This window comes from Pristiophorus japonicus, chromosome 9 (genome assembly GCF_044704955.1).
Source record: "Pristiophorus japonicus isolate sPriJap1 chromosome 9, sPriJap1.hap1, whole genome shotgun sequence".
In the NCBI taxonomy this organism is placed as follows: Eukaryota; Metazoa; Chordata; class Chondrichthyes; family Pristiophoridae; genus Pristiophorus; species Pristiophorus japonicus.
The window spans coordinates 190,183,283-190,255,371 of NC_091985.1; the positions used below are offsets into that span (position 1 = coordinate 190,183,283).

Sequence of the window (72,089 nt, forward strand, 5' to 3'; positions counted from 1 at the left end):
TGGCATAGGTCGGCGATGGGACATTCTGCATGACCACGAGTGCTGACCGGTACCAAATGCACCGGAACACTTGGTGTCCAGTCACCGACAGCACTTTCTGCTTCAAACCCAAGCTGAAGTTCAAATGGCACAGGAATGTATTACTCCGATCCCTGAACCATCCACGGTACATATTATGGTAAATGACAAGATCCCGAACATGCAACATTACATTACCCAGTTCGGGTATCAGATTCCTTTTCTGCCTGAACACCTAACAACGTTATTAAAGGCCGTCGAGCTATCCCAAAAACATTATTTCACACTGGAACAGACGAACTGGGACATGGGAAAGAATTAAAGGGATAAATATCCCGACCTTGCAATAAGTATGGAGGTTCCTCCGTGGATCCGGATATGTTCACATGTACTCGTCTTTGTACAGTTTATGATTGAGATATACCTTTCATGTATTTCTTGTAAAAAGAGAAGTCAGGCGCTCCGGAGTTGACAGGAGGCCATAGTTCACGAACTTTGAATGTAACTTTTTCTATCTGTATGGTAACAGTGCGATGCACGGTTGTATTTCAGGGATGTATATTCGAGGTGTGAAAAGTAAGGTATATAGGGTTAATTGGACCTCGACGTGTTTTCACCAGCGAATGTTTGATATTCCAGAAGCATACTTGAAATGTCATCGGGGCCACTGTAAGATTTGGCAAAAACATCGGCGTGAACATTTGGACTTATATGTTTTGAAATTTGCTGGGACATATTCACTGTACAGCAGAAAAGATGACCTGGAGCAGGTCCAAACATGTTTAAGTTAAATACACAACAACTGTGCGGGAATGAGATTGGCTGAATGCAGTAACATCATGATTGATGAGCGCCTTTTGTCATGGAATTGGAACCCATCAGTGAGAAATTAAGTAAAGTTGCTGGGGTTTCACGTCATCGAAAGACAAATGAAAGCTATTATTACCACAGACTCATCGGAGTCACCCATCGAGTGCAGCCCAACTGACAAAGGGGCAGGCAAAGACTTGATTTTTGCTTTTTAGTTGGACAGCCTCAGGCGGGAAGGACAGTTGGATTTTATGCAGTCTTGCAGGTATAAGAATAACAGTTGGAAGCCATCTATCTCGCTCTCCCTTCTTCTATGCCTGCTTGCAAAGCACAAGGACCAAACACTCCATCTGGCATGGAGAGAAGAAGCCCACATCTACGAGGCAAGAGAGCCTTTCTACTTTGACTGTGATGCTGATCTTGAGACTGGACTTAAATACCACTGTTTGGTACGGACCCAGAAGATACGCCTCATTGGAAGAAGCAGCGAGTAAGCCAGAGGGGTAATTGGTGAGCATTTATCCCAGCCCACGGATCTTTATGGCCACCGCATGGTGTGAAAGGATGTCGTTTGTCCCAACCAAGCTTTAGGGGTTTTCAGGTGAGGTGTTTTAGACATATGTACATCGCGTTAGGGGCCTGTTTAGACAGGCCACACTGTGTATTGTACTGCATTTGTTTATTTTACACACCAGGGTGTGTGTGGTTTTACTGGGTGCAGGTGTGTGCTTTAATTTAATAAAGCATTGCCGGTTGAAACTGAGGTATTTGTCCGTGACTTGTTCAACTGTTCCGCAGAGTAATAATTCCCAGCGTTAGAACTATTGTAAAGTGTGGGTGCTTCGAGAACAGCTAAGAGAAACCTCTTACACATATGAGTGGAAATATCCTCTCTGCTTCCACCATGTCGGGCCCCTTATTAACTTATATGTTTCGATAAGACCACCTCTCATTCTTCTGAACGTCAATGAGTATAGGCCCAACCTACTCAACCGATCTTCATAAGTCAGCCCCCTCATCTCCGAAATCAACCTCGTGAACCTTCTCTGAACAGCCTCCAATGCAAGTATATCCATCCATAAATACAGTACTCCAGGTGTGGCCTCACTAATATCCTGTACCAATACCCTGTACAGTTGTAGCAGGACTGCTCTGCTTTTAAACTCTATCCCCCTTGCAATAAAGGCCAACATTCCATTTCCCTTCCTGATTACTTTTATACTCACTTTTAGTGTCTCATGCACAAGGATTCCCAGGTCCGTCTGTACTGAAGCACTTTGTAATTTTTCTCTATTTAAATTTTAATTTGTTTTTCTATTTTTTCTACCAAAGTGAATAACCTCACATTTTCCCACATTATACTCCATCTGCGAAATGTTTGCCCACTCACTTAGCCTGTCTGTATCCCTTTGCTGATTTTTTGTGTTCTCCTCGCAATTTGCTTTCCCAGCCATCTTTGTATGATCAGCAACCTTGGCTACATTACACTCGGTCCCTTCATCCAAATCATTAATATAGATTGTAAATAGTTGAGGTCGCAGCACCGATCCCTGTGACACCCCACTAGTTATTGTTTGCCAACTGCAAAATCACCCATATATCCCGACTCTCTGTTTTCTGTTAGTTAGCCAATCCTCTATCCATTCTAATATATGACCCCAAACCCATGAACTTTTATCTTGTGCAGTAACCTTTTATATGGCAACTTATTGAATGCCTTCTGGAAATCAAATACAACACATCCACTGGTTTCCCCTTATCCACCCTACTTGTTACATCCTCAAAGAACTCCAGCAATTTTGTCAAACATAATTCCCTTCCATAAGATCATGCTGACTCTACTTGATTGAATTATGCTTTTCCAAATGTCCCGTTAATGCTTCCTTAATAATGGACTCCAGCATTTTCCCAACGACAGATGTTAGGCTAACTGTCTATAGATTCGTACTTTTTGTCTGACTCCTTTTTTAAATAGGAGCGTTACATTTGCGGTTTTCCAATCCACTGGGACAGCCTCAGAATCCAGGGAATTTTGGTAGATTACAACCAGTGCATCCACTGTCTTTGCAGCCACTTCATTAATGACCCTTGGATGTAAGCCATCAGAACCTGGGGACTTGTGCACCTTTCGTCCCGTAATTTTACCGAGTACTACCTCTTTCATGATAGTGATTGTATTAACTTCCTCCCTCACTATAGCAGTTGATTATCCACTATTGGGATGTTTTTAGTGTCTTCGAGCATGAAGACCAATACAAAATATTTGTTCACCGTCTCTGCCATTTCCCTGTTCTCCATTATTAATACCCCAGTCTCATCCTCGAGGGGACTAACATTAACTTTAGCCATTCTTTTTCTTTTATGTACCTGTAGGAACTCTTACTATCTGTTAGTATATTCTGCGCTAGTTTCATAATCTATCTACCTTCACTATCATTTTTTGTCGAGCTTTGCTGGCTTTTAAAAGTTTCCCAATCCTCTGGCCTCCCACTATCTTGGCCACATTGTGTGCAATTGTTTTCAATTTGATACCATCTCTTATTTTCTTAGTTAGCCACGGAAGGTTATCGCTTCTCTTACAGTCTTTCATTAGCATTGGGATATATTTAAGTTGTGAGTTATCGAATATCTCCTTAAATGTCTGCCAGTGCTCATCAACGGTCTCATATTGTAATCTATTTTTCCAGTCCACTTTCGTGAACTCTGCCCTCACACCTTTGTAGTCTCCTTTATTTAAGCTTGGGACCCTGGTCAAGAACCAACTTTCTCACCCTCCAACTGAATCTGAAATTCAACCATGTTATGGTCACTCTTTCTGAGAGGATCCTTTACTACGAGATAATTTATTAATCCTGCCTCATTATACCATGCCAGATCTAAGATAGCCTGCTCCTTGGGTGAGTCTGCAATGTACTGATCAAGGAAATGATGCAGGATACACTCTATGAAATCTTCCTCAAGGCTACCCTGGCCAATTTTCTTTGTCCAATCAACATGAAAGTTAAAATCGCCCATGATTATTGCCATTCCTGAATTACAAGCCTCCCTCATTTATTGATTTATACTCCGTCCAACTATGTAGTTACTGTTAGGGGGCTTATAGACAAACCCACCAACGACATTTCCCTCTTATTATTCTTTATCTCCACCCAAAGCGATTCTACACCTTGATCCTGTGAGCCAATAGTGTTTCGCAATGATGCAGTAATCACATCCTTTATTTACAGTTCTACCCCACATCCTTTTCCTTTATGTCTGTCATTCGGAATTGTCAAATACCCCTGAATATTTAGTTCCTAATCCTGGACACCTTCCAATCATGTCTCTGGAATAACCACGTTATGATGGAGGGAGGATCATTGATGATGCTGCTGAAGTTGGTGGGGCCTGGTGCGCTGCCCTGAGGAACACCTGCAGCGATATCCTGGGGCTGAGATGACTGGCCTCAAACAAACACAACCATCATCCTTTCTGCCAGTTATCACTCCAGCCGGTGGAGTGTTCTCTCCCTGATTCCCATTGACTTCAATTTTCCCAGTGTTCATTGATGCCACATTCGGTTAAATGCTACGGTATAATCCCCACCAGTAATGTTAGAGTAGGGTCACCAGCAGTCATGTTAAAGTAGGTTCAATACCATTATTGTTAGAGCAGGTTACCATCAGTAATGTTGAGGTAGAGTCACCACCAGTGATGTTAGTGTAGGGTCACCACCAGTAATATTAGTGTAGAGTCACCACGAGTAATGTTAGAGTAGGGTCACCAACAGTAATGTTAGACTAGGCTCACTAACAGTAATCGTAGAATAGGGTCAACACCAGTAATGTTAGATTAGAGTAACCACCAGTAATGTTAGAGTAGGTCACCATCAATAATGTTAGAGTAGGGCCGCCACCAGTAATGTTAGGGTAGGGTCACCACCAGTAATGTTAGAGTAGGGTCACCACCAGTAATGTTAGAGTAGTGTCGCCAATAGTAATGTTAGAGTAGGGTCACCACCAGTAATGTTAGATTAGGGTCGCCACCAGTAATGTTAGAGTAGGTTCACCACAGTAATAATAGAGTAGGATCACCACCAGTAATGTTAGAGTAGGTTCACCACCAGTAATGTTAGAATAGGGTCATCATCATTAATGTTTAAGTAGGATCACCACCAGTAATGTTAGAGTAGGATCACTAGCAGTAATGTTAGACTAGGGTCACCGCCATTAATGTTAGAGTCGAGTCACCACCAGTAATGTTAGAGTAGAGTCACCAACAGTAATGTTTGAGTCGGGTCACCACCAATAATGTTAAAGTACATTCCACACCAGTAATGTTAGAGTAGAGTCACCCGTAGTAATGTTAGAATAGGGTCACCAGCAGTAATGTTAGAGAAGGTTCAATACCATTATTGTTCGAGTAGGTCACCACCAGTAATATCAGAGTAGGGTCATCACCAGTATTTTTTAGAATAAAATCATGCCATGAATATTGGATCGTGGTCATTAATGTACACGTTCGTGTAGGATCATCATCTGTAATGCTGGAGCCGAGTCATCTTTAGTTATCATCATTTACATAACCATGTAAATTGTGCAATGGATCAGTTAAGTTTTTCCGAAATGAATATGAGGCTCTAAGAATCTAACACAGAGTCCAGGAAATTTTTAATTCAGAGCGAATCCCCTCTGTGATTGCTTTCCATTCATTGATTGTAATGGATGGAGCTTTATGGACTGAGCTGTACAATTTCCCCAATGGCGTCCCGGAGCATTGAAGCGGACAATCTCGCCTTGTTTGTTCAGTGACTGTAACTAACGTGAATTATTGTGTAACCTAATTTTCTCACAGGGGCGCCAGTTATGCTATAAATGTCAAGCATTTACGGATCTGAGATACACTCCGGTTGGAGCTGCAAATCTTGACAGAATTTTCAAATTCTTCCAAAAATGGAACAGCCAACAATTGTAAAGATAAAAATTATTTACTACCCTGTTCTTGCAGCCTTTGGCGCTCCCGGTAAGTCAACATATCACGTTACCTAACAGCTTTTGATTATCTCAGTGTTAATGATTATGTAACAGATTCCGAGAATGCCCTCATTGCAGAGTCAATTATGCACGGCAAAAAGCCACTGAATATCATCCGGAATCCCACCGATGCGCTTGGCTGCTGAGGTGCTGTTCTGGTTCGTAGATCGTGGGTGCCGAAGGCTCAGTACTCCCCACTAAACTGAGGGAGGGAGAGGTTGATTCCAGACCCCTCTAATATTACATAGATCAATAAAACAACGTGTAACTTATTGTCTGTTCTAATCATTTCATTTGTACTATCGTTCCCCGTCTACTTTAAGTTGATAATTCCTCCGACTGTAGCTACCTCCACCGAACAGAAGATTGTAAAAGATATTTGGAGCAATAATTGCTGCTCGGCGAGCTGATAACCTCCCATCGGCTGCAAAGAACCTTCGCGGTTCCACCAGTTTACACATAATTAAATGTCTGTCCCAACTGAACTTTTTACGTGAATTCTTAGCTTTCCATTTATTTTGGTGCAATTATACTGGCCGACGTCTGATTGGAGTCTGCTGGAAGGACGGCGGATTCTCAGTCCCAATTGCTTCATGTTCTCTTTCTTTTGAAACAAAATGTCTTTTGCATTATCAAAAAAGAATCCGTGTGTGTGAAGCTAATTAGGGACACATGTTAAGATAGCTCCAGGACAAGGTGTGCGATTTATGTGAGTGTCCCCGTTAACTAACTCTTCTCTCTCTCTCTTGCAGCGAACCTACTAACAATGGTGATTCTCTCCAGAGGAAACTGCGGCCTTTCCAAATGTATCTCTGTCTACATGGTGGCCATGGCAACAGCAGATCTACTAGTCATGCTCGTCAATGTAATAATGCATCACATTTTCAGTTACCACTTTCCACATTCCTTCCTGAACGTCACTACCGTTTGTAAGTTAATTGTATTCATGAAATGTACCAACCTGGGTATGTCGGTGTGGTTTACCGTCGCCTTTACAGTTGACCGATTTGTCGCTATATGTTGTCAGAAGTTCAAAACAAAATATTGCAGAGTGAAAACGGCGGCTGTGGTTGTAACAGCGGTCTCTGTCCTGGTTCATTTAGTGAATCTTCCGTTTTGTTTCGCATTTGAACCTGAACAAATATTCAACAATGTGCAATGGGGATTCCGCCCCAGAGTGGACTTTTTTTCATCGCCTGCAGGTATAGCGTACTTCTGGTTACAAAGTGTTTTACGTACATGGATTCCTTTTGTTTTGATATTAATGCTTAATTCTTTCATAGTCAGATGTATTTTAGTGGCCAGCAGAGCCCGCAGGGGCCTCCGGGGTCATGTCAGTGAGAGCCAGAGTGATCCAGAGATGGAGAACCGAAAAAAATCCATCATTTTTCTGTTCAGTGTATCGGGCAGTTTTATATTATTGTGGCTGACAGCTATGGTTAGTTTTTTAACGACCAGACTGACAAACCCCGCGCATTACCGAGGTGATTATACAGCTCCTGCATACATCGCCACAGAAACCGGATATCTGTTGATGTATTTGAGTTCCTGTACAAACACATGTATTTACGCAGTGACCCAAACTAAGTTCAGGGAAGAGCTGAAAAGGATGATAAAATCTCCTTGGGCATTAATTCTGACTTTGTTTAAAAAATGAAAAATAAAAGCAAAACTACCTGTCCTAACTCGAGTTAAATTCCGGTCCGGGTTTTAGTTTAGAATGGCTTGTTTTCTGTGACCATATACATTGATTTTTCTGGTGAAAACAAACAGGTTATAGAAAATATTTCTTCTGCTTTGTGCCGTGTGTTTGATGGCTGCTGCTTTCCCCGGTTGAACATGGTCGATTTCTGCTGAAACATTGCACCTTCATTTTATTTAGCTTTTTCACAGATGCATTTTTATCTTCATTTTCCTTTACGCTGTTTATAATTTTACAAGAACTTTGTACCTCCACATTTCCCTTTAATTTACTTAACTTAACAGCTGCTTTGATCTGCTACATTATCTTTTATTCTATTGCGAATATAAATGGCTCAGACACGTGGACCATATACAATAGATACCTCAAATCACTGGAGAAATACCAACAGCAATGTCTCCGCAAGATCCTGGAAATCCCCTGGGAGATCAGATCCACCAACGTTAGAATCCTCGATCAGTACAACATCCTCAGCATCGAAGCACTGAGCTCACTCGACCTGCTCCACTGGGCAGACTACATTGTTTGCATGCCGACACAAGGCTCCCAAAGCAAGCGCTCTACTTGGAACTGCTACACAGTAAGCGAGCCCCAGGTGGGCAGAGGAAACAGTTTAAGGACACCCTGAAAGCCATCCTGAAAGCATAAAAAGCAACATCCCCACTGACAGCTGGGAGGCCCTGGCCAAGGACCGCCCTAAGTGTAGGAACAGCATATTGGAGGGCGCTGAGCACCTCGAGTCTCGTCGCCGAGAGCAGGCAGAAAGCCTACGGCAAACCTGTCCCACCCATCCTTTCCTCCAACTATCTCTGTCCCAGAGACTGTATTTCCCATATTGGACTGTTCAGTTACCTAAGAACTCACTTTTAGAGTAGAAGCAGGTCTTCCTCTTTGTCGAGGGACTGCCTATGATGATGATGATGATGATGATGATTTGTTCCTCCAAAATTACTTTTATTCTATGTCTAACTAAACATATGCTGTGTCCCCCTTATTCTATTCATAATTCAGTGGTCGCTGTGATCACTTCAAATTCCCCTACGGTTTCTCTTCCCTCCACATTTAGAATACACAGGAATTCAAAGGGATTGTCACCTTATTGTGTCATGTGTTGTATTATAATCAGCGCAGAGAGGAGCTAAGTGATGTCACTGTGATTTGTATTTCTCTTTCCTTTGTAGCTGATGATCTTCGCAATAAATCTCACCTGTCAGAACCCACAGCAAACTGCAACTGTGCTCAACACTCAGAATCACACCATCAGTGCCCCTTTCACTTTCACTTTTCCTTAGGATGTGACGAGAGATATCAGTGTGGATTTTAATCTTCAGTGTCTCGATGTTAAGCATGGTTAAAAACTGATTGCAGAAAGTATAATAGGTCGGAGAGTGTCTCACCTCCCTTATAGAGCAGCCCAAATCTCCTCAGCTCTTGCAACACTAAGCGACCAAGCCTTAGAAACTGTAATCTATTATAGAAAACCAGCAAATCCTCTTTAAACCAGCACTCCCCACTTATAATAATTGGCTGTGTGCAACATTCTACCACTTATTGAGAATATAATTGGATCTCGCTCTCAGCTATATATCTGAACGGAACTTGCCTCGGTGCGAGTCAAAACCATTTGGTAATTCTCTGCTCTTACTGCGGCATATTCCGCTTAATATCATAATTGTTTTTTGACCAGTGCAGAACACCATCGATGCTGAAAAGAAAAGGAGAGAAGAGGAGCTAAATTTGGAAATTAGGACCGGAGGCTCAGGTTAGAGTTCGCAGATTGGAGGACAAACACAAATGTATTGCTGTTCTGAGGAAGTGACAACGCTGACAAGGCCACATTTAGTGCCGCTCGTTAATTGCCTCAGGGTGAACATTCTTACTGATAATTTTTTTTTAAATGGCTTTCTAGACCATCTCAGATTGCAGATAGAATGAACCATGTAGTGTGGGATGGGAATCACACGTTGGCTGGACTGGGATTGGGTGGCAGGTTCTCTTCCTTGTAGCACAATGGAAACTCAGGTTACATACATTAAATAAATATTTCTTAACTGCAATGTGCAAAACATGATGTTTGGAGTTGAATTCAGAACATCAGGACTGTTAGGTCCGTACCATAGCCACTACTGCAATATGGCCGGCAGTGACGAGTGGAGTGTAGCAAGGCTCAGTGCTGGGACCCCAGCTCTTTACAATACATATTTACGATTTAGATGAAGGAATTGAGTGTAATACCGCCAAGTTTGCGGATGACACTAAACTGGATGACGGTGTGAGCTGTGAGGAGGTCGCTAAGAGGCTGCAGGGTGACATGGACAGGTTAGGTGAGCGGGCAAATGCATGGCAGATGCAGTATAATGTGGATAAATGTGAGGTTATCAATTTTGCGGGCAAAAGCACAAAGGCAGAATATTATTTGAATGGCGGCAGATTAGGAAAAGCAGAGGTGCAACGAGATCTGGGTGTCATGGTTCATCAGTCACTGAAAGTGGGCATGCAGGTACAGCAGGTGGTGAAGAAGGCAAATGGTATGTTGGCCTTTATAGCGAGGGGATTTGAGTAGAGGAGCAGGGAGATCTTACTGCTGTTGTACAGGGCCTTGGTGAGGCCTCACATGGAATATTGTGTTCAGTTTTGGTCTCCTAATCTGAGGAAGAACGTTCTTGCTATTGAGGGAGTGCAGCGAAGGTTCAGCAGACTGATTCCAGGGATAGCCGGACTGTCATTTGAGAAGAGACTGGATCAACTGGGCCTTTACTCACTGGAATTTAGAAGGATGAGAGGGGATCTCATAGAAACGTATTAGATTCTGATGGGACTGGACAGGTTAGATGCAGGAAGAATGCTCCCAATGTTGGGGAAGTCCAGAACCAGGGGACATAGTCTTATGAAAAGGGGTAAGCCATTTAGGACTGAGATGAGGAGAAACTTCTTCACTCAGAGAGTGGTTAACCTGTGGAATTCCCTACTGCAGAGAGTTGTTGATGCCAGTTCATTGGATATATTCAAGAGGGAGTTAGATATGGCCCTTACGGCTAAGTGGAACAAGTGCTATGGAGAGAAAGCAGGAAAGAGGTACCGAGGAAATGATCAGCCATGATCTCATTGAATGGCGGTGCAGGCTCGAGGGGCCGAATGGCCTACTCCTACACCTATTTTCTATGTTTCTATATTCTATGTTTCTATCATACTGTTGTGTATCTGTAAAGCATGCGCTCACATGTTCCGCCACCAGGGAGCTCATCCGCTGAAGTCCTAAGTAATCCCAGCATCCCTTGGGAGCATTGTATATAACCAGCACCAAAGGCCTGTTCCTCACTCTGGAGTGTCTTATTAAAGACTGAGGTCACTGTTACTTTAACCTCCCTGTGTGCAGCCTCATCTGTGTTAGGAACACAATAACTGACGACGAGAATACAAATCCAACGCAAAGATGCAGCAAACTGTCGGCATCCTGGAGAAGTTCTCGGAGGGTGAGGACTGGGAAGCCTATGTCGAACGGCTAGACCAATACTTTGTAGCCAACGAGCTGGAAGGAGAAGGAAGTGCTGCAAAAAGGAGAGCGGTCCACCTCACAGTCTGCGGGTCACCGACCTACAGCCTCATGAAGAATCTTCAAGCTCCAGTGAAACCCTCAGATAAGTCGTATGAGGAGCTGTGTACACTGGTTCGGGAGCATCTTAACCCGAGAGAGAGCATGCTGATGGCGAGGTATCGGTTCCACATGTGCCAGCGATCTGATGATCAGTGAGTGGTGAGCTACGTCGCCGAGCTAAGGCGATTTGCAGGACATTGTGAGTTTAATGGCTACCTGGAGCAAATGCTCAGAGACTTTTTTGTAATGGGCATTGGTCACGAGGTCATCCTATGGAAACATTTGCTGTAGAGACACCGACCCTCAGTAATCCATTGCGATAGCACAGGTGTTTATTTCCACCAGTGATAACTCCAAACAAATCTCTCAGCACACAAGTGCAAGCAATGTTCATAAATTAACTGGAACTGTGTTTGTGAGCAGAAATGTACAAGGCAGAAACCACAAGTCAGCAACTGCCATCAGGCCTCAGGTGACCCAGATGACTCAAAGTCCCCAACAAAAGATGAATGCAAGGCAAGTCACACCATGTTGCTGTTCTGAAGGCTTCCATTCAGCCTATGCATGCCGCTTCAAAGGATATGTTTGCAAGAGCTGTGTAAAAATGCGGCACGTCCAACGAGCTTGCAAATGAGCTGCACGTTCTGCAAAACCCACCACGTGGCAAAAGGAAGATCGATCCATGGTGGATCAAAGCAATTTCGAGCCTCAGAGAGAGGAGGCAGATGTTGAAGGAGTATTCGGAACCCAGGAGAGGTCTCTGTGCTAGTTAGAGTGGGTGAGAGTGCAGATGAACAGGATCCCAAGAAAGGATGTAAAAGGCAGGAGGAAACAGAGCAGTGTAGCACTGGGGTAAGTATAAACCAGAAGGTGAAAGGAAGGAACAATATGTATGAATATAAAGGGGCTGTAGGAAGGGTCAAAACTAAAAACCATGGATTAAAATCTAGTATTAAAACACTCCACCTAAACGCACGCAGCATTCGAAATAAATTAAATGAGTTGACGGCACAAATCATTACAAATGGGTATGATTTGGTGGCCATTACAGAAACGTGGTTGCAGCGTGGCCAGGACTGGGCATTAAACATACAGGGGTATCTGACAATTCGGAAGGATAGACAAGAAGGGAAAGGAGGTGGGGTAGCTCTGTTAATAAAGGATGATATCAGGGCAGTTGTGAGTGATGATATTGGCTCTAATGAACAAAATGTTGAATCATTGTGGGTGGAGATTAGAGATAGTAAGGGGAAAAAGTGATTGGTGGGCGTAGTTTATAGGCCCCCAAATAATAACTTCATGGTGATGCGGACAATAATCAAGGGAATAATGGAGGCATGTGAAAAAGAAACGGCAGTAATCATGGCGGATTTTAACCTACATATCGATTGGTCAAATCAAATCGCACGTTGTAGCCTTGAGGAGGAATTCATAGAATGCATACGGGATTGTTTCTTCGAACAGTATGTTACAGAACCTACAAGGGAGCAAGCTATCTTACATCTGGTCCTGTGTAATGAGACAGGAAAAATAAACGATCTCCTAGTAAAAGATCCTCTCGGAATGAGTGATCACAGTATGGTTGAATTTGTAATACAGATTGAGGGTGAGGAAGTAGTGTCTCAAACGAGCGTACTATGCCTAAACAAAGGGGACTACAGTGGAATGAGGGCAGAGTTAGCTAAAGTAGACTGGGAACACAGACTAAATGGTGGCACAATTGAGGAGCAGTGGAGGACTTTAATGGAGCTCTTTCAATGAAATATATTCCAATGAAAAATAAGGGTGGTAAGAGAAGGGATAACCAGCCGTGGATAACCAAGGAAATAAAGGAGAGTATCAAATTAAAAACCAATGCGTATAAGGCGGCCATGATTAGTGGGAAACTAGAAGATTGGGAAAATTTGAAACGACAGCAAAGAATGACTAAGAAAGCAATAAAGAAAGGAAAGATAGATTACGAAAGTAAACTTGCGCAAAACATAAAAACAGATCGTAAAAGCTTTTACCGATATATAAAACAGAAGAGAGTGACTAAAGTAAATGTTGGTCCCTTAGAAGATGAGAAGGGGGATTTAATAAGGTTAAATGTGGAAATGGGTGAGACCTTAAACAATTATTTTGCTTCGGTCTTCACAGTGAAAGACACAAAAACCATTCCAAAAATTGCTGGTCACGTGAATGTGGGAAGGGAGGACATTGAGACAATCACTATCACTAATGAGGTAGTGCTGGACAGGCTAATGGGACTCAAGATCGACAAGTCCCCTGGTCCTGATGAAATGCATCCCAGGGTATTAAAAGAGCTGGCGGAAGTTATAGCAGATGCATTCGTTATAATCTACCAAAATTCTCTGGACTCTGGATAGATACCAACGGATTGGAAAGCAGCTAATGCAACACCACTGTTTTAAAAGGGGGGCAGACAAAAGGCAGGTAACTATAGGCCGGTTAGTTTAACATCTGTAGTGGGGAAAATGCTTGAAGCTATCATTAAGGAAGAAATAGCGGGACATCTAGATCGGAATAGTGCAATCAAGCAGACGCAACATGGATTCATGAAGGGGAAATCATGTTTAATTAATTTACTTAACGAGCATGGTGCATGGAGGTGTACCGATGGATGTGGTGTATTTAGATTTCCAAAAGGCATTCGATAAGGTGCCACACAAAAGGTTACTGCAGAAGATAAAAGTACGCGGAGTCAGAAGAAATGTATTAGCATAGACCGAGAATTGGCTGGCTAACAGAAAGCAGAGTGTCGGGATAAATGGGTCCTTTTCGGGTTGGAAATCGGTGGTTAGTGGTGTGCCACAGGGATCGGTGCTGGGACCACAACTGTTTACATTATACATAGATGACCTGGAATTGGGGACAGAGTGTAATGTAACGAAATTTGCAGATGACACAAAGATTAGTGGGAAAGCGGGTTGTGTAGAGGACACAGAAAGGTTGCAAAGAGATTTAGATAGGTTAAGCGAATGGGCTAATGTTTGGCAGATGAAATACAATGTCAGAAAATGTGAGGTCATCCACCTTTAAAAAAAAAACAGGAAAAGCAATATTATTTGAATGGGGAAAAATTACAACATGCTGCGGTGCAGAGGCACCTGGGTGTCCTTGTGCATGAATCCCAAAAAGTATGTTTGCAGGTGCAGCAGGTAATGAGGAAGGCGAATGGAATATTGGCCTTAATTGCGAGAGGGATGGGGTACAAAAGCAGGGAGGTCCTGCTGCAACTGTACAGGATATTGGTGAAGCCGCACCTGGAGTACTGCGTGCAGTTTTGGTCACCTTACTTAAGGAAGGATATACTAGCTTTGGAGGGGGTACAGAGACGATTCACTAGGATGATTCCGGAGATGAGGGGGTTACCTTATGATGATAGATTGAGTAGACTGGGTCTTTACTCGTTGGAGTTCAGAAGAATGAGGGGTGATCTTATAGAAACATTTAAAATAATGAAAGGCATAGACAAGATAGAGGCAGAAAGGCTGTTTCCACTTGTCTCGGAGACTAGAAATGGGGGCACAGCCTCAAAATACGAGGGAGCCAATCTAAAACCGAGTTGAGAAGGAATTTCTTCTCCCAGAGGGTTGTGAATCTGTGGAATCATCTGCCCAGGGAAGCAGTTGAGGCTAGCTTATTGACTGTATTCAAATCACAGATAGGGAGATTTTTAACGAATAAGGGAATTAAGGGTTATGGGGAGCGGGCGGGTAAGTGGAGCTGAGTCCACGGCCATATCAGACATGATCATTTTCAATGGTGGAGCAGGCTCGGGGGGCTAGATGGCCTACACCTGTTCCTAATTTTTATGTCCTTATGTTCTTATATAAGTACACGGGCTGCACACATTTTCGACGAAATGTCCGCCTATAATGCTAAACGTAAAATTGAATGGCTTACCCATAGCCATGGAACTGGACACTGGCGCAAGCCAATCCATCATGAGTAAAATGATGTTTGAGAGACTGTGGTGCAACAAGGCATTCACACCAGTCCTGAGCCCCATCCACACGAAACTGAGAACGTACACCAAATAGCTTTTCATTGTGCTGGGCAGTGCCATGGTCAAGGTCACCTACGAGGGCAAGGTGGACGAACTGCCACTCTAGATTGTCCCGGGCGATGGCCCCACACTGCGTGCAAGGAGCTGGCTGGGCAAAATCTGCCGGAACTTGAATGACACCCGAGCGCTATCACATGTCGAAGAGGCCTCATGTACCCAGCTTCTTAACACATTTCCTTCCATTTTTGAGTCAGGCATTGGAAACGTTTCCGGGGCGAAGGTGTGGTTCGAGATGCACGACCCGTTCACCACAAGGCGCGAGTGGTACCTCATATGACGAGGGAGAGAGTGGAAATCGAGCTGGACAGGTTGCAGCGCGAGGGCATCATCTCCCCAGTGGATGTCAGCGAGTGGGCCAGCCCGATTGTTCCAGTACTCTTAAGTGATGGCACGGTCAGGATTTGCGGCGATTATAAGTAACTATCAATCGTTTCTCGCTGCAGGACCAATACCCGCTACCTAAGGCAGGCGACCTATTTGCGACGCTGGCAGGAGGCAAGACATTCACCAAGCTCGACCTGACTTTGGCTTACCTGACGCAGGAGCTGGAGGAGTCTTCGAAGGGCCTCGCCTGCATCAACATGCACAAGGGACTGTTCATCTACAACAGATACCCGTTTTGAATTCGGTCCGCTGCAGCGATCTTCCAGAGAAACATGGAGAGCCTATTAAAGTCGGTACCACACACGGTGGTCTTTCAGGATGGCATGTTGGTCACGGGTCTGGACACCAGTGAGCACCTACAAAACCTGGAGAAGGTCCTCCAGCGACTGGATCGCGTAGAGCTGCGGCTGAAGAGGACGAAATGCATCTTCATGGCAACAGAAGTGGAGTTTTTGGGAAGTAAGATCGTGGCGGATGGCATTCGGCCCACAGACGCCAAGACAGAGGCTATCAGGAACGCGCCCAGCCCACCGAACATCACGGAACTGCGGTCGTTCCTGGGATTCCTCAACTATTTTGGTAACTTCCTACCGGGGTTAAGCACCCTCTTGGAGCCCCTACATATGTTATTGCGCAAAGGTGAGAACTGGGTGTGGGGAAAAAACCAAGTAAATGCGTTTGAGAAAGCCAGAAACATTTTATGCTCCAACAAGATGCTTGTATTGTATAACCCATGTCAACGACTTGTGCTAGCATGTGACACGTCGTCGTATGGAGTCGGGTGTGCATTTCAACAAGCTAACATTGTGGGGAAGTTGCAACCTGTGGCCTATGCTTCCAGGAGCTTGTCTAGGGCCGAGAGAGTCTACAGCACGATTGAGAAAGAGGCATTAGGATGTGTGTTCGGGGTAAAGAAAATGCATCATACCTGTTTGGCCTCAAATTTGAGCTGGAAACCGATCACAAGCCCCTCACATCCCTGTTTGTTGAAAACAAGGGGATAAATACTAATGCCTCAGCCCGCATACAAAGGTGGGCACTCGCGCTATGAGTGCGTAACTATACCATCCGCCACAGGCCAGGCACCGACAACTGTGCGGATACTCTCAGTCGGATACCGTTGCCCACCACGGAGGTGGAAATGGCGCAGCCTCCAAACTTGTTGAAGGTGGCGCAGCCCACAGACTTGTTGATGGTCATGGAGCGTTTGAAAATGATAAATCACCTGTCATGGCCCGCCAGATTAGGACTTGGGCCAGCCAAGATCCTCTGCTTTCCCTCTTAAAAAACTGTATGCTGCATGAGAGCTGGGCCAGCATCACTGTTGAAATGCAAGATCTAATCAAGCTGTTCCATCGGCGAAAGGACGAGCTGTCGATTCAGGCAGACTGCCTGTTGTGGAGTAATCGCGTAGTGCTACAAAATAAAAGGGCAGGGAGACGTTCATCTCGGATCTCCAGCACACAAACGGGTATAGTAATGATGAAAGCGATGGCCAGATCCCACATGTGGTGGCCCTGTATCGACTCTGACTTAGAGTCCTGTGTACGGCAATGCAGCGTGTGTGCTCAGTTGAACAACGCACCCAGAGAGGCACCACTAAGTTTGTGGTCCTGGCCCTCCAGACCATGGTCGAAGATTCATGTCGACTATGCGAGCCCGTTTGCCGGTAAAATGTTCCTGGTGGTGGTGGATGCTTTTTCAAAATGGATTGAATGTGAAATAATGTCGGGACTCACCGCGACCGCCACCATTGAAAGCCTGAGGGCCATGTTTGCCACCCACGGCCTGCCTGACATTCTGGTCAGTGACAACGGGCCATGTTTCACCAGCGCCGAATTTAAAGAATTCATGACACGCAATGGGATCAAATATGTCACCTCGGCCCTATTTCAACCAGCCTCCAATAGGAAGGCAGAGCGGGCAGTACAAACAACCAAACAGAGCCTTAAACGAGTCACAGAAGGCTCACTCCAAACCCGCCTGTCCTGAGTACTGCTCAACTATCGCACGAGACCACACTCGGTCATTGGGGTGCCCCTGGCTGAACTACTCATGAAAAGGACACTTAAAACCAGACTCTCGCTGAATCACCCCAACCTGCATGATCAGGTAGAAAGCAGGCGGCAGCAACAAAATGTAAACGATGTTGGTGCCACTGAGTCACGGGAAATTGATCTGAATGACCCTGTGTATGTGCTAAACTATGGACATTGTCCCAAGTGAATCGCGGGCACGGTGATAGCTAAAGAAGGGAGTAGGGTGTTTGTAGTCAAACTAGACAATAGACAAATTTGCAGAAAGCACCTGGACCAAACGAGGCTGCGGTTCACAGACTACCATGAACAATCCACAGCAGACACCTCTTTTTTCGAGCCCACAACACACACCCAAAGGATCAACGACACCTTGCCAGACCAGGAAATCGAACCCATCATGCCCAACAGCCCAGCAAGGCCGGGCTCACCCAGCAGCCCTGCAGGGCCAACAACACGCCAGCCCAGCGAGGGCATAGTCAACACACCAGAACAGACATTTGTACCGAGGCAGACCACCAGGGAAAGAAAGGCTCTCGACCGCGTCACCTTGTAACTAGTTTTCACTCTGACTATAGCGGGGGTGTGATGTTGTGTATCTGTAAAGCATGCACTCCCATGTTCCGCCGCTAGGGAGCTCATCCCCTGAAGTCCCAAGGGATCCCAGCATCACTTGGGAGCAATGTATATAAGCCTGCCACGAAGGCCTGTTCCTCAATCTGGAATGTGTTATTAAAGACAGAGGTCACTGTTATTTTGACGTCACTGTGTGCAGCCTCATCTGTGTTAGGAACACAATAACTGGCGACGAGAATACGAATCCAACGCAAAGATGCAGCAAGCTGTGGGCTTCCTGGAGAAGTTCTCGGAGGGTGAGGACTGGGAAGCCTATGTCGAACGACTAGACCAGTACTTTGTAGCCAACGAGCTAGATGAAGAAGGCAGCGCTGCAAAAAGGAGAGCGGTCCTTCTCACAATCTGCGGGGCGCCGACCTACAGCCTCATGGAGAATCTTCTGGCTCCAGTGAAACCCACAGATAAGTCGTATGAGGTGCTGTGTACACTGGTACGGGAGCATCTTAACCGGAGGGAGAGCGTGTTAATGGCGAGGTATCGGTTCTACACGTGCCAGCGATCTGAAGGTCAGGAAGTGGCGTGCTACGTCGCCGAGCAAAGGCGACTTGCAGGACGACTTGAGTTTGATAGCTACCTGCAGCAAATGCTCAGAGAATTTTTTGTACTGGGCATTGGTCATGAGACCATCCTGCGGAAACGTTTGACTGTCGAAGCACCGACTCTCAGCATGGCCATTGTGATAGCACACGTGTGTATATCCACCAGTGATAACTCCAACAAATCTCTCAGCACACAAGTGCTAGCAATGTTCATAAATTATCTGGAACTGTCTTTACGAGCAGAAATGTACAGGGCAGAAACCACGAGTTGCAACTTCCAGCAGGCCTCAGGTGACACAAATGACTCAGAATCACCAACAAAGGATGAATGTAAGGCAGTTCACACCTTGTTGGCGTTGTGGAGGCTTCCATTCAGCCTATTCATGCCGCTTCAAACGAGCTGCAAGCTCTGCAAAACCTGATACCCACCACGTGGCAGATGAAGATCGGTCCATGGTGGATCAAAGCAATTTCAAGCCTCAGAGAGAGAAGGCAGATGTTGAATTACACGTGGTGCACACATTTGCGACGAAATGTCCACCGATAATGCTAAACGTAAAATTGAATGGCTTAACCGTAGCCGTGGAATTGGACACTGGCGCTAGCCAATCTATCATGAGTAAAAAGATGTTTGAGGGACTGTGGTGCAAAAAAGCATACAGACCAGCCCTGAGCCCCATCCACACGAAACTGAGAACGTACACCAAAGAGCTTATCATTGTCCTGGGCAGTGCAATGGTGAAGGTCACCTACGAGGGCACGGGGCACGAACTGTCACTCTAAGGATTGTCCCGGGCGATGGCCCCACACTGCTTGGAAGGAGCTAGCTGGGCAAAATCAGCTGGAACTGGGATGACACCCGAGCGCTATCACATGTCTAAGAGGCCTCATGTACCCAGGTTCTTAACAAATTTATTTCCTTTTTGAGCCAGCCATTGGAAACTTTTCTGGGGCGAAGGTGCAGATCCACTTGGTCCCAGTGGCAGGACCCATTCACCATAAGGCGCGAGGGGTACCTCACATGACGAGAGAGAAAGTGGAAATCGAGCTGGACAGGTTGCAACACGAGGGCATCATTTTCCCAGTGGAATTCAGCGAGTGGGCCAGCCTGATTGTTCCAGTTCTCAAAGGTGATGGCACGGACAGGATTTGCGGCGATTATAAAGTAACTATAAATCATTTCTCGCTACAGGACCAACACCCGCAACCTAAGGCAAACGGCTTATTTGCGACGCTGGCAGGAGGCAAGACGTTCACCAAGCTCGTCCTGACTTCGGCCTACATGACGCAGGAGCTGGAGGATTCTTCGAAGGACCTCACCTGCATCAACACGTACAAGGGACGATTGATCAACAAAAGATGCCTGTTTGGAATTCGGTCGGCTGCAGCGATCTTCCAGAGGAACATGAAGAGCTGACTAAAGTCGGTACCACACACGGTGGTTCTTTCAGGACGATAGATTGATCACGGGTCGGTACACCGGTGAGCACCTACTTAACATGGAGGAGATCCTCCAGCGACTGGATCGCGTAGTGCTGTGGCTGAAGAGGTCGAAATGCATCTTCATGGCAACAGAACTGGAGTTTTTGGGGAGAAAGATCACGGTGGACGGCATTCGGCCCACAGAAGCCAAGGCAGAGGCTTATCAGGAATGCGCCCATGCCACAGAATGTCATGGAGCTGTGGTCGTTCCTGGGACTCCCCCACTATTTTGGTAACTTCCTACCGGGGTTAAGCACCCTCTTAGAACCCCTACATATGTTATTGCGCAAAGGTGAGAACTGGATATGGAGAAAAAAACAAGTAAATGCTTTTGAGAAAGCCAGAAACATTTTATGCTCCAACAAGATGCTTGCATTGTATAACCCATGTAAATGATTTGTGCTAGCATGTGACACGTCGTCGTACGGAGTCGAGTATGTATTACAACAAGCTAACGTTGTTAGGAAGTTGCAACCTGTTGCCTATGCTTCCAGGAGTTTGTCTAAGGCCGAGAGGGTCTACAGCATGATTGAGAAAGAGGCATTAGCGTGTGTGTTCGGTGTAAAAAAATGCATCAGTACATGTTTGGCTACAAATTTGTGTTGGAAACCGATCACAAGCCCTCACATCCCTGTTCGCTGAAAACAAGCGGATAAATGCTAATGCCTCAGCCTGCATACAAAGGTGGGCACTCGCGCTATCAGCATATACCATCTGCCACAGGCCAGGCACCGAGAACTGTGCGGATGCTCTCAGTCGGCTACCATTGCCCACCGTGGGGGCTGGAAATGGCGCAGCCTGCAAACTTGTTGATGGTGGCACAGCCCGCAGACTTGTTGATGGTCATGAAAGCGTTTGAAAATGATAAATCAGCTGTCACGACCCGCCGGATTAGGACTTGGATCAGCCAAGATCCTCTGCTGTCCCTCGTAAAAAACTGTGCACTGCATGAGAGCTGGGCCAGCATCCCTGTTGAAATGCAAGAGGTAATCAAGCCGTTCTAGCGGCGAAAGGACGAGCTGTCTATTCAGGCAAACTGCCTCTGTTGTGGAGTAATCGCGTAGTGCTACCAATAAAGGGCAGGGAGACGTTCATCTCGGATCTCCACAGCACACAACCGGGTATAGTAATGATGAAAGCGATAGCCAGATCCCACGTGTGGTGTCCCGGTATCGACTATGATTTAGAGTCCTGTGTATGGCGATGCAGCGTATGTGCTCAGTTGAGCAACGCGCCCAGAGAGGCACCACTAAGTTTGTGGTGTTGGCCCTCGAGAACATGGTCGAGGATCCATGTGGACTATGCAGGCCCGTTTCTCGGTAAAATGTTCCTGCTGGTGGTGGATGCTTTTTCAAAATGTATTTAACGTGAAATGATGTCGGGAAGCTCCGCGACCACCACCATTGAATGCCCGAGGGCAATGTTTGCCACCCACATCTTGCCTGACATACTGGTCAGTGACAATGGGCCATGTTTCACCAGTGCCGAATTTAAAGAATTCATGACCCGCAATGAGATCTAACATGTCACCTCGGCCCCGTTTAAACCAGCCTCCAAAGGGCAGGCAGAGCGGGCAGTACAAACAATCAAACAGTGCCTTAAACGAGTCACAGAATGCTACTTCAAACCCGCCTGTCCCGAGAACTGCTCAGCTACCGCACGAGAACGCACTCGCTCACAGAGGTGCCCCCGGCTGAGCTACTCATGAAAAGGACACTTAAAACCAGATTCTCGCTGGTTCACCCCAACCTGCATGATCAGGTAGAAAGCAGGCGGCAGCAACAAAATGTAAACGATGGTCGTGCCACTGTATCACGGGAAATTGATCAGAATGACCCTCTGTATGTGATAAACTATGGACATGGTCGCAAGTGGATCGCGGGCACGGTGATAGCTAAAGAAGGGAGCAGGATGTTTGTAGTCAAGCTAGACAAAGGAGAAATTTGCAGAAAACACCTGAAGCTGCGGTTCACAGACTGCCCTGAACAACCCAGAGCAGACACCACCTTTTTCGAGCCCACAACACACACCCAAATGATCAGCAACACCATGCCAGACCAGGAAAGCGAACCCATCACGCCCAACAGCTCAGCCAGGCCAGGCTCACCTAGCAGCCCTGCAGGGCCAACAACATGCCAGCCCAGCGAGAGCAGAGCCAAGACAACAGAACAGACATTTGTACCGAGGCGGTGCACCAGGGAAAGAAAGACTCCCGACCGCGTCACCTTGTAAATAGTTTTCACTCTGACTTTAGAGGGGGAGTGATGTTGTGTATCTCTAAAGCATGCCCTCGCATGTTCCGCCACCAGGGAGTTCATCCCCTGAAGTCCAAAAGGATCCCAGCATCCCTTGGGAGCACTGTATATAAGCCGGCCCCAAAGGACTGTTCCTCACTCTGGAGTGTCTTATTAAAGACTGAGGTCATTGTCACTTTAACCTCCCTGTGTGCAGCCTCATCTGTGTTAGGAACACAATAATACATTCTCTACAATACTGTAAAAAAACACGGCCTGTCGAGAAGGAGAAAGGTAGAAAGATGTGGAAGTGAGAAAAGCATTGACTAAATTTAACAATCCCTTTATTGCATCCTGTTCAACCGTGCGAGATAATCGATGAACTCAGAAATAAAATCACTGCCGCTAGCCAGCTCACAAATGTCCCAGTTCCAGTTACAATCTCAACCAATCGCCATCTCCTGCGATACACTCTACCAATCGCAATGTCCCTCAAAAAACTTTAACAATCGCCAACTCCTGCATCACTCTCTACTAATCTCAAACTTCTGCGGCGCTCTCTACCAATCAATATGTCCTTCTACAATCTCTACCAATCGCCATCACCTGCTACAATCTTTGTTTTTATTCGGTCATGAGATGTGGGCCAAGCTGGCAGTGCTAAAATGAATTGGCCATCCCTGATTGCCCTTGAGAAATTGGTGATGAACCACCTTCTTGCACGGCTGCAGTCCGTGTGTTGAAGGTACTCCCATAATGCTGCTAGGGAGCGAGTTCCAGAATTTGACCCAGCGACAATGAAGGAATGGTATTCAATTTCCAAGTCATAATTGTATATACCTTGGAGGAGAACTTGCAGGTGATGTTTGCATGTGCCTGCCACCCTTTTCCTTCGAGGTGGTAGACATCGCACGTTTTGGAGCTGCTGTCGAAGAAGCCTTGGCGAATTGCTCCGGTGCAGATGGTAAACACTGCACCTACGATGCACCAGTGGTGGAGGGAGTGAATTTTAAATGTGGTGGATGGCATTACAGTCAAACGGGCTGCTTTGTCTTGGGTGGTGTCGAGCATCTTAATTGTTGTTGGACCTGGACTTATCCAGGCAAGTGGAGAGTATTCGATGACACTCCTGACTTGTGCCTTGTAGATGGTGGAAAGGCTTTGGGGAGTCATTGTGGTAAGACACTTGCCGCAGGATGCCCAGCTGCTGACCTGCTCAGTCTTTATGTGACTGGTCCCGTTAATTTTCTGGTCAGTGGAACCCTGGAATGGTGGGGGATTCGGTTATGATAATGCTGTTCAATGGCCAGGGGTGGTGGTTATACTATGTCTTGCTGGGGATGGTCATTGCCTGGCACTTGCCGCCCAAGCCTGAATGTTGTTCAGTTCTTGCTGCATTATCTGAGTTGTGAATGGAACTGAATACTGTGCACTCATCAGCAAACATCACCACTTCTGACCTTATGTTGGAGGAAAGGTGATTGATGAAGCAACTGAAGATGGTTGGGTCCAAGACACTGCTCTGAGAAACTCCTGCAGTGATGACCTGGAGTTTATCTCAACCATCCCTTTCTACGAACTCTACAAATCGCCACCTCCTACTACAAATTCCCGCATCCCCAGCAATGAATTTTAATATCTCCATTGCATAATTCCTCATTATGTTTATCAACTCACCAAGACAGCTCATTCGCTGCCTCTTTCAGAGTCCTCCCATTCTCTGCTTCTGCTGGAGTCCCCTCTTTCTCTTTCACCCCCATGTTTTCACACCCGCTGCAACCTCTCTCATTCTTCTGTGGCGAGATGACGGGCAGTAATGTTATTGTTCAGAAAACAATACCTGGGGCCAGTCTGCACGGTACTAGTGACATTAAAATCTCACATCCCACCCGGCCCGTCATTCTGCAGTGTCCAAGTTTTACCAAATGATAATTCTTGGATTTGGTTATACAATGCCCTGGACCGTCCATTAGTACATACATACAGCTTCCTCTCTTTTATCTAGTTCATTGTAGGACTTCACACAGATCCTATGAAGTTCATGACCAGCTGTGTCCTATTCTCTTGGTACATATTGTGACCACCGACAGTTGCACTCCCAGTATTGTGCCCAACTTCCCATTCTCGGTGTGAGACTTTCGACACTGAGTACGAACATCAGCGTTGAATCTGATCCTCTCTTTACCCGAGCCACGAACAGCGGGAATCAACGCATACTTGCAATGAAGACAAACCTCTCTGTAATTCTCTAAAGCCTGGCCTCCAAGGCCAATTGCATTAGTTCCCATTCGTGGTGAAGATTAGTTAACACAGGACAGTGGTGGCACACATCCAAACGTTTAGAGATCATGTGACTGGGTTAGCAGTTGCTTTCATCAACTGAGCTGTAAATAATGTGTTCCTGCAGAATATCAGGTACTTACATATAAAATCATTAAAATCATATTTCATTGGCTTGTTAATTGTAAAGCTGTATTCAGTTTAAGGTTTGAATTCTGTGTCGTTAACGTTGTCCCATCAACTTCGAGGAGAAAGCGCTCTCAACCGATTGCTGAAATGACTGAGTCATTGTTCAATTGAGGTAACTCACTGCAGGTTGCATCCAATCTGGTGGAAGGTCCCTCTGCATTACTGCTGTTGTTCCTCACATGCATTGGGTTTGTACAGCTGAACAAATCTTTGGCTCCGAAAAATAACAGTAGAATTCCATGCAATTTCCCATGTCTAAGGCAAGTCGTTACTCAGAAGGAAATGGCCATGGATTTGAGGTCGGGGGCTTCCCGTGGGGAAATGCCCCTGATCCTCAGATAAAATGCCTGCGTGCCTGATGGTCCAGGAGGTGGAGACTAGCGGTTCTGGGCCTCTCAGGGTACCCACGGGTAGAGATTCACATATCTGAGGGGCGCACGCAGTTCGCAAGTGCCCCTGTGATTACGTGGGCTGGCCCAACGACTGATGGAAGGGAATCCACATTCATACTTATGGAGATTCCGGATGCATGGAAATCCCATAAGCATGAGTTGGAATGTCCCCCAAAACATGTGCCCATTAAAAACGTAAAAAACAATATTTAAAATTAATTAAACTGTCTCCTAATTAAATAATTAAAACAAATATTTAATTAAAAACCATTGTTCTAATGTTTTAACTGGGCTAACAATAAACTTACCTTATTGTACTGGTTGAAAAAAATCTATCGTTAATTTATAAAACAATATTTTTATGTTTTTCAAGACTCTTATGCTCGCAAAATCATGCCTTATGCCTGCTTTTACCAGGTGTAAGAATTTCACGGGCATTCACTGTGGATGCTCTGTTCCCATGCATGCATTGATCTGTCAAGTCGTTTTTTGACAGATCCCAAGTTCCACATTTTCACGCATGCGCTTCATACGTGAAAACCTTATATGCGCACATAAGAGGCACGCAAATTACAGCCCATTATGTTTGGGTACAGTATATGAGAAAATTGAAATAAGACACGTGGTAAGTGGGTGGAAAAGGTGACTATAGACATCTGTTCCCACAAATGTCTCACCACTCGGGCTTTGCCCGTCTGTTGTAAGCTAATTTATAGAGACTGATTGCTATGATTAGTGAACAACCCAATTATGGTTGTATCCTGCGACGACCAGGATTGTAGAAGGTGAAATACATGGATTTGGTCTTTTTTATCTTGCAATTTCTCTGCTCCTGTGTAATCACTGTAAATGACAGAACTAAAATCCATTGTTCCACCAGAACTCAACTACTCTGTGTTGCCGATCTGAGCCATATTATTAGCACAGGTAAACCAAACTCTATCAGCAGAACTGAGCCATATTCGATGACCAGTAATGTGGTGCAGTAACTCTGTTATAGAATGCATCTGCACTTTCAATCTGTTACGAGAACGATTAACGCTTTCTTACGAGAACTGAACCTAAATGTTACTGGAAGTAGCCACACTTTGTTACCGAACTGAACCGCACTCAGTTATAGACGTTACACTTTGGTGAAATGAATTTCGTCAGTTCTAAATACATGTTTTTCCGGTGTTATTATCGGAAATACACAATTAAGACGCAATTGGATCTATATAGTTCCTTGGACAGACATTTGACTTCCGATTTATTTCAGCGAGCAGCAGGACACTGGGTAAGAAATTATTTCAGAATAAGTATCTTCTCTACAGAACCGAAAATACAAATGATTCCAAACCACTATGTGTACACTGACAGGAAATCCATGAATAATGATCCCTGAGGTTTGGGATTATTTTATTGAATCCTGTACTTGGCTCACGGGGCAGGGTTTTGCAACACGAGACCCAAGTAATCTGATAAAGAGCCAGAGGTAATATTTCTGACCTATGTAACGGAATACACGTCGAGCTATTCGAAATTCAGACAGGAGGGACACTCATCAAAATACACTCATTGATTGAGGCCAAACTTGTAATTTATAACTGCATAGTTTTTAGGAGGCAGGGGTTGAGTGAGAGATATAAACATTACCACAGTATTCAGGATATGAGACCAGTGAATTAGCATTTGGAAACAATGGGATGATTCTTGAGTGCAAGATGCAGTGTGAGAGAAGAGTGTGCCGGCTGGAGCATGAGACCACAATAAGGCAAGGATGTGAATAGCAGATACAACAGTCAGGTGGATGTGAGGGAACTGACTCCACGGGATGTCCTAGTTAGCTAGAAGTAGCTGCTACAGTTCTGCTGGAAGATTTATTAATCATAGATTCTCCTGGCAACCCAGAGTTAGAAATCTCATCGTGTTATTATCTCAAGGCAGGCACTTTCCAAGGTTCTACCGCTGGTCAGTTTTAGCTCAGTTCCTGTTCAGTGATGCACTGACAGAGGTACATCTCATAGAGCTCTGCCTGCACCAACGAAAGGAAAGTTTCCATTTTAATAAAGGAAATTCAAGAATTATTAAATCAAACACTGGAATGTCTGTTGAATTAATTGTTGCGAGAAAGACATGCACATATACAAGGTAAATACATGGCCAATAAATGGCAAATGTTGAATGTAGATATAAAAAATAAGATATATAAACTTTTATAATCAGAGAGAGAACAGGAAGACAGGGGAAATTCACCTTTTTCTCAACCGCAACACGTTGGACATAGTCACGGTTTGCCACTAGTTCCTTTTTCTCCTTCCACGATAGAATAGTTTTGGTGCTGAAAAAGGAGGCAGAAATTCAGCACAATCCAGGATACCATGTGTGGATGAGCAATTTCTTCATCTCCTCAGTCACAATCTAGCATTATTTAACATCTGGCAAACTGTACCTGCAGAAATCGTCCTCCATGATTAAATGCCTACGCCTCCACTGATGATTATCTCGATCAAACTCTCTCCCTCTCTCTCTCTCTCTCTCTCTCTCTCTCTCTCTCTCTCATGCTCGCTGTACCTCTCTTCTCTCTATTTCTAATTCGCTCTCTCTCTATTTTCCCTGTTGCTCACTTGGTCTCCTCGCTCTCTTTTTCTGTATCTCATTCTTCTCTCTCTCTCTACTTCGTTATATCTCTTCCCCATTTCGCCTATATTTCTCTGTAAGCCCCCTCTCTCAATTTCTGTCTATCCTTTTCTCTGTTTGTTCGCTTACATCTCGCTTTCTATTTGTTGATGACTTTGTCACTTTCTGATATTACCTATCTTCGCTTATCTGTTACTGCTTCTCTCCCTATATCTGACTCTTTCTTTCTCCCTCGACCTCTCCCTTTATCTCTCTCTCCCGCTGTTTTGGTTGCTCTGCAACTTCCGCTGTCAGATAAATATTTACCTCGAGTAGCACTTTGAAAGAACAACGAAACGAACATGAATCCGATGAGCATAATCAGAGTCAGAAGGTAACTGTGTCCATTTAACCAGTTCCAGGTTGCCGATATGCACCATTAGCCAGAAGAGAAGTGGCACATTCAGCAGGCCCTTAATACAGGTAGAGTAAAACTCTCACGTTGCAATCTTTATAATTTACATTTCGGTTAGGTACAGAGTAAGTCTCCCTCTACACTGTCCCATTAAAAACTCCAGGTCAGGTACTGCACGGGTTAGATACAGAGTAATGCTCCCTCTACAATGTACCTTATCTGGTTGTGTCTGATGGGACAGTGTAGAGGGAGGTTTACTCTGTATCTAACCCGATTGGGATTACAGTGACGTGACTCCAGGATGATCAGGGCTGGAAACCCAACATCCAAGGGTATTCAACATTCAGGAGGATAGAATAAAAGGAAAAGGACCTGGGGTAGCATTGCTGGTTAAAGAGAAGATTAATGCAATAGTTAGGAAGGACATTAGCTTGGATGATGTGGAATCTATATGGGTAGAGCTGCAGAACACCAAAGGGCAAAAAACGTGAGTGGGAGTTGTGCACAGACTTCCAAACAGTAGTAGTGATGTTTGGGAGGGCATCAAACAAGAAATTAGGGGTGCATGCAATAAAGGTGCAGCAGTTATCATGGGTGACGTTAATATGCATATAGATTGGGCTAACCAAACTGGAAGCAATACGGTGGAGGAGGACTTCCAAGAGTGCATAAGGGATGGTTTTCTAGACCAATATGTTGAGGAACCAACTAGGGGGGAGGCCATCTTAGACTGGATGTTGTGTAATGAGAGAGGATTAATTAGCAATCTCGCAGTGCGAGGACCCTTGGGGAAGAGTGACAATAATATGGTGGAATTCTGCATTAGGATGGAGAATGAAAGAGTTAATTCAGAGACCATGGTCCAAAACTTAAAGAAGGGTAAATTTGAAGGTATGAGGCGTGAATTGGCTGGGATAGATTGGCAAATGAAACTTCCGGGGTTGACAGTGGATGGGCAATGGCAGACATTTAGAGACCGCATGGATGAACTACAACAATTGTACATCCCTTTCTGGCATAAAAATAATAAAGGGAAGGTGCCTCAACCGTGGCTATCAAGGAAAATCAGGGATAGTATTAAAGCCAAGGAAATGCATATAAATTGGCCAGAAATAGCAGCGAACCCGGGGACTGGGAGAAATTTAGAACTCAGCAGAGGAGAACGAAGGGTTTGATTAGGGCAGGGAAAATAGAATATGATAGGAAGCTTGCAGGGAACATTAAGGCGGAGTGCAAAAGCTTCAATAGATATGTAAAGAGAAAAAAGCTTTGTAAAGAAAAACGTAGATCCCCTGCAGTCAGAATCAGGGGAATCACAAAGGGGAACAAAAAAATGGCAGTCTTCAATAAGGTGGACACAAACAACCTTCCGGATATAAAATGGGTCAGAGGGTGAGTAAGAAGGCGGAACTGACGGAAATCGTTATTAGTCGGGAAATTGTTTGGGGAAATTGATGGGATTGAAAGCCGATTAATCCCAAGGGCTTGATGGACTGCATCTCAGAGTACTTAAGGAGGTGGCCTTGGAAATAGTGGATGCATTGGCAGTCATTCAAAAATTCCGTAGACTATTGATCAGTTCCTACGAAGTGGAGGGTAGCCAATGTAACCCCACCTTTTAAAAAAGGAGAGAGATAGAAAACAGGGAATTATAGACCGGTCAGCCAGACATCGGTAGTGGGTAAAATGATCGAATCAATTATTAAAGATATCATAGCAGCGCATTTGGAAAGAGATGACATGATAGGTCCAAGTCAGCATGGATCTGTGAAAGAGAAATCATGCTTGACAAATCTTCTGGAATTTTTTTGAGGATGATTCCAGTAGAGTGGACACGGGAGAACGAGTTGATGTAGTGTATTAGGAATTTCAGAATGCTTTCGACAAGGTCCCACACAAGAGATTAATGTGCAAAGTTAAAGCACATCGGATTGGGGGTAGTGTGCTGATGTGGATTGAGAACTGGTTGGCAGACAGGAAGCAAATAGTAGGAGTAAATGGGTACGTTTTAGAATGGGAGGCAGTGACTTGTGGGGTACCACAACTTTCTGTGCTGGGGCCTCAGATGTTTACATTGTACATTAATTATTTAGACGAGGGGATTAAATGTAGTATCTCCTAATTTGTGGATGACACTAAGTTGGGTGGCAGTGTGAGCTGCGAGAAGGACGCTATGAGGCTGCAGAGTGACTTGGATAGGTTAGTTGAGTGGGCAAATGCATGGCAGATCAAGTATAATGTGGATAAATGTGAGGTTATCCACTTTGGTGGTAAAAAACAGAGAGACAGATTTTATCTGAATGGTGACAGATTAGGAAAAGGCGGGGGTGCAACGAGACCTGGGTGTCATGGTACATCAGTATTGAAGGTTGGCATGCAGGTACAGCAGGCGGTTAAGAAAGCAACTGGCATGTTGGCCTTCATAGCGAGGGGATTTGACTAGAGGGGCAGGGAGGTGTTACCACAATTGTACAGGGCCTTGGTGAGGTCACGCCTGGAGTATTGTGTACAGTTGTGTTCTCCTAACTTGAGGAAGGACATTCTTGCTATTGAGGCAGGGCAGCGAAGGTTCACCAGACTGATTCCCGGGATGGCGGGACTGACATATCAAGTAACAATGAATCAACTGGGCTTGTATTCACTGGAGTTCAAAAGAATGAGAGGGGATCTCATAGAAACGTTTAAAATTCTGACGGTTTTAGACAGGTTAGATGCAGGAAGAATGTTCCCAATGTTGGGGAAGTGTAGATCCAGGAGTCACAGTCTAAGGATAATGGATAAGACATTTAGGACCGAGATGAGGAGAAACTTCTTCACCCAGAAAGTGGTGAACCTGTGGAATTCTCTACCACAGAAAGTTGTTGAGGCCAATTCACTAAATATATTCAAAAGGGAGTTCGATATAGTCCTTACTGCTAGGGCGATCAAGGGGTATGGCGAGAAAGCAGGAATGGGGTACTGAAGTTGCATGTTCAGCCATGAACTCATTGAATGGCAGTGCAGGCTCCAAGGGCCGAATGGCCTACTGCTGCACCAATTTTCTATGTTTCTACGTGTCTAACCTCGTGCTGTACCTGCGCTGGGTGTGTTTGATGGGACAGTGCAGAGGGAGTTTTACTCTGCATCTAACCCGATCTATACCTGACCTGGGAGTGTTTGCTGGCAGCGGCAGGTCGGGGCCATAAAAGAAGCGACGAGCAGCGGCCTGGAGCAACGTGGCGGCCCTGGAGCAGCATGGCAGCATTCCATTGCAACATACAGCGGAAGCTGGTGCAGGATGGCGATAGCAGAAAAGAGGGCGACTGGATTGGACGTCATCAAGGTCCAGGTTGATGATTGGAGCGATAGCGGGTGCGGCGAGGTTGTGATAAACGAGCGGCAAGAGATCATGGAGCTACCTGATCAGGCCCGGGTGAGGCGTCAGTTTTGGTGCCAGAAGAGGCGAGGGCCCTGGGAAAGCACGGGCCAGCCCCCACTGCGATATGTGTGCACAAAGTCCGTGCAGCATAGATGGTCTCCAGCCATCTTGGCCAATCCTTGCCACTGGACCAATCCCTAGCTCTGTCAAGCCGTGTGGTGGCTGGTGTGCACCAGCCACCACACGTTACAAATTCCATGCACAGGCATCTTGCACCCTTCAGGATGCAGTTCGGGATATGGAATAGGACCTTCATTGAAACATCTGCGAACTTATCCCTTTTTGTTGTGGAAGAAAGTCATCCTCGTTATGAGGAACCACCTGTGATGATGATGATGAATTCACATTTATGTTAAGAGGTTATCACGGTCCGTGGCAGGTCAGGTTGAGATTCCCTTAATAAGATCAAGTGCTGGCCCTTGTTGCAAGACAAGGCCTTTTCGTTCTTGAACATCTGAGAAGAGGAAAACAAAAGCAAACCAAGTGAAGCGGACATCCAAAACATTGATTTCCAATCTTAGTTTGCAAGATTTTAATTTACCGAAGAATTGGGACAACCTCGTTATCTCTCAGAAATATATTAAGTTCTTAACGTCCATCACCTCATTCTGTGCCCAGAGAAATTGCCAGCATCTTATGTACCAAAGGAAGGCTAAGAGCTGAAAAATTCCAGCTACATCGACCACAAATTACCATCAGGTTAGGTACAGTAGGTGCTTGACACACAGTAAACCTCCCAGTACACTATCCCATTAAACACGCATAGGGCAGGTACAACACGGATTAGATAAAAATAAATTTCCCTCTGTACTGATCCATTGAATATTTGCAGAGCAGATATGGCACAGATCAGTTACAGTCCAGAACTCACACTGCAATATCCCATCAAACACTGGCATCAACTACCATAAGGTTGGATACAATAAGGATTAGATAAAGCATGCATCAGATACAGATTTAAGCTCCATCCACACTGTACCATCAAACACTCCCAGGGCAGGTACACCACGGGTTAACTCAAGAGAAAGGCCCACTCTGCACTGTACCATCAAACATTCCCATGGCGGGTACAGTATGCGTCAGATACAGAGTGAAACGCCCTTCACAATTCCCAATCAAACACCCACATCAACTATAAAGATGTTAAGTACAGTATGGGTTAGATAAAATATGCGTCAGATACAGAGTAAAGCTTCACCTATAATGTGCCATTAAGGACTCTCACGGTCGGTAAAGCACAGGTTAGATACAGATTTCAGCTTTCGCTACGCTGTCCCATTAAAACTCCCAGGGCAGGTACAGCAGGGGTTAGATACAGAGTAAAACGCTTTGTATACTGTTCCATCAAACGCTCTTAGGTTTGGTGCAATACGCTATTGGTGCACAGTAAATCTCCCTCTGCATTTTCTCCTCACACACTCACGGGGCAGGTGCAGATCGGGATCTTGAACAATGCTCCATTTATGCAGTCCAAGCAAACATATAGACGCGACACACTGGCAAATATTCATTGTTTAGACTCAGGTTAATAAGAGCGTGCCATACCGCCCAGATCTGCGAAATGTGGGCCAAGTCCTCTCCCATTACATCGGCGAGGGTTTCGCTTGGTGTGCTGAAAATGAGGAAACTTGTCAGCAATGAAAGTGGTGCCAGGTATGTCAAGGAGCTGAAGAACATACGCTTGATCCAGGCTCTCCTGTTCTTAGATGCCTGTTCACTGAAATGAAAGCGAGAATCACCATCTTAAGTAATTGGTGGAAAACAGCTTCCAAAAGTCCACCAAATCACTGAAATAGTGAAAACTTGGAACCGCATGACACCAGAATTTAACAACAGTGATCTGAAACTACAGCATTTCTTAATATATGAGTTCCGCTCTCAGTACCAAACATTCACCTCAAATAGCCTCTATGGCCGTAATTTTACCATTGGGGTGGTGATCATTGATGGTGTTCAATGAGCGAGATCCATTATCGGCCCCGTTCGATTTTCCTTGCCATTGGGAGTAATTCTGACCATGTGATAGTGTAAAACGGATAATAGCGAATCGATAGCCGGTTTTCTATCTCTCCTGATGAACTTCATGGAAAGGAAAGTCTCGTGAGGTGTACACGGCATGTCAAACCGATTTAATCTGTGTTACACTATTGCCTAAAGTTGAAATGGTTACCTTTCTGATGCGCCCCTTTCTCCCAATATGTGGTGGTCACTGTTTTCAGGTTGCTCTCCTACTCTCAATGCAGTTATTTACACCACTCAAATACCCCGAACAAACCAACTGATGCATATTTCCTTGTTGAATTGAAACATTCTGATCTTACTTGCCCGATCTCGTCTAAAATGTGTTCTCCACTCTGCTCACGCACATTATTCATGTCCATTGTTTGATTGATAAATTCTCCCAATATGAGTAAGCTTTTGTTCTTATATTATCTCTTTGATCTGGCTAGGGTTCTTCCCTCTACCGCACAATTCTAGTGTTCTGTTATGTACACCGAGAATTGTACCATGGTCCCTCCAAGTCCATAAGGCTGTCCATGTGAATCCTGTCTCATTGCATCGCTCGGGATCGCACTATTTTCTAGCGCTGTAACTGATTCCATCATTAATACTGCTACTCCAGCACCTTTTACTGCCCCTTTCCCTCATCAAAAACAGCAACAACGTGCTTTTATAAAACGCCTTTAACCAAGTCAAATGTCCCAAGGCGCTTCAAAGGAGAGTACTCAGATACAAAATCATACCAAGCCAAAGAAGGTCAAAAGCTTTGTAAAAGAGGTAGGTTTTAAGGTTTGCGTTATAGGAAAAGAGATGCGAAGAGGCAGAGAGGTTTGGGAAGGGAATTCCAGTGTTTACATCGAAACATAGAAATATAGAAAATAGGTGCAGGAGTCGGCCATTCGGCCCTTAGAGCTGCACCGCCATTCAATGAGTTCATGGCTGAAAATGCAACTTCAGTACCCCACTCCTGCTTTCTCGCCATACCACTTGATCCCCCTGGTAGTAAGGACTGCATCTAACTCCTTTTTGAATATATTCAGTGAATTGGCCTCAACAACTTTCTGTGGTAGAGAATTCCACAGGTTCACCACTCTCTGGGTGAAGAAGTTTCTCCTCATCTCGGTCCTAAATGGTTTACCCCTTATCCTTAGACTGTGACCCCTGGTTCTGAACTGCCCAACATTGGGAACATTTTTCCTGCATCTAACCTGTCTAACCCCGTCAGAATTTTAAACGTTTCTATGAGATCCCCTCTCATTCTTCTGAACTCCAGTGAATACAAGCCCAGTTGATCCAGTGTTAATTGATATGTCAGTCCCGCCATCCCGGAAATCAGTCTGGTGAACCTTCGCTGCACTCCTTCAATAGCAAGAATGTCATTCATCAAGTTAGGAGACCAAAACTGTACACAATACTCCAGGTGTGGCCTCACCAAGGCCCTGTACAACTGTAGTAACACCTCCCTGCCCCTCTACTCAAATCCCCTCGCTATGAAGGCCAACATGCCATTTGCTTTCTTAACCACCTATTGTACCTGCATGCCAACCTTCAATGACTGATGTACCATGACACCCAGGTCTCGTTGCATCTCCCCTTTTCCTAATCTGTCACCATTCAGATATTAGCCTGTCTCTGTTTCTACCACCAAAGTGGATAACCTCACATTTATCCACATTATACTTGATCTACCATGCATTTTCCCACTCACCTAACCGATCCAAGTCACTCTGCAGCCTCATAACATCCTCCTCGCAGGTCACACTGCCACCCAACTTAGTGTCATCCGCAAATTAGGTGATACTACATTTAATCCCCTCGTCTAAATCATTAATGTACAATGTAAACAGCTGGGGCCCCAGCACAGAACCTTGTGGTACCCCACAAGTCACTGCCTCCCATTCTGAAAAGTACCCATTTACTCCTACTATTTGCTTCCTGTCTGCCAACCAGTTCTCAATCCACATTAGCACACTACCCCCAATATCATGTGCTTTAACTTTGCACATTAATCTCTTGTGTGGGACCTAGTCGAAAACCTTTTGAAAGTCCAAATACACCACATCAACTTGTTCTCCCTTGTCCACTCTACTGGAAAAATCCTCAAAGAATTCCAGAAGATTTGTCAAGCATGATTTCCCTTTCACAAATCCATGCTGACTTGGACCTATCATGTCACCTCTTTGCAAATGCGCTGCTCTGACATCCTTAATAATTGATTTCATCATTTTACCCACTATCGATGTCAGGCTGACTGGTCTATAATTCCCAGTTTTATCTCTCCCTCCTTTTTTTAAAAGTGGGGTTATAGAGGCTACCCTCCACTCCATAGGAACTGATCCAGGGTCTATGGAATGTTGGAAAATGACTGTCAATGCATCCGCTATTTCCAGGGCCACCTACCATATGTACTCTGTGATGCAGGCCCTGAGGAATTATCGGCCTTCAATCCCATCAACCTCCCCAACACAATTTCCCGACTAATAAGGATTTCCCTCAGTTCCTCCTTCTTACTAGATCCTCTGACCCCTTTTATATCCGGAAGGTTGTTTTTGTCCTCCTTAGTGAATACCGAACCAAAGTTCTTATTTAATTGGTCTGCCCTTTCTTTGTTCCCCGTTATGACTTCCCCTGATTTTGACTGCAGGCGACCTACGTTTGTCTTTACTAACCTTTTTCTCTTTGCATTTCTATAGAAGCTTTTGCAGTCCGTCTCAATGTTCCCTGCAAGCTTCTTCTCCTACTGTATTTTCCCTGCCCTAATCAAACCCTTTGTCCTCCTCTGCTGAGTTCCACATTTCTCCCAGTCCCCGGGTTCGCTGCTATTTCTGGCCAATTTGTATGCCACTTCCTTGGCTTTAATACTATCCCTGATTTCCCTTGATAGCCACGGTTGAGCCACCTTCCCTTTTTTATTTTTACGCCAGACAGGGATGTACAATTGTCGTAGTTCATCCATGCGGTCTCTAAATGTCTGCCATTTCCCATCCACTGCCAACCCCTTAAGTATCATTCGCCAATCTATCCTAGCCAATTCATGCCTCATACCTTCAAAGTTACCCTTCTTTAAGTTCTGGACTAGGGTCTCTGAATTAACTGTTCAATCTCCATCCTAATGTAGAATTCCACCATATTATGGTCACTCTTACTCAAGTGGCCTCGCACCACGAGATTGCTAATTAATCCTCTCTCATTACACAACACCCAGTCTAAGATGGCCTCCCCCCTAGTTTGTTCTTCGACATATTGGTCTCGAAAACCATCCCTTATGCACTCCAGGAATTCCTCCTCCACCGTATTGCTTCCAGTTTGTTTAGCCCAATATATATGCATATTAAAGTCACCCATGATAACTGCTGCACCTTTATTGCATGCACCCCTAATTTCCTGTTTGATACCCTCCCAAACATCACTACTACTGTTTGGAAGTCTGTACAAAACTCCCACTAACGTTTTTTGCCCTTTGGTGTTCTGCAGCTCTCCCCATATAGATTCCACATCATCCAAGCTAATGTCCTTCCTAACTATTGCACTAATCTTCTCTTTAACCAGCAATGCTACCCCACCTCCTTTTCCTTTTATCCTATCCTTCCTGAATGTTGAATACCCTTGGATGTTGAGTTCCCGGCCCTATCATCCTGGAGCCACGTCTCTGTAATCCCAATCACATCATATCTGTTAACATCTATTTGCACAGTTAATTCATCCACCTTATTACGGATATTCCTTGCATTAAGACACAAAGCCTTCAGGCTTGTTTTTTTTAACATCCTTTGTTCTTTTCGAATTATGATGTAGTGTGACCCTTTTTGTTTCTTGCTTTTTTTTTACACGGCCTTCCACTATTGCTTTTTACCTTTCTACCATCTGTTTCTGACTCCATAGTACTTCGCCCTGTCTTACTGCATAGGTTCCCATCCCCCTGCCATATTAGTTTAAACTCTCCCGAACTGCAGCTGCAGGCACCGCTGTCAATGTTGGGATGAAGGAAGTGGAGCATGTACAAGAGGGCAGAGTTGGAGGAATGCAGAGTTTTCAGAGGGATGTGGGACTGGAGAAAGTTACAGATAAGGATTAGCGAGGTGGTGGACTGATTGTAACAGGCGGATGAGAATTTTGAAATCGCAATTTTGCTGGATAAGGGTAAAATGTAGGTACGTGCTCACAGGGGTGATTGGTGAACACGAATTGATGCAATTTAGGATAGGGGCAGCAGAGAATGCCATTAACTCGACATTATGGAGCGTGAAAGAAGGGATGCCGGCCAGGAGAGCATTGGAATAGCCGAGTCCATTCTGGAGGTAACAATAGCATGGATGAGGATTTCAGCAGCATATTGGCAGAGGCAGGGTCGAAACTTTGAACATTGAAGTATAAATTGCCATCGGAGGCTTACGCCTCCAATCTACAAAACAATTCGGACACTACCTCCTGGCATCCAGGCTCCAAATAGATGCAGCCTCGGACCTCCAGGCTGATGGCAGCATAAAGGCCCATGGGATGCAGGCGGTTCGGATGTATCTCTGGTATCACATGGGCCCAGTCCTCCAATGGCATAGGAGGATTCCATTGCAATAACTTTCAAAGGGCATCCCCCGATGATATGTATGGAGTCCCCAAATTATGAAACAATTTACAGAATTTTAACAATTATAAACGTACTGAATTGCAATATTCGGCATAACTTCATTCACTGCTTCAACTTCAATAAAAAATTTACATTTTGATAAATAATTTTAAACATCTTAACTCGGGCCAATATTTGTATAAATTGTTTAAAGTATATGTGTATAATTTTGGTTTTATAAATGGTTTATTTCAGCATTATATATACTCTTACGCTGATAAAAGCAAGGCCTACGCCTGCTTTTATCAGATATAAGAATTGCATGGGCAATTGCTTGGCAGTTGTTGGGCAAATACTCATTTTTCAGGCGGTTCATAAGTGCGTGCAGAAATCCAGAAGTTGCTGAGCCTTTCAAATGGATTATGATGACATACTTAGAGTATGCGGACACGGAGACTGCAATTTCAGTGCCAATAATTTGGCAAGCCAATCCAAATCTAGGAAATGTTCCCGTTACAGTTATGTCCTATTTATTCATAACTATTATAGCTTCTTATTTTGTTTTCTTTCAACTTTGTTTTGAATGTCTTGTACATCCACCCTGACTCCCGTTTCTGTGTGCTTCGTGCTTCAATACTCTTCCATGGATTCAAGGATCTCAGTTCACTTTGGATAAGATGGGTCATCTGATTTCTGTTCTTGCTCCTAACTCCACGATTCTATCTCATGTGCCTTGATAGTTCAAAATAACTTTTGTGAACTACCCCGTTAACTTGAACGTTTCGATGAGATCACACAAAAGTGTGATAATTGCTGTAAGAATAAGTCTAATTTTCCTATCTAAATATTCCTGATAAAGTAATAGCAACAACTTTGATTTATATAGAGCTTTTAAGCTGTGAAACATCAAAACGAGCTTTACTATAGCGTTATCAAACAAAATTTCACACCGAGACACATAAGGAGATGTTAGGGAAGGTGACCAATAGCTTGGTCAAAGAGTTAGGTTTTAAGGAGCCTCTTAAATGAGGAAAGAGCGGTCGCGAGGTGATAAGGCTTAGAGAGGTAATTCCAGAGCTTAGGCCCTCGGCAGCTGAAAGCACGGCCACCATTGGTGGAGCGATTAAAATCGGGGATACGCAAGAGGCAGAAACGCAGAAAATAATATAGAGACCAGTGTTCTTGCCCTGACATCCTCTTCAATTATAATACTTTTTCTGTTAGCATTTCTCACAATGTTGTTTATTCCCATCCTTGTTTTCCCAGTCTTACCGCATCTGTCCTGAACACAGCACACACTAAAACCTCACCTGCTCTCCTTGAGCTCATACCTGGTTGTGCGGATGATCATCTTGCAGTCGTTCTGCAGTTGGTTCAGTGTGTTCTGAACTGTCTGGTTTATCGTCTTTTCTATTGTCGTGCACACCTCTTGGATCTGATTCATGCAACGTGTTAGCTGCCAGTCTAAAAGACACAAACAGACAGAGGAACCTACCAGCTAATAAATTAGAGGCATCTCATTCTGAAGGACACACTGTTTATTCTATTACTCATATCGATAATTAACTGATCCTTCTGCGACCTCCTTACCTGCTGGCTGCATTTAGCTGATAATTCGTGGCATTGATTCCTATACTAACTCAATGGAGATAATTTTACCAGTCACACAACTGTGCTGATAACTGCGTAACTCTTGATGCTCCAATTGAACTGCCGTGAATCTATATTTACTGCATGTCTCTGTAATCTGTCCAAAATTTCAAGATTCTTAGTTCGAATGTATAACTTAACATTTTGTCGATGTGTTTTATGCTCGCTGCCCGTAGTCCTCCCAGGGGCCAAATAACTCATACAGATAAGCAGAATTTAAAATCTTCATCGTTTTAAAGCCTTCAATATTATCTCCACCGAACTAACATTTCTCTTACGATATTCAGCTCAATTTATGGAGCCTATCTCAAAAGCAAAGAGCCCTAAGAATGAGTATTGCTTTGATCGCTCTCCATCATACCTTCTAAAGGGCCTCGATATCGATCACCATCTGTGCCTTCCCAAATGGGCTGCAATATTCCAATTGAAACCATGTCAAAACTCGTTATAGTGTTCTTAGTATATACTGTACTATTGCAGTAATACAACATAAATCTCGATTTACCTTACCAATTTCCTTGTAACACTGCTGGTGGACAATCAATGATTTATTGGTTGTGCCACCACGTTTCCTCCCTGCATATCAGCCTTTAACAGGTACCGCTACGTTGTGAGCACAATCTTGTAATTTCCCATACGGAAATGCATCACCCTACACTTATCCAAATTGGAGAATATCTGCGACGCTGGGACCCATTCACTAAATCGGCCTTAATTCAACCCAATACTAACCTCTCCACTAGCAACACAATGCGACTGCTGTATGTAGAGTCTACAGGATGAACTTCAGCAACTCTCTGAAGTTACTTCGACAAAATGTTTCACTCCTCTGCGAACTTGACTCTAAAAAAAATAAGAGCCGCAACGTACCGGGAGCACCAACACCTCCAAATCACTCTCCATGCTACACATCACCGTCACAGCAATATATATCACCATTGCTTTACTGGATTGGGTCAATTTCATGAAATTCCACCCCTGACGTCACCAGAGGGCACCAGCGTCACAAGGACGTCAGTGATTCTAAAAGAATGCCCGCCACCATCTCAAGGCAATATGTGAAGGGAAATAAAAGTTATTTATCCAGAACCACCCATATGTCTCGAACAACTAAAGGGGAAATTATTTCAAGTCCCAACTTCCACGCAGAATTTTGTGATATGGGAGTGTGTTAACATTCCATACTCTCAATCAAATTACTTATGAATTTGGTTAACAGCAGTCACCCAACGCACTGCACTGCAGCACTGAAATTGTGACCTGCCTTCAGTTGGATCAACCCCATTGATGAATGCCATTTGCCTGCGCGGTTGATACTAGTTCCTTATCCACCATGCACATTGGAAACCACATGTGCAGCCTCAATAGAGCATTGTTTTGTATATTTCTGATTAATATTGAGGAAACCACGGCCCTATCTTGTTGGAATGTGGGATGTAGATGTTCGGAATATCAAAGCCACATTTGTTGAGCCTAGGTCTCTTGCACACCTCTTGCACTATCTGCATCATCATTCTCTGAGGAAGAATACAGACATATTCCAATGTAAATCTGAGCACAAATCTTGAACAAACAACATCCAATCAGAAGAAAATAGTTCCTATTGTTTTGCAGCTTATAAAATCTTCAGAATGTGCGAAAGCACTTCACAATTCATCAACTGCAGAATTGCAGTCACCGTGATTGTCAGGCAAACGAGGTGGCAAATTTGCGTACGGCAACATAGAGATAAATGACCACTTAAGCTGTATTATAGTGACGTTCATTAAGGAATGAATATTCTCCAACATCACTACCTTCTTCAAATAGTGTCAGCGGATTTCTTACGTTCACGTGAGCAGGCAGACAAGGATTCAGTTTAACTTCTCGTCCAAAAGACAGGACCTCCCACAGTGCAGTTCTCATCCACGTCGCAACAGTGACTTCACTCCAAAAGTATATCATTGGTTGCAAAGTGCTTTGAAACGTCCGGCAGTCGTGAAAGGCGCTATATAAATGCAAGTCCTTCTTTTCATCTGATCCCAGAGCTCTGTTACTATGCGTGTTAATCATGTCACTCCACGGATGCTGCTGTTGCAATCAATCTAGTTCTGGTGCACAATCAAGTTGATGCACAGTTAGCCCCATGGGTTGAAAAGTCTATCAAAACATTACATTATGTATATTAGGATTTGAAAGCTTGCTCGATTACCATGCAAACCATTTCAACGCTAGATTCAACTCACGTTGTTAGTTATTGCAACAGGCAGTTATTGGCAAGTGTTAATCATTTTATTATCTATGGCCGATTCAAAACGTTATGCATGATACATCACCGGTGTACGAAACCTAATTTCAGTTGTCACATTTCCCGTATAAATCTTGTTCCTCTTGTCACTTTCTATGTCTAAGTTAATACTGGAAACCCCATAACCACCTTTAATCCTGTCGCACCACTGGTGGCGCTGTAACATCTCAGGTTCATGTCTTTACACTCCTGAGTTTTTCCAGTAAAGAAAGTCCAAGAAGCTTCAAAAAATCAATTTCCAAATTGCAGTAAGGCTTGCTGCTTAGTTATAAGTAAGAATATCAAATCAATGAATTATATCCAAATAAGGACACTGCGTATGACTTCAAAATGGAGAACCAACTGCCGCTACACAATTAATGATTTGGTGGGATTTTTTAAAAGCATAATTCTCTCATTCAAAGGGAACACCTTAATTTATGTGTGGCAGGATAGAATAAACGTGCTGTTTATACAGAGTTTCATTGTATGTATATATTCCACATCGCATCTGCCTTTTATTAATTGGTTGCAATTTTTAGTGAGCACCATGATCACATCACCGAATTTGGAAATCCATTCACGTAGTAGACTCCCAGCTGCAACAAAACTAACTCTGTCTGTATCTGTCTGTCACTCTCATTACAGCTTCATCAGCTTTGCTTATGTAGAACTTCAGTTTATCGACGTATTTTTCGTTCTTCCACCACATTCAGGGTTCGTTTACGCAGGGCCTTGCCCATCGGGGCAAAAAGATCGGCCTGCTCACCTGAAGACTGAAAATGAGTTGATAATTACACTGAAAGGGTGGTAAGTGCACTGAAAGGTGTCGAACTGAAGCATATGATGGTACAAACCTCCGTTCATAAGCTCTGCTGTTTTATCTACTCTCAGCCAGGCTGCACTGAACGATGCAACTTTCCTGAATGGGCCCTGGGTCAACGATTGACTCCCGTAGCTGATCTCTGAGCATTGACTCCATGCACGTGCAGGTAAGGGGAGGGGAATGAATGAGCTCGGTTGTATCAGACTGCCGCAATGAAAAGCCAGCCCACACGCAGTGTCTTGGCTGAAATGCGGAGAGTAACTACTCACATCAGGTACCAGAGGCCATCCCACGCCCGTGAATCAGAACCTGGCAAGAGTAATACTCAGAATGGAGAAAGCATTAAAAAAAGGAAACAAAGATGGCTCCCTTGATGAAGTGGATGGCAATGAAGTGGCCATGGTACTGGCGTTAGAAACCAGAGGTTGTTCATTGGAATACAACCATGGTAAGTTGTGAAACTGAATGAAATAATTTGGTAGTAGATAAATTACCTTGGAAGCTGCTGGATTATTGTAGCAAACATTCACTACCATCCCTTCAGAGAAGGCAACCTGCCATGCCTACCCGGCCTTGACTGCACGTGGCTCCAGTCCCATACTATGGGATAAGACAGGCTCCACTGTGCTCCAGTACACTCTGTGTCACCAACCCATCGCACTTATTAATTGGAGATGAGAGGAAGACTGTCACTGGTGGGCGGCATTCATCCTACGTCGTTTCAGAATATTGCAAGCTCACCACCGGGTGAGCAATCCGCAGGCCGTTTATTGGCGATTGGTATTGGTTCTACCCTACTATATGTTAATTCCTCAGCAGATGAGTACTACGGGCAGCGAGTCTGATCACAAATCAGGCGAATTGAAATCCTACCGTATGGATCTTCAAACCTGAAATCATGAAATGTGATACTGCCAAAACACGCTTACCAAGCTCATTTAAATTTCCATCCTCAGTCTTCCACATCCGGTCACATTGAATGTTGGTCGCCCATTACTCCCATCTTCACTGACCTACCTTGTGTTCTAATTCCCTAGACCCGTTAAATTTAAAATCCTCACACTAGCCCATAGTTTTCTCAGCAGCTGTTATCACCCTATTTCTGGAAGCTCCTCCAGTCTTAAGTTAGCCTCCATACACTTCATTTACCATTGCATCCCTTCCCATACATTTCATTTACACTTCGATATTCTTGCATCCCTCCCCGTACATTTCACTTACCCTTCAATACCCTTCATCACTCCCCAAACACTTCATCCCTCCCCATACATTTCACTTACCCTTCCATACCGTTCATCCCTTCCCACATATTTCACTTACCCTTCCATACCCTTCATCCCTTCCCATACATTTCACTTATCCTTCCATAGCCTTCATCCCTTCCTATACATTTCACTTATCCTTCCATACTCTTCATCCCTTCCCGTATATTTCACTTACCCTTCTATACCCTTCATCTCTTCCCATACATTTCACTTATCCTTCCATAGCCTTCATCCCTTCCTATACATTTCATGTACCTTCCATACTCTTCTTCCCTCCCCATATATTTCACTTATCCTTCTATACCCTTCATCTCTCCCCATATATTTCACTTACCCTTTCACACCCTTCATCCTTTCCCATACATTTCACTTACACTTCGCTGCCCTTCATCCCTTCCTATATATTTCACTTACCTTTCGATATCCTTCATCTCTCCCCATATATTTCACTTACCCTTTCACACCCTTCTTCCCTCCCCATACATTTCACTTACCCTTCCATACCCTTCATCCCTCCCCATATATTTCACTTACACTTCCATACCCTTCATCCCTCCCATATATATTTCACTTACCCATCCATACCCTTCATCCCTTCCCATACATTTCAGTTTCCCGACCATACATTCGCCACTTCCCGTGCATTTCACTTAGACTTCCATACGCTTCACCTCCATTCATACCCTTCACTTTCCATTCCACATTCTTCCAACCCTCTCTTCCCTGTCGTACAACCCCTCCCATAACCCGCGTTTCCAGAGCCATACACCACTTCCCTTTCTGTACACTTCAGCCCTCCCATATCTTTCACTTCTCTCCCATACCTTTTATCACCCTCCGCCATACGTTCCGGTCTCTGAATCTATTTATTCAATCCTTTTCCTCATGCCTATCATCAACTTCTAACGCACTCGCTCGAAAGCCGTCCTTCAACCTCTCTGGCGCTCCAACTTTAATTAACCTATTTAATCCAGTTTGATTTCTTGCCCAGCCAGATAAGCGCTTTATGAACGTCAAACTCATAGATCATATCTCCATCCACAAGCCCAGGTGTATCGATCAATTTCACCAGGTTAAACTTCTTCTATTTGGATGTGCTGATCTGGGTGGCCAGGTAGTCTGCCACGCCTGTGGGAGCACAGAACAAGCAGTGGGCAGAAGCAAATGTTGCTCTGAAATTCCAGGTTGAGCCTCGTGAATAGGACTTTACATTTCATGTCTATGTGTTTGTAATTGCTAAATAGATTGTATTATAATACCCTACATGTGGTTTCTGAGATATATCATATAAATGTATGAAAAACAAAAAATCTTATGTATGTGCGCATTTCTGTCTGCAAATTATTCGCCGAAATCAGTTTTTTTTCAAACCTTCTCATCAGCATTTTCCACATTATAAATTCCTGTGTCCATTTTAAAAGATAGACTGAATGCAGACATTTCGCTCTAATTGCAGCCTTCTCTCAATAGCGGTGCTGTGGTACCTTAGTTGTCTATCTCCCTGCTCATCAACCTTTATGCACAGAAATACATATACTCAATAGAACTCTACTTCTCTGCCTCGTAACTTCTTCTATGTTTGATTCTATGTGCTGGTATTGCATTTGTTTATTTCCAATTTTGTTAATATACCCCCTCATGCAAAATTCTGCTGCTCCTATCTTAACTTGCATTAAAATCCCGTTCTCCCATCAACCCTGTTGTTCCTAACCGACTCTGCCACCCAGTCTGACAATGTCTCGATATTAAAATTAAAATCGATTTGTTCAATAAATCCCTCATGGCATCGACCATTCGTATATCTGTAACCTACTCCAGCCTGACAACACTCCAAGATCTCTGAGCTCCATCAATTCTAGCCACTTGCACATCTCAATTCCCCATATTGGCGGCTTTACCTTCAGCTTCCTGGCCCTAAGATCTGTAATTCCATCTGTAAAGTATTCCATGTCTCTACCTCTATCCCCTCCTTTAAGTCACTTCTTAAAACCTACCTCTTTCATAAAGCGTTTGATCATCTGTCTTAATATCTTTAATGTGGGCTCGATATCAAATTGTGTCTGAACACTATCCTGTTTAGTTTCCTATTCTCTATATTTCACATTTAGAAACAATTCTCCCTGTTATTTCCCAGTTATTCACCAATCCGTCGCTTATTACACATTTGGTTTATATCCCGCTGCATATGCCCGACTGAGTTTATATTTTTCGTGTGTATTCCCCATGTATTTATATATCCCATTTTATTTTATTTTAGTCTCTATTCTCCTGTTTGTTTTAATTTAGTTTCAGTTCCCTTGTTATTTGCCAGTTAGTTTATTTTGCCCGATTATTCCCCAGTTAATTTCCCGTTTAGTTTATATTAGCCGTGTTTCTTCCCCACTTAGTTTTTATTCCTCTGATTAATTCCCATTTGGTGTCTATACCCTCTGTTCATCTCAAATTTAGCACTCACTCAGTACTGCAGTGAAATGTCAGGCAACTTATGTGCTCGACTGCTGGAGTATTTTAATTAACTATCATCTGCCTCAGAGGTGAGAATGCTGCCACGGAGCTCCGGATGACACGATCTACCCTTTTATTCAAACTTAGCCCTTTGATGCGTGCTTCCCGAATTTCTGCCTTTGTATTACTTTCCACATAAAACCTACTACAATAAAGAGTAAATCATCCCATGTAAAGCGGAAATAGATGCACCAGGACTAAAAGCAAACAGCATTGCAGAATGAAACAATGCAAGTGAAGGACATTCGATTTATTGTGTCTGCGCTGGTTCTCTGAAAGAACAATTCTCTTTGTCCCATTTGCATTTCCTCTCCCCATTCCCAATGTTTGCTTTGTCATCTATGTATTTCCTTTCCTTTTAAAACGATTCTGAATCTGTGCCCACCACTGTTTGTGATAGGTCAGTATATATCCTGACAACCCACTGCATAAAACATCTCCAAACCTTCCCACTCCATTGGTGATGATCGTACATTTACTAATTATCCATTGTCACAAATGCGAAGAGATTTTTTATCGATTCTGCTTCACACAATCCCTGAGAATTCTGAACCGCTATCAAATCGACCATTAACTGTCTTTGTTCGAAGAGCGGATAATATATCACTTCTCTCTCTCTCTCTCTCTCTCTCTCTCTCACACTCTCTCTCTATCTTCCTCTCACTCTCTCTATCTATTTTTCTCCCTCCATTATATCTTCCTCACTCGCAAAAGACCAACATAAATCTTCCTCTGGTAAGCACATTTCAATCAGCTGTCTAGCAACCTATAATTTCCAGTAGGAGGCAAGACACATAAAATGTCTATCATCTTCCCAAAATGGATTCTATATTTCACCTCCAATAGATCACATGCTCAGTATCTCATGCTACATTGCTAAAACCTGTGAATCCTAATTTCAATGTTTAGGAAGCGGTGATTAATCTGGGGGCACGCCCTGCCTGTGACAGGCTTGCAGTTCAATTGTTGAAACTTCACTAAATTGAGGGGCCGAGACAGTCAGCGTTTACCACCTATTGTCTGTAATGCTGTTAGTAACTGTGACTTTACCTTCGGTCAGGTCCAGAGCTTGGAATTGCGGATAGAGGTGCAGCGTATCATTTCCCTGTGAAAATAAAATCAATGATTAGAAACATAGAAACATAGAAAATAGGTGCAGGAATTGGCCATTCGGCCCTTCTAGCTTGCACCACCATTCAATATGATCATGGCTGATCATGCAACTTCAGGACCCCATTCCTGCTTTCTCTCCATACCCTTTGATCCCTTTAGCCATAAGGGCCACATCTAAGTCCTTTTGAATATATCTAATGGAATGGCCTGAACAACTTTCTGTGGTACAGAATTCCACAGGTTCACAATTCTTTGAGTGAAGAAGTTTCTCCTCATCTCTGTCCTAAATGGCTTACATCATATCCTTAGAAAGTGATCCCTGGTTCTGGACTTCCCCAACATCGGGAACATTCTTCCTGCATCTAACCTGTCCAATCCCGACAGAAGTTTTATGTTTCTATGAGATCCCCTCTCATTCTTTTAAATTCCAGTGAATATAAGTCTAGTCAATCCAATCTTTCTTCGTCTGTCAGTCCTGCCATTCCGGGAATCAGTCTGTTGAACCTTCGCTGCACTCCCGCAATAGCAAGACTGTCCTTCCACAGATTAGGAGACCGAAACTGTGCACAATATTCAAGGTGTGGCCTCACCAAGGCCCCGTACATTTGCAGTAAGACCTCCCTGCTCCTATACTCAAATACTCTCGTTATGAAGGACACCATGCCATTTCCCTTCTTCACCGCCTGCTGTACCTGCATACCAACTTTCAATGACTGATGTACCATGACAGCCAGGTCTCGTTGTGCCTCCACTTTTCCTAATCTGTTACCATTCAGATAATATTCTGCCTCCCTGGATTTGCCAGCAAAGTGGACAATCTCACGTTTATCGACATTATACTGCATCTGCCATGCATTTGCCCACTCGCCATCCTGACCATGTTATCCTGCAGTCACTTAGAATATTCCTCACAGCTCACACTGCCAACCAGCTTGGTGTCATCTGCAAACGTGGAGATATTACATTAAATCCCTTCGTCCAACTCATTAATGTATTGTACATAGCTGGGGGCCCAGCACTGAACGTTGCGGTATCCCACTAGCTAGTCAGTTTAATAAAAGCTCGGTCCCTGTAACTTGTTTAAAACATTCTTTTTTGTAGTACATTCGAGGCGAGTATTTCCGAGTGTCGTCCCGAACAATACAAGTGACGGCCTGATCACGATCACTGAACTGTGCTATGCTTACTCATCTCAGCCGGTGATTATAATAGAATAATCAGACCCTTTGGGCTAGACAGGTAGAAATTGGCCACGGTTCCTATCTATTCAGCTATGCTGCAAAATACACGAGTGTACAAGGTAGCTGGGGCACAATACCCTATTATACGCACGGTATTGATTTCCAAAATGATTTTCAGGGCTTCAGGGAGGGTATGTGGCTGTGGGGATGTCACAGCCCTCACACGGAGACGCGGGAGCCTTTATCGTTAATCTAGAGTGTGCTGAGTGTCCCACTCTGATGTACCGAGATTGATGACGTGTTTATTGCCGTTCCTTCTCAGACAATCAATCAGCGACACAGAATGAGCCAGATTCATGGGATTACTTACTGTGAGAGATTGCCTTTTCTTTCCATTGGTGACGAAAGTAAATCCTTGTGTTTCTGTGGCAACTCCTGTTTTCTGTACATTTTTTCTACAAACCTACAAGACGCAACGATTAGAGTTACAAATATTAGAGATTTTGTCTAACTCGGTGCTCCCAGAAATTCCTAGCAGTGAGCCGGCGGACATCCAGGTGTCTCAGTGGATAGGTGAAGAGACATACAACTATGTAAAGACAGAAATACGTCGAAAAATAGTCACATAAATTAGCATGGATGTGGACAGAATAAAGCTGAAGGCATTATACATATTGTCCCGCAATATCATATCAAGTCCTTCAATCTTGCTTTGTTTCTATCATTAATGCAGTGATTTTCTACCATCTGTGCACACTTCCTTTCTGTGAGGTTCTACTTCCTGCTTTCGCGTTAATCATAATTTCAAATCAACTTTCCGCGTCCCATTGCATCTGGCCCACCCACCAGTTTTGGCGCTTTGCCCTAGGAGCTGCCTGTATTGTAGAGAAACCCTGTTCGCTCCAATCATTCCTGCTTCCTAAATTACCGTTGGTACTGTGATTTACATCCAATAATAATATTACAATTATTATATAAAAATAAGGTTAGAATATATTGTTCTAAAATGAAAAGTGTACTATACGTGTGCACCCTGCTCCAGTTATTCAAAGAATCATTGAATCAGAATGATTACAGCACAGAAAGAGAGCATTCGCTGCATGCAGCCCATGCCGGCTCTCTGCAAGTGCTCTTCACCGAGTCCCATTACCCCGTCCTATCCCCGTAGGTCCGTTTTCTTTCCCCTTCAGGTACTTATCCAGTTCCCTTTTGAAAGCTATGATTGAGTCTGCCTCCACCACCTTCTCAGGCAGTGAATTCCAGATCCTAACCATTCGCTGATTCAAAAACGTTTTTCCACATGTCACCTTTGTTTCTTTTGCCAATCACCTTAAATTTCTGTCCTCTGGCTCTCGACCCTTTCACCAATGGTAACAGTTTCTCCCTATCTACTCTGCCAAGAGCCCTCATGAATTTGAATACCTCTATCAAATCACCTCTCAACCTTCTCCAGTGTATTTATGTAACTGAAATTCCTCATCCATGGGACCATTATTGTAAATCGTTTCTGCATCCTCTCTAATGCCTTCCAATCCTTCCAAAATGTGGTGCCCATAATTGCATACATATTCTAATTGAGGCCGGACCAGATAAAGGTTCATCATAATGCCCTTTCTTTTCTTCCATATGCCTCTATTTATAAAGCCCAGCATCCCGTCTGCTTTTTTAACCACTTTCTCAACCTGCCCTGCCAACTTCAACGCTTTGTGTGCATATATCCCCAGGTCTCTCTGTCCATGCAACCCCTTTCGAATTGTATCGTTTAGTTTATATTGCCTTCATTCTTCCTTCCAAAGTGTATCACTTTGCACTTTTCTGTGTGACAAATTGTTTTCATTGGTCAGTGAGATAGTAATGAGAGGAAACAAAATGAACCCAATCACAAAAATAATAAATTGGGTATGTTGAAAATAATTTTTATGCATAGCTTGGTTAGAATATGACACAATGAAACTCTATTACAAACCTCCATTCATGTAAACTTTCGAAATATTATCAAATGGAATTAGTTAGTCCCGTGAAAAGGAGGGCTATCAATTCATGTGGCTACCCATCAGGAAAATATAATTTGACTTTCTGAGTTCATAAAATTTGGAGGGAATAGTAATCTAGTTGATTTTTTTCAGGAGTTCGCCAGCATGGTAGAGAAAAGAGCGCCTATGGATGTTGTCTATATGGACTTCGAAAAGGCATTTTATAAGGTTATGTACAATCAATAATAGCAAAAATGAAAGTGTGTGGAATTGGAGGCAACATGGTGATATGGGTTGGAAATTGATTGGTGAATAGGAGACAAAGAGTAGTGGTCAATTATAAATTGTCTGATTGGCGCGATGTGAAAAGTGCTGTCGCCCCAGCATTTATTCTGGTTCCTCAGCTTTTCGCTATAGTTTTCAATGATTTGGATAAAAGAATAGAGGCTTGCATCTTCCAAATTTGTACTTAGTTGGGAGACACATTGATTATTGCAGATGCAACAGGAATTTACAATGGATGCAAAACAGTTTAAGTGAGTGTAAAAACTGTGGCAAATGGATATCAAACAGAGAAGTTGGAGGACATCTACTCAGGATCCAAAACAAATCATTTAGAATATTCTCTATATTATGAGAAACTGGGAACTGTGGAGGAGCAGAAATATTTCAGTGTCCATGCACAGTATCTTTAAATATAACAAATAAAACATTATTGGAATGATGGCCATTATGTCACTGGGGCTAGAATACCCAGTATAGCATTCAGCAAGCAGTGAATTGGGGCTGGGCACACGATTTTTACATTTTAGCCTCTCCTCTGCACTGTTTTTGCTGGGAGAGTGGTGAAATTCCCAATTCTTATTTCCTCTCTGTCAACCAATGTTACACCTGTAATTGTATAGTTTTTCAGACTATATTCCTGATTTTTTTTCGTAATAACCTTCTTTTGAAACGTTTTGTCAAATATTTTGGTAAAATTCATAAATAGTATTATTTACATCTATTATTCAAATTGCTCGCTACTTTTATTATTCCAGTTGGTCGTTTTTTCAAAAAAATCGATTCCCTTTGTCAAACATGGCTTATATTTCTGATTAATTCTTTGATTAATTCCTACCTGTGTTGGTCTACACATAACTCCAGTCCCACACTTTCCCTTCAAGACAACTAAATTTAGGAATAAATGCGGCCTTGCTGGCGTAGCTAATGTCCCGAGAGTAAAACAGAAAATGGCATGCTCACCGGTTAATAAAGGAGCTCTTGCCAGCCGAATGGTTTCCTATCAGCATCACCGTGATCTTCTTCCTTGCAGCCTAGAGGCCAAGTCCCAACTGGTTGTCAATGCCTACCATCTCTGTTAACAGCAGAAAGATCTCTCGTGATCTCATTCCAAACAGCAACGTTGTGGGTTGGGTGTGCATTAAAATGACAGAGAGGCAGGATTTTAAATTGGGCGATGGTCTAAAACGGGACATATCCAATGATTTTTCCATTTTATACCACGCCCGAATTTCTGTCTTCTGGAACTCAATGTAAGGCCAATTCGATGTTCCCCATTTCACAGAAGCTAAGATGCCCCCAGATAATGATAGTGGGACAGGGAAGGTAGCGATATTACAGTAGCCTGCTTAATATATATGAGACTTTGATTGTGAGAAAAATCAAAGAGGGATCAACTTTATCTTTGGGCGATGGAGTAAAACGGGCGCTGTAAATTGGATGCCCATTATAATCCCTGCCCGATTTTCCCTTTCAGTGACTTCCAGAGAAAGGAGAACCCGACATTAGGTATAATGCACATCTAGTTTTATATCATCCATTATACAGCATCGCATCAAATTATAAGTACTCCCAGATAGAGAGAGAAAAAGGGGAGTAGGTGTATCAATTCACCCTGGGCAGTAGCACAAAATACGCGACAGTGAATCGCCAGCTCACTTTGCACTCCTTCCGATTTTCCTTTTAACTGAAGTCAATGTTAAAATAAATAGGTTGAAGTCAGCCAACGAAACGATTGATGGACTGGTCTATAGTTATCTGGATTGCCTCTCAATCACTTCTTGCACAAAGGATACGCTTCAGGCCCCCACTTCGGTAAATGTAATTCACATTCCCCCAATCAATAAATCTCGCTTCCTTTCACTCACTCAGGAAAGATCACTCCCATTCTCGCATTCTTCAAATATCATTTGCATTCCATCACTCAGAAAATCTCACTCCCATCCCCTCACTCTGCAAATGTCACCTTCATTCCCTCATTCTGCAAATCGCAACCCCATTGCCCCAGTCTGCAAATCTCATTCCCATTCCTTCATTCTATCACTAGCATTGATAATCTCTCGCTGTGCGAATCTCACTCTCATTCACATTCTCTCACATTCTAAATAGCGGTACAATTCCGGTCATCTGCAAATAGCACACCCATCCCGTCACTCTATGAATCTCAGTTCTATTCCCCTATTCTGCTAATATCGTCCCTTCAATCAAAAATTCTCGCCTCCATTCCTTCAATCAGAAAATATTTTCACCATTCTCTCACTCCATAAATCTCACTCCCATTCCCTCACTCATTAAACCCTACTCCCATTCCCTCAATCTGTAAACCTCACTCCCTTTTCCTCACTCATTAAACATCACTCATATTCCCTCAATCTGTGAACCTCACTCCCATTCCCGCAATCTGTAAATCTCACTCCCATTCCCTCACCCATTAAACATCACTCCAATTCCCTCACTCTTAAACCTCAATCCATTTCCTCACTCTGTAAATCTCATTCCAATTTCCTCACTCTGTAAACCTCACTTTCATCCCCTCATTCATTGAACCTCACTCCCATCCTCTCACTCATTAAACCTCACTCACATTCCCTCAATCTGTAAACATCACTCCCTCTCCCTCACTCTCTAAATCTCCCTCCCATTACCTCACTCATTAAACCTCGCTCCCTTTCCCTCAATATATAAACCTCACTCCCGTTCCTTCAATCTGTAAATCTCAATCCAATTACCTCACTCTGTAAATCTCACTCCCATTTCCTCAGTAATTAAACCTCCCTCCTATTCCCCCAATCTGTAAACCTCACTCCCATTCCCTCACTCTCTAAACCTCACTCCCATTCCCTCACTCATTAAAGCTCATTCCCATTCCCTCACTCATTAAACCTCACTCCCATTCCCTCAATATATAAATCTCAATCCCATTTCTTCAATTTGTAAATTTTCTTCCAATTCCCTCACTCTGTAAATCTCACTCCCATTCCCTCACTCATTAAACCTCACTCCCATTCCCTCAAACTCCAAACCTCATTCCCATTTCCTTAATCTGTAAACCTCACTCCCATTCCCTCAATCTGTAAACCTCATTCCCATTCCCTCACTCTATAAATCTCATTGCAATTACCTCACTCTGTAAATCTCACTCCCGTTTCCTCATTCATAAAATCTCACTCCCATTCCCTCACTCATTAAACCTTATTCCCATTCCCTCAATCTCTAAAACTCACTCCCTTTCCCTCAGTAATTAAACCTCACTCCCATTCCTTTAATCTGTAAACCTAACTCCCATTCCCTCAGTCTGTAAATATCACTCCCATTTCCTCATTCATTAAACCTCCATGCTATTCCCACAATCTGTAAACCTCACTCCCATTCCTCACTCATTAATCCTCACTCCCATTCCCTCACTCTGTAAATCTCACTGCTATTCCCTCACTCATTAAACTTCACTCCCATTCCCTCAATATATAAATCTCACTCACATTCCCTCAATCGGTAAACCTCACTCCCATCCCCTCAATCTGTAAACCTCACTCCCATTCCCTCAATCTGTAAACCTCACTCCCATTCCCTCAATCTGTAAACATCACTCCCATCCCCTCAATCAGTAAACCCTACTCCCATTCCTTAACCCATTAAACCTCACTCTAATCCTCGCATGCATTAAACCTCACTCCCATTCCCTTAATCTGTAAACATCACTCCCACTCCCTCACTCTGTAAATCTCACTCCCATTTCCTTACTCATTAAAACTCCTATTTCCTCAATCGGTTACCCTCACTCCCATTCCTTCAATCTGTAAATCTCATTGCAATTCCCTCACTCTGTAAATCTCATTCCAATTCCCTCACTCATTAAACCTCACTCTGTTTCCATCAATTTGTAATCATCACTCCCACTCCCTCACTCTGTAAATCTCACTCCAATTTCCCCATTCATTAAACCTCCTTGCTATTCCCTCAATCTTTTAACCTCACTCCCATTCCCTCAATTGTAAACCTTACTCCCATTCCTTCAATCTGTAAATCTCATTCCAATTCCCTCAATCTGTAAATCTCACTCCCATTCCCTCACTCATTAAACCTCACTCCCATTTCCTCACTTATTAATCTCACTCCCATTCCCTCAGTCTGTAAATCTCACTCCCATTCCCTCACTCATTAAACCTCACTTCCATTCCCTCAATCTTTAAACCTCACTCCTATTCCTTCAATTCCATCACGCTGTAAATCTCACTCCCATTCCCTCACTTATTAAACCTCAATCCCATTCACTCAATCTGTAAACCTTACTCCCATTCCCTCAATCTGTAAATCTCACTCCTATTCTCTCATTCTTTAAATCTCATTCCAATGCCCTCACTCTGTAAACATCACTCCCATCCCTCACTCATTAAACCTCACTCCCATTCCCTGAATCTGTAAACCTCAGATCCATTTCCTCAAACTCTAAACCTCAGCCTGATTCCCTCACTCTGCAAATCACATCCCGGTCCTTTTCCTTTCTGCCGCTCAGCTGTGCTCAGACCAGACAGATCCAGAGCATTTTAAGCAATGTGAATTCTTAAAACTTGAGTAAACTTCAGAGCTTGCGTTTCAAGTATATATATAAAATACTATAGATATACATAGATATACATAAAGCTTATATATATATATGTGTGTGTGTGTGTGTGTGTGTCACATATATATACATATATATACGAAGCATTATAGATATATGTACAATTTTTGAAAGAATTTTTTTTCCCAAAGACACAGCTGTGAGAGGAATTTCTGTCAAGTGCCTGCTGAATGCAACTTCGGATCTAAATTTCTGCCAACTCAGGCTGAATGAAACCCGAGAGCGAGTGACTCAGAAACACCGAAATAAAGCTGTCAGTTGCTGATATTCATATACGCAGGAACGGACTCGCCGTGTGCAGCAATTATGTGTTGAAAATATACCTCAAAGCTGTCGTTAAAATGCTTGCCATCAGTGTCTTACAGTGTTCTGTGTCCATGTACAGCAAGTGACATTCCCTGAGGATCTTTTCATGACTGGAGAGGCTCACGTTCTCCAAGAGATTCGATGAGGATCGCAGCCTCAGGCTTCCTGACATTGTCTGTGCTAGGAGCTCCGCAGACTCCTTCAACCTGACCTGGGACAAGCAGGCTCATAGGTGAGACGACCATAATGCTGGAACGTTATGTAAAGCAGGAGGAATGCATGTTAAGTCCATGTGTGAGTGACAGACCATATGTGCGAGCCTGCTCACATCATCAGTTAAATCCCTCTGAACTCCTGTCCAACAGAATCTTTAAATCGCCACCCACCCCAAACTAGCAGTGGGTTAGGGCAACACCCTTGATGTTCTGTTTAATTAAAGTAGTTAAAACGGAATCTGTTGTAAAGGTCTCAATATTCTGTTTAATGTTAGTTTTAATCAAATATTTATTAACACTCACGGTCATGCCTAACTCGGTAACTAATTACATTTGAAAATATGTTTAATCTCTCGGCATCTAATCAAATAGCTAAACTACAATTCATCAACAACCCTTCCATTTACACCTTTTTATTCTATTAATGTAGCTCAGTCCTCTGAAATATAACACATTCTTGCAGAGCTTGACAGGGTTGATGCAGGTAGGATGTTTCCTCTGAATGTGGAGTCTAGAACCAGGGATCTCAAAATAAGGGGTCGACTATTTAGGACTGTGATGAGGAGATACACCTTGACTCAAAGGCTGATGAATCTTTGGAATTTTATAAAGCAGAGGGCTGTGGAGGCTAAATCTTCGAATATATTTAAGACAGAGACAGATAGATTTTTGGATATTAAGGGATTGAAGGGATATGAGGATAGTGCAGGATAGTGGAGTTGAGGTAGAATATTATACGTGATCTCATTGATTGGTGGAGCAGGCTCTCGGGGCCGAATGTCCTAATCCTGCTCTTATTTCTTATGTTCTTATGTCTAAAACAACAACTTATTCAGATCAAACTATAATACAAATATGCCTAATCATTAGAAGTGCTATTCATTGACTAGTTACAATCAAACCACTTAGTTCCATTTGCTTGCGATCCTCTAGTTAATGTCCCAACTCTTCCTTGTGTGCTCCATGCTTTTGCGAAGGCCGGGTTCACTCAGGTAAGTATGGATGAGGCATGACATTCGGTCCATCGAGAAGATCAATCCATTGGGACCCACAATCCCATCACTTCCGTTCACCCCGACCCAGAAAATGATTTCAGGAATCAGTCAAATCAAGTGGGAAGAACTGACTCATGGTCCAAGCTATGGTCCTTTATCTCTCCGTACCATGAAACCTGCATAAGGTATAACTTGTTTACCACCCCTCGTACCTTGCCTTAGTCTACAGGGCCCATACTCTTAGAGATGATCTGTGAGGTTTATAAAATATTGAAGGCCATGGACAGGGCTTCGATGCTATAGCTTATTCGAGTTTGAGAGATTGGGGAGAAGCAGGGGATAACCAGTTATATTAAACAACAGTAGGTATAGGCTGGATGCTGGGCGTTCCCAGAGAGTAGTGACCATCTTGATTGCATTACCAGTGTGTGTGGTGTGTGCTGACACTCTGCTCATTTTCAACAGGGATCTGGGCTGGTGTTGGCTGGATCAGAGATCGTCTCATATTAAATATAAACAGTATAACAGTTAACGTGATCCACTGGACAGGTATCGATTGCCTGAGGAAGTCGGAGAGGATTTCTCCCCTGATTGGCTCTGCTTCTTCCTAGTATTCTGCCGCTCCAAGGAGTTCATACTGAGGTTTTGACCATGCTCAAAAAAGGGGACAATTCGGCCACAGGTAAAGTCATTGCAAGAATCCTCCTCAATCGTATCTTACTTGTGGCTGAAGAGCTCCTCCCAGAGTTGCATTGTGGATTCCGTCCACTCACTGTGTTCCCTTTGATGCCCCCTCTCTATTTCTAATTAAGCACTCACCGTGTTCCCCTTACTGCCCCCACTCTCTATTTCTAATTAAACACTCACTGTGTTCGCCTCACTGCCCCTACTCTCTATTTCTAATTAAACACTCACTGTGTTCCCCTCACTGCCCCTACCCTCTATTTCTAATTAAATACTCATTTTGTTCCCCTTACTGCCCCCGCTCTCTATTTCTAATTAAACCCTTACTTTATTCCCCTGACTGACCCCATTCTCCATTCCTAATTAAACACTCACTTTATTCCCCTTACTGACCCCATTCTCTATTTCTATTTAAACATTGACTGTGTTCCACTTATTGCCCCTACTCTCTATTTATAATTAAACCCTCACTGGAAGGGGGCGGGTCAGTTGGCGGGACAAGGGGCGGTACCGTTTGCAGGGCAGTGGGCGGGACAAGGGGCAGATTAGTGGGCGGGTTAGTGTGCGGCACAAGCAGTGGGCAGTGGGCGGGACAAAGGGCGTGGCAGTGGGCGGGACAAGGGGCGGTGCAGTGAGCGCGACAAGAGGCGGGACAGTGGGCGGGACAAGGGGCCGGAAAGTGGGTGGGACAGTCGACGGGACTTTGGGCGGGAAAGTGGGCGGGACGTTGGGCGGGACTTTTTGCGGGAAAGTGGGCGGGAAGTGGGCGGGACTTTTGGCGGGAAAGTGGGTGGTGCAGTGGGCAGGATAAGGGGCGGGGCAGTGGACGGGGTGTGGACAGGAGAGTGGGCGGGATATGGAGCCGGGCAGTGGGTGGGACAGTGGGATCCGGGAAAAATACAAAAGTCCGCTTGTTGGAAAACAGGTGACTTCACACAAGGGTGTGTTTTTGGCACCCTTACAAGATGGGATAGGTTCCAGCAGCGTATTCCCTTCTTAAGCTCAGCTCAGCTCATGTTCATGGCATGCCATGTCATGTCTTTTGATAATCAAAGATTTGATACATATATATATAAATATATATAAAAGCTTTTTCATTGCTGCTGCTGCCAGGCAAGCAGGAAATGCTTGAGGTGGACGTCTGTGGATTGCAGCCAGCCGGCCAGCTACTCCACAGGACTCTCTTCTGGATTGTCTGTGTGTGTGTTGGGGGTTGTGGTGTGCTGCAGGCTTGCCTTGTGGACAGTGGCTTTGGCAGCAGGAGCCATACAGTGGGATCCTCCTATAGTGTAACCTGGAAAAATACAACAGCACGCATCTTCGAAACAAGGCGACTTCATGCAAGTGTTTTATATAGGCACCCTAACAAGATGCGACAGGTTCCGCAGCGTATCCCCCTTCTTTAGCTCAGCTCAGCTAATGCTCTTGTCATGTCTTTTGATAATCAAAGATTTTATATATATATAAATATATATAAAGTCTTTTTCAATGCTGCTACTGTTGCTGCTGCTGCTAGTGAAGAAGGCAATGTTTGAGGTGGACCCGTGTGGAATGCAGCCAGCCAGCCAGCTATTCCACAGGGCTCCCTTCTGGGCGGGACATTGCGCGGGGCATTGGGCGGGATAGTGGGTGGGAAAGTCGGCAGGGCATTGGGTCGGACAGTGGAAGGGCATTGGGTGGAAAGTGGTGGGACAAGGAGCGGGTCATTGGGTGGGACAGTGGGCGTGACAAGAGAAGGGACAAGGTGAGAGACAGTGGGCGTGGCATTGGGCGGGAAATTTGGCGGGGCATTTCGCTGGACAGTATGAGGCTCAAGGGGCGTGGCAGTAGTCGGGATAGTGGGCATGGCCGTGGTCGGGACAAGGGGCGGGACCATGGCCAGGAAATTGGGAGGGACAAGGGGTGGGACAATGAGCGGGCCAGGAGGTGGGGCAGTGGGCGGGAAAAGCGGCTCGGCAGTGGACGGGACAGTTGGTGGGACAAGCGGCGCGGCAGTGCACGGGGCAGTAGGCGGTACAGTGGGCGCGGCAGAGGCGGGGCAGTGAGCGGGAAAGTTTGCGGGAAAGAGGGTGGGACAAGGGGCGAGATAGTGGGCGGGGCAGTGGGCGCGACAAGGGGCGTGGCTGTGGGCGAGGCAAGGCGCGGGGCAGCGGGGCGCACAGTGAGCGGGGCAGTGGGCGGGTCAAGGGGCGGGGTAGTGGGCCGGACAATGGGCGGAACAAGGTGTGTGGCAGTGGGCGGGACAAGAGGCGAGGTAGTGGGCGAGTTCAGGGGCGTGGCAAGGGGCGGGACAGTGGGCGGCACAAGTGGGCCGGGCAAGGGGCGTGGTAGTGGACAGCACACTGGGCATGAGGAGGGTCGTGGCAGTGTGCGGGACAGTGGGCGGGCAGGGAGCGGAGCAGTGGGCGGAATATTGGGCGGGAAAGTATGCGGGACAGTGTGCGGGCATTTGGGCGGGAAAGTGGTCGGGACAAGTGGTGCAAAAGTGGGTGGGACAAGGTGCGGGACAAGGGGCCTGCCAGTGGGCGGGACCGGGGGCGGGGAATTGGGCAGGATAGTGGGCGGGACAAGGGGCACACAATGTGGTGGGGCAGTGGGCGGTTCAAGGCGGGGCAAGCGACTGGTCTTTTGGCGGGAATGTGGGCGGGATAGTGGGCGAGGCAATGGGCGGGAAAGTGGGCGGTGCAATGGGCGGGACAAGGTTCGGGAAAGTGGGCGTGACAAGAGGCGGGGCAGTGGGCGGGGCAAGGGGCGGGACAAGGGGCGGGACAGTCGGTGGAGCAAGGGGCTGGAAAGTGGGCGGGGCAAGTGGTGGGAGAAGGGGCATGGTAGTTGGCGGACAAGGGATGGGGCAATGTGCGGGACAGGAGGCGTGGCAGTGGGCGGGGCAGGGGGCGGGACAGAGGGCGTGGCAATGTGCGGGACAGGGGGCGCGGCAGTGGGCGGGACATGGGGCGCGGCAGTGGGAGGGACAAGCGGCAGGCACTGGGTGGTGCAGTGGGCGAGGCAGGGTGTTGGACAGTGGGCGCGACGAGGGACGTGTCAGTCGGCGGGACAATGGGCGGGACAGTCGGAGGCGTAGTGGGCGGGACAAGGAGTTGGACAGTGGATGGGGCAGTGGTTGTGATAAGGGGCGGGACAGTGGGCGGAACAAGGGATGGGACAGTGGGCGGGGCAGTGAGCGGGACAAAGGGCGGGTCATTGGGCGGGACAAGGGGCGGAACACTGGTTGGCACAAGCTGCGGCACAAGGGGGTGCAGTGGACGGGACAAGCGGCGGGACAAGGGGCGTGGCAGTGGGCGGGACAAGGGTCATGGCAGTGGCAGGACAATGGCAGGGACATTTGGCGGGGCAGTGGGATTGGCAAGGGTCGTGGCAATGGGCGAGACAGTGGGCGGGACTAGCGGAGTGGCAGTGGGCGGGACAGGAGGCAAGGCAGTGGGCGGGGCAAGGGCCGTGGCAGTGGGCGGGACAATGGGCGTGGCAGTGGGCTGGACAAGGGGAATTTCTGTGACTGTGTAAGTATAAGGAGATTAGGTGCAAGCAGAACCCAAGGACAGTAGAGATAAGGATGTCTGAAAAACATCACGAGGCCATGAGTAAGCCCCTAGCTAAACATAAGATGATGAAGCAGTCTCCTGGTGCCTGGGGACCAATTGCATTGGCCCAAAGAAGTCGATTTGTAATCTATAATCATTATGATTGGATTGTGCCCAGCCGACATGGGCTGAGTAATTGTTATGAACTGTTGTAAACCTTGTACATATCGATAGATTTCTCTGTTCGGCGGAGAGTAGTGCCTCGAGTAACACAGAGTCTTTCTCCCCGCCGGCATAAATAAACGATTTTGACGTTTGGAACCGACCCGAGTGACGAGTAATTCTTCCAGAAAACATTTGCTCGAACAGCTCCATTGGAGGATAAGCCACACCCTGAAGTTTCACAGAAATGGTTCACTGGTTCTGCCCATACCAAGGTCACCACTAGGATCACCACCAGTAATGTTAGCGTCGGGACACCACTCATAATGTTAGAGAATTGCCAATACCAATATTGTTCGAGTTGTATCACCACAAGCAGTTTGGGTAGGGTGATATCCTTCCTATAATACGGCAACCTGAACTGCATGCAGTACTCCAGCTGTGGACTTCCAAAGAATTAGACAATTTAAGCATAACCCCTGCTATTATATTCTATGCCTCGGCCAATAAAGGCAAGCATTACATGTCCCTTCTTAACCATCTTATCTACCTGGCCTGCTACTTTCAGGAATCTGTGGGCAAGCACTCCAAGGTCCCTTTGTTTGTCGACACTATTAAGTGGCCTACCGCTTAATGTGTATAACCTTTCCTTATTCGCCCTTCCAAAATGCATCACCTCACACTTCTCTGAATTAAGTTCCATTGGTCACTGCTCTTCCCACCTGGCCATTAGATTGACATCCTCCTGTAGCCCATGACTTTCCTCTTCATTATCAACCATGCTGCCAATTTTAGATTCATCTGCAAACTTCTTAATCATACTCCCGATATCCAAATCTAAATCGTTGATTTAAACCACAAGAAGCAACGGACCCAGTACTGAGCCCTGCGGAACCCCACTGGAAACTTGCTTCCAGTTACAAAACTATCCATCAATCATTTCCCTTTGCTTCCTACCACATACCTCCTACCTTTCTACACTAGAGATGGTGCAGAGAAGAATTACTAGGATGCTTCCTGGAAAGGAGAATCTTAGTTTGTATAGGCTGGGTTTGTTCTCATTGGAACAAGGGAGGTTGAGAGGAGACCTCATTGAAGTGTACAAAATATTGAGGGGCCTGGACATAGTGGATAGTAAGGACCTATTTCCATTGGTGGAGAGGATTATTACGAGGGGGCATAGTTCCAAGGTGGTTGGTTGGAAGGTTTATAGGGGATTTGAATGTTGGGCTTCTTTACACAGACGGTTGTGGTGATCTGGAACTCGCTGCCTGCAAGAGTAGTGGATGCAGAAACCCTTACCACTTTTAAGAGATGGTTGCATGGGCACTTAAAGTGCGGGAACCTGCAGTATTACGGACCTGGAGCTGGTAATTGGGATTAGACTGGATGACCTTTTGTTGGACAGTGTAGATATAAAGGTAAGTGCTGCAGGGAGTAGAATACGGCCAGGCTGATCTCCTGGACTAATTTCGATCGTCTGGATGGGTCGGAGAGGAATTTTCGGAGATTTTTTCTCTCTAAATTGACCTGGGTTTTTATCTGTTTTTTCCTCTCCCAGAAGATCACATGGCTCTCGTTGGGGCGGAATGTAGAAGGTTTCAATATATTGTGTGAGGCGGACTGGCTGGGCTGGGCACTTTTACCTTTCCATCGCTGTTCATAGGTTTATAAGTAAACTTTAGGGCTGCTGACCAAGTTCCGTGAAGCTCTTTCTCGGCTGGCAAGGCCAGAATCGACCGAAATGGCCTCCTTCTGCACTGTAAATTTCTATGTTTCGATGTATGCACCGGTCATGTTAAAGTAAGATCAGCACCAGTAATGTTGACACCAAAATGATAGAGTTGAGTCACCATCAGTAATGTTAGAGTAGAGTCACCACCAATAATGTTAAAGTAGTATCAGCTCCAGTCATGTTGGTGTTGGATGACCACGAGTAATGTGCAGTGCAGTGCATGGACAAAACCAGTAATGTTAGTTTAGATTAACCAGCAGTACTTTAGAGTAGGGAGACCACCAGGAATGTTAGAATAGCGTCACCACCAGTATGGTGGAGCAGGGTCACACCAGTAATGTTAGTGTAGGGACACCAAAAGTAAGTTTGGAATAGGGTCATAAGCAGTAATCCAATAGTCGTCTCAAAACCAGTAATACTAGAGTAGGGTCACCAGCAGTAATGTTATATTTGGTTCACCTCCAGTAATGTTGGAGTAAATTCAACACTAGCAATGTTATATTTGGTTCACCACGACTAATGTTGGAGTAGGGTCACCACCAGTAATGTCAGAGTAGAGTTAGTACCAATAACTTTGTAGTTGGGTTACCCTCGATAATGCTCGGCTAGGGTCAATACGATTATGATCAGTGTAGAATCTGCACCATTAACATTAAAGTAGAATCTCCACCAGCAATGGAAGTGTAGAGTCATCACCAATAATGTTAGAATAGGGTCACCACCAGTAATGACAGAGAAGGGTCATCACTAATGATGTTAAATTAGAGTCACCGCGAGTAATGTTAGCATAGAATCAACACTAGTAATGTTAGAGCAGAGTTAACACCAGTAATGTTAGAGTAGTTTTATCACAAATAATGGTGAACTGGGTTCACTCCCAGTAATGTTATAGTAGGGTCACCAGCAGTGATGTTAGAGAAGGGTCACCACCAGTAATGTTAGATTAGAGTCACCACCAGTAAATTTAGAGTAGAGTCACCACCAGTAATGTTCGAGTAGGGTCACCAGCAATAATGTTAGACGAGGTCACCACCTGCAATGTTAGAGTAGGGTCAACACCAATCATTTTAGAGTAGAGTCACCACCAGTAATGTTAGAGTAGCGTCACCACCAGTAATATTAGAGTAGGGTCACCACCAGTAATGTTAGAATAGTATCACCATCAGTAATGTTAGATTATGGTCAGCACCAGTATGTTAGAGTAGTGTCACCACCAGTAATGTTAGAGTCGGGTCACCACCATTAATGTTAGAGTAGGGTCATCATCAGTAATATTAGACTAGGGTCACCAGCAGTAATGCTATACTAGGGTCACCACCGGTAATGTTAGATTAGCGTCACCAGCAGTAATGTTAGAGTAGTGTCAACTCCAGTAATGTTAGAGTAGAGTCACCACCAGTAATGTAAGAGTACGGTCACCACCAGTAATGTTAGAGTTGGGTCACCGCCAGTAATGTTAGAGTAGGGTCACCTCCAATAATGTCAGAGTAGGGTCACAACCAGTAATGTCAGAGTAGCTTCACCACCAGCGATGTTACAGTACGGTCGCCATCAGTAATCTTAGAATCATAACCACTAATTTTAGAGTAGCGTCATCTCCAGTAATGTTAGTATAGGGGCACACCAGTAATGTTAAAGCCCATTAATAATCACGATACAGAACAATTGTAATTATGTATAGCTTTCACTAAAGTAATATTAGGTTGCAAGAATCTGATGCAGAATCCAGGAGGGAACTTCTCTTGAGTGTAATATCCCTCTGGGTTTATTTTCCTTTAATTGATTTAATGAATGGGGTTTCACAGACGGAGGTGTACAATTTCCCATAGGCCTCCGCCGCGTTGCAGTGGAAAATTTACCCGTGTTTGTTCAGTGACTGGAACTAACCCCAATTATTGCACAACCTGATTTTCTCAGCGGGACACCGATTGTCGTATAAAGGGCGAGCGTTAACGGATCGCAGAGGAACTACAGTCAGAATCGTGAAGCCGGACAGCAGTCAGATAGTCTTCCAAAAATGGTACGGCCAACAATTCTGCAGTTTACGGGCATTTACTATCCTTTCCTCGCAGCTTTCGGTGTTCCCGGTAAGTCAATATATCCTGTTGCCTAACAGCTTTTGTCAACGTCACTGTTAATGATTGTATTGCAGATTCCGAGAATTTCTTCATTGCAGTCATTGATGCACTGGGAGAAGTCGGTGAATATCATAGGGAATCCCCCCAGTCCGTGCAGCCGCTGAAGCGCTGTTCTGGTTGCTGGTGCTTGCGTGTCGGGAGCTTAACTTTGGTCCGTATACTGAGGGAGGGCGAGGCTGATGCCCAGGCCGCTCTAACAGTACATAGTTCACTACAGCTTAGTATAACCATCACATATGTGCCTTTGTTTTCTGACTCCATTAAGCTGATAATCCCTTGTACTGCAGTCAGCATCACCCAGCAGGGGACTGTGAAAGATATTTGGAGCAATAATTGCCGCTCAGGGCGCTGCTCCCCTCCCCTCAGCTGCCAAGAATATTCGCGGCTCCACCAGCTTCCGCTCTGTGAAAGAACAGCTCCCTCCGTGCGATTGTAAATACAAAATGTGCGGCACTTTGACCCATACTTAATGTTTGTGTCAGCTGGATGCTTTATTTCAAATGATATATTTCTAGTAATTGTTTGGAAATTATATGTAATTCAGCTGACACCCGATGCCACTCCCCGGATCCACGACACCAATTAAACCGATGAAATTCAATGTAAAATCCCATCGATTACTCCCTGCGGCATTACATTATAAAACTGGCTCCTTTCATCACTAAGCACCATTCTCAAGGTGGAATGGTTTAAGTGCTCCACACTGCATTGAAATATGTGTTTGGATGTATGTAAGGGAGTCCGCTTCTTTATTGTTTCTCGAATATGAGCAAGTTGCAGAACCTTCCAAGGATTCCCTTTTAAAGGGCTATTAGCTCTAACTGTACTATCCCTGCGAGGTACTGCAGCTTGGCCTGGACCACAAAGTTAGAGTGTCGAGCCTCAAACTGGTATCAGGGGCAATAGCGATTGGAATAACAATCGTGAGAGATGTATGACGGACGGCTGATCCAATGTTGCACAGATTCAAAGTTGGTCTCCAACCTCGTACCCAGCCCTTGATCCATCTGTGCCTGGGTGTCCGTGGTGGTGGGGTCGCTCCCCGTTACAATTTACCCGATTGATTCCGAGTGACCCTTAGCCACAGCCCCGACAACATCTGACTGAAGTAAAAACATAAAATGCTGGAAATCTCAGCGGGTCAGGCAGCATCTGTGGAGAGAGAAACGGAGTTAACTTGTCAGGTCGATGACCCTTCGTCAGAAAAGGCAATATTTCGAAAAGTAACAGATTCCTAAGGAAGTGCTGGGGCCCTGAAAAGGGGAGGAGCGGGCAGATGGAAAGAACAAAATAGCAGGTTATATGATGGGTGAAGACAGAATGGATTTGATAGACAAAGAGGATGATAGGCTGAATTGAGATGGTAATAGCACAAGTTAGGAAACAAAAGGTGAGTCTAGATGGGATGTGAATGGCGGACAAATTGCCAGCTAGCATGGAAAACAGAGGGAAACAAAATAAAAATAAAGGAGGGCGAAAGGTTTTGTAAAAAAAGGCGAGGAAAGGGGGCAAAGTGTGTGGAGAGGTTATGGTCTTAAATTGTTCAACTCGATGCTGAGTCCAGAAGGCAACAAATTGCCTCAACGAAAGATGACAAGCAGTTCCTCGAGCTTGGTTTGAGCTTCATTGGAACAGTGTAGGAGGCAGAGTATGGAGAGGTCAGAGTGGGAGTGGAGTGGAGAATTAAACTGACAGGCGACCGGTAGCTCGGGGTCACCCTTGCGGAATGAACAGAGGTGCTCCGCAAAGCGGACACCCAACCTACGTTTGGTCTCCCCAATGTAAAGGAGAACGTTCAACTGAAATTTGGTGGTCTCTGGGTTCTCAGTCCCTCGATATTGAGTGTAGAATGATGTACTACTTTTACACAAAATGTCATCGCCATTCGACTTGATAAAAATGTAAGGGAAGACATCTTAACTTCTCCTAAAATACCTGTTAGATTTATCTGAGTTCCCTGGTACTGATTATTTACAATCTATATTAACGACTTGGGAGAAAGGACCGATTGTAATGCAGCCAAGTTTGCTGGCAATACAAAGATGGGACAAAAAGCAATTGTGTGAGGAGAACACAAAAATCTGCGAAAGGACATAGACAGACTAAGTGACTGCGCAAAAATTTGTCAGATGGAGAATAATGTTGGAAAGTGTGAGGTCGTCCACTTTGGCACAAAAAAATCAAAGAGCAATTTATTATTTAAATGGAGAAACTTTGCAAGGTGCCGCAGTACAGCGGGACCTGGGGGTAAGTGTGCATGAAACATAAAAGGATAGTATGCAGGTACAGCAAGTGATGAGGAAGGCCAATGGTATCTTGGCCATTCTTGCAAATTGGAAGGAGTATAAAAGCAGGGACGTCTTACGACAGCTATATAAGGTACTTGTGAAGCCACACCTGGATTACTGCGTGCAGTTTTGGTTTCCATATTTACGAAAGGACATACTTGCTTTGGAGGCAGTTCGCACAAAGTTCACTAGCTTGATTCCGGGGATGAGGGGGTTGACTTATGAGGAAAGGTTGAGTAGGCTGGAACTCTACTCATTGGAATTCAGAAGAATGAGAGGTGATCTTATCGAAACGTATAAGATTGTGATGGGGCTTGACAAGGTGGATGCAGAGAGGATGTTTCCACTGATGGGGAGATTAGAACTAGAGGGCACGATCTTAGAATAAGGGGCCGCCCATTTAAAACAGAGAAGTGGAGAAATTTCTCCTCTCAGAGGTTGTAAATCTGTGGAATTCGCTGCCTAAAAGAGCTGTGGAAGCTGGGATTAGAATAAATTTAAAGAGTAATAGACAGTTTCTTAAACGATAAGGAGATAAGGGGTTAACGGGAGCGGGCGGTAAAGTGGAGCTGAGTCTATGATCAGATCAGACATGATCTTATTAAATGGTGGAGCAGGCTCGAGGGGCCGCATGGTTTACTTCTGCTCCTGTTTCTTATTTCTTATGTTCTTAAGACCCCCTGTCCCTCTCTCTTACAGCGAACCTACTGACAATCATGATCCTCTCCCGAGGAAACTGCGGCCTTTCCAAATGTATCTCTGTCTACATGGTGGCCATGGCAACAGCAGATCTCCTTGTCATGATCTTCAATGTAATAGTGTATCACATTTGTACATATCACTTTCCACATTCCTTCCTGTCCTACACTGCCGTTTGTAAGTTTATTATTTACATCAATTGTACCAGCCTGTATATGTCGGTGTGGTTTACAGTCTTGTTCACAGTTGACCGATTTGTAGCTGTATGTTGTCAAAAGTTTAAAACAAAGTATTGCAGAGTGAGAACGGCAGCCGCGGTTATAACAACGCTCTCTGTCCTGATCTATTTCCAGAGCATCCCATTTTTGTTCGCTTATAAATTTGAACGAATAATTAACAATATTCATTGGGGTTGTCGCCCCAGAAGTGACTTTTTTACTTCGCCTGCAGGAATCGGATTCTCATGGATGCTAAGTGTATTAACGACATTGTTTCCGTTTGCTCTGATATTACTGTTTAATTGCTTGACAGTCAAACGCATTTTAGTGGCCAGTAGAGCCCGCAGGGGCCTCCGGGGTTACAGCAGTGAGAATCAGAGCGATCCCGAGATGGAGAATCGAAGGAAATCTATTATTTTACTATTCAGCGTATCGGGCAGTGTCATAGCGTTGTGGCTGACACCATTGGTTAGTTTTTTAACTAGCGGACTGACAAACACAGCGCATTACCGAGGTGATTATAAAGCTCCTGCATACATCGCCACAAAAACAGGATATATGCTCATCTATTTGAGTTCATGTACAAACACATGTATCTATGCAGCTACTCAAACTAAATTCAGGGAAGAGCTGAAGAAAGTGGTGAAATCTCCTTGGACATTGATTCTGATATTGGTTAAAAAATAAACAATGGAACCAAAGTATGCTATCCAAATTACTGCTAAATTAAGCCCGTGTTCCTGTTTAGAATGGCCGTCTTTCTGTTTGGACGAAAATGGTTTGTTTTTGTGATAATGAACAGGTATCAGCAAACATTTCTCCCAATTTGTGCCGTACGTATGATATCTGGTGCTTTCTCCGGCTGAACATCATCGATTCCCGCTGCGACAGCTATCATCCCGTTCAAGATTCAAAGAGTTTTCGTATAAATGCAAGTTGAAGTTTTAGACTAACTGATAATGTTGTTTGCTGTGACTAGTCAAAAGCTCCGTTACCAACTATAACAAGATTCACAAATGGCACAGATTATCAAAGCCATAAAAAAGCAAACCAAGCACTGAGGTTCATTTCTATGGGGATACAATGGAAAACAGAGAAGTTATGTTGAAATGCATGGAAACGCGGTTAGACCATACTTGGAATACTGAGCATAGCAGTGGTCTCCATCTTATAAAACGGGTATACAAGTACACTAGAAGGTTCAAAAACGACTGATGAAGAGAGTAGGACTTGACTCATCAATGTGACTTTAGACATCTTTGTACACAGATATTTGCTAAACATCTCAACTGGTCATCACAATGTTGAAATGTTCGAAGAGAGGAATTAATCATTCGACCCAATCAGTCATAGTCCGCATTTACCCAACACCCTCAAAAATATTTGCAGTCACTTTATCAGCTCTGTCTCAACATCCATTCAACCTACATTTATTTATCGATCTTCTCAATTTAATCTTGAATATTGACATATTTTCTGACTCGATTAATGCCACAACCCTCCCTGTAAAAAGGGTTCTCCTACTATCAGGTATCAATTGCTTACATTTATTCTTTAATCTATGGCATTTCTTTACAGATTCCACAACTAATGGAAGCAGCATGTTTGTACCTGCCCTGTCCCATCCCTTCTTAAAGCCAATCACCTGCGTACTACAGGACAAATGATATTAGCCTGGTATCAACGCACAATCTATTCAAAGTTCGAAAATTGTAGCTAAAATTGTTAATTGATACCTTCCTTTTGGAGATGGTTGTGTTCTTGCTTGTCCTGAACAGTGAGAAGAAAGTATTTGAGAGCTTGGTCACCCCAAAAAATTAGGACATTCAAGGGAAGATTCCAGTCAAACACGCCCAGACCCCGGATCCATTGGTAGTTCGCTAGAAAGGGCAGGTTTGGCTTGTATAAGATATTTGGTGTTACATTGGGGGGAAAATTGCGGTTGGAGACAATAAAAGCTGAATATGGCAATGAGGTGCAATGTGATTGGCAAAACAGCCAGACGCGTGAAAGGTTTGATCCAATAACGCCGAGAAAGGTATTCGAAACCCACGCGTGCAGAGCACAATGAATTAGCAATCCGTCGTCTTAACCTTTCGGCCAACTCATCGCCCGTTTGCAGCAACATCAGCCATTCAATCTCCTGCTTTTGGCATCCAAACAGAAATAATACGCAAGAATGTCCCGTTCACCGCTTGTCCTGCCCGCACAAGCAGATCGACACTGTTGAAATGTGTCATCAGCTTCTTAATCAAGCATTATTTCAGGTGAGTGATATATTTGTTTTTGAGCCAGATTCACAACAGATGATATAAAATTTCGCGTAGCAAGTTAATTGACCACGGCAGGACTCGAAACTGCAATCTTCTAACAAACGCGCAGTGAGAAACGAAGTCAGATGCCTTATCCATTAAGCCAGGCGGCCAATGCCGTTTGCAAAAAATTGTTGTTGGCTATATTGGGAGCAAAATCGGGGCAACAGCTGTATGGACGAATGGATTTTAGAAAAGATGAGCATGTTTCGAGTAATTGAACACATGCGCTTGGATCTGCGTTTGCACTGGCCCTGGGAAACCCAAGGTAACTTGGAAGACAACAGCTTAACAATTCGATCATCACAGCTGAAATCGCATTACTTTTAAAAATACACAGAATAATCCGGTGCGATGAGAAAACCCGCTTAAAAGAGAGAGATTATGTATGGGAACTGACAACCATCCCTTCTAAACAGACACAGAATGATTCGGGACTGCAAGCAAATCCCCTTTACACAGATGCAGCATGATCCTGAACTGACAGCATATCCCATTTAAAAGAATGAAGTGAGCTTTCTATCATCCCTGAAGGCAATTGTGCAGTGCGTGAGTGAGCGTGGAGCTCAGGAACACACGCGGCTGAGACGGTTATTGAAGCCGCAGGTGATCGACAGGCAGGAAGAGGCTGGGAAATAAAACCTACCCCCTTAAAAAGTGAATTTAAAAATGTATATATTTAAAAGTTTTTAAAATAAATAAATGTAAATTTTATGTTAATAAATTGAGTTGGAGTTGT

At 44.4% G+C, this 72,089-nt stretch overlaps 1 protein-coding gene and 1 pseudogene across 1 annotated transcript; one reads left to right on the top strand and one right to left on the bottom strand.

Annotated features, from left to right (window-relative positions):
* Positions 1–27,338: 27,338 nt before the first annotated feature.
* On the bottom strand, positions 27,339–56,537 carry LOC139274019 (uncharacterized; annotated as a pseudogene).
* A 9,175-nt stretch (positions 56,538–65,712) lies between these two features.
* On the top strand, positions 65,713–69,725 carry LOC139272793 (probable G-protein coupled receptor 139). Its single transcript, XM_070888903.1, has 2 exons — positions 65,713–65,782; positions 68,821–69,725. Exons 1-2 carry the CDS (start codon positions 65,713–65,715, stop codon positions 69,723–69,725), a joined length of 975 nt encoding a protein of 324 aa, XP_070745004.1.
* Positions 69,726–72,089: the final 2,364 nt, after the last annotated feature.

Coding starts and splice junctions, on each gene's coding strand:
- LOC139272793 (XM_070888903.1), top strand. CDS start 65,713: ATGGTACGGCCAACAATTCTGCAGTTTACGGGCATTTACTATCCTTTC. Junction 65,783..68,820: donor CGCAGCTTTCGGTGTTCCCG/GTAAGTCAATAT, acceptor TCTCTCTTACAG/CGAACCTACTGACAATCATG.